Genomic DNA, 72,089 nt, shown 5'->3' on the forward strand with positions numbered 1-72,089 from the left:
CTTCCATACTGGGCATAGCTATTATCCTGGTTGTCATATGACTGAACTTTCTTCTTCCTACATTCATGGCTTCTATGGCCAAAGCCATTACAATGATAACATACACGATTTCCATTTCTTGGAATAGTCAAATAGTTCTTGTTAGCATAATCAGGAAAGCGCATATGCCAGTTTCTAAATTCTGACATCTTATGCACACATTAATTACATTTTTTCCCAACAAAATTACTATTCCTATAGAACATTTTACATTCATCTTCCTTATAACCATAATATTTATAAGCAAGGTAGTAACTGGAGAAAGGAGGTTTATGACTTACAAATTTATTTTGCCAAACATGAGGTGATCTTACCGGTTTGGCTTCTCCACTTTTTCTTCTTCGAGGATTATTCTTGGGAACAACAAAATCTCTCTATCTTCTATTAGTGGGGGATCTTTTAGGATGCCTTCTTGTATTCTTGTTTTTGGTGAACCTATCTTCTTTCAACTTTCTTTTTCATTTAGGATCTGCATTATTTCTTCTTGCTTTACCGGTCTTCATCTTTCACCTCATGTCCTAAGTGGTTGTGGTTAGGTCAACCTTCTTTCTTGGTGCACTTCAGACTGTGAAGGTCTGACCTTTGTTATCTCCATTAGAGGAGACAAATTAATGTCCTTTTGGGAGACATCCCTGTTTGTGGAGAATTCACAGACAACATATCCTAATCCTCTGGTATCCTTGGAGTGCTTTTGTTTGCTCAACATTTTGTCCAAGGTCCCAGTGCTGTCATCATACCGAATTCTTACCTTAAGCTCATCTTGACACTTCTCAAGGTCTTTCCTGATGCTCTCCATTTCTCCTTTTGGGTCCTAACATTCTTTATCCTTTGTCTTGACTTCTTGCTGCAACTCCTCACATATTCTCTCCTTGGCATCCAAGACTAATTTCAAATCATCAGCCATACCTTTGACCTCTTCAAGTTGAGTTGTCAACACACTGATGTTCTTGTATGAATCCTCAAGAAATATTCTCATCTAACTACATTCATCATGAACTATTTTTTTATAGTTCTTAAATTTCATTTCTAATATTTTACAGCTCTTCTAGTGCACTTACCAGTTCACCTTCAAGGTCAAATTCGGCTTCACCTTCTTTATCAATGCCAAACAGATCTTTCTGGTGGGATTCATCTGCATTATCACCTTCTGATGTGTGCTCCTCACTTTGAGTTTCTTGTGCCATGGAGAGATGAGTTTCCTCTTCACCATTTTTGCAACTGCTAACCGATTTTCCTTCAACACCTACACATGTGTCTTCTTTGTTGTTTTTCTTGATTCCACAGTCTGGTTCAATAGTGGCAAGCTCTTAGCAGATCTGCACTTATCTACCTATGAAGAAACATCATCGGTAAGTCCACTGAGTATGGCCTTCATTGATTCATCATTACACCGATATCTTTTTTCTGCTTCTAAACTGGTGGGAGGACTAACATGACTAGGGAGACCTTTTATAACTAACATCCAGACATCATACCCTAATGAGAATAGGTAGACTTCCATTCTGCAACACCAAATGGAATAGTTAGACCCATTAAACACCGGAGCAAAGATTGACTCAAAACAAACCATTGTGTCCTTATACTAGAATCTACCCAAGCTGGATAAAGCTTATCAACCAGTAACCTAGGCTATCATACCAATTGTTGAATACAATGTACCACTGAGAGGGGGGGTGAATCAGTGGTTTCCAAAACTCTTAACCTTTTAATCTTAAGAGTGAGAACAAGATAGAAATGCAAACTCTACGTAAACCTACTAGTGAGATAAAGCAAGACATCACAATGCAACCAAACAAAGGGACATCATGTGACATCGGTATATATGAGGAAAACACAAGATGGGAAAAACCTTGATGAGAAAAGTTGTTGGAGTCTACGGCTCCAATCCAGCCTCTTAATGAAAATACTAATTACAAAGTTTAGGGGACCAACACAAGGAGCACCAACCCCTGATTTAGGGAACCAACCCAAGGAGAACCAAACCCTACTGATTTATGGGAACCAACCTAAAGGAGCACCAACCCCTACATTGAACTCCAACTCAATGATAACAATACATTATATCAAAACATTAGTTATAATCCAGTTACAAATGAATTCTGTAACCTCACAAATATGTCTCTTCACTGGTCCATCTCTATCGGTTATCTTCTCACCTTCTCTGACTCTTCCTCTACTCAGCCTTTTCATTGTCTGCTCTCTTCTCACTCTCTTCCTCTTCTCACCTCTACTCACTACAACTCCCTTACTGGTTTAGGCTCTATCGGTTGTCTTCTTTTCCACCTGGTTACCGGTTACTTCCACAACACTGGTTAAACCCTGCTCAATCCTTACCTTCTGCTGTTTCTTTCCTTCTGGTTCTAACACTACCAGTTGTATTGATTGATGCACTCTTGAAGCTTACCAAAATCTCAGACCTTTATCGGTTAGTCCCCTGCTAAACCTTCTTACTAGTAGCACCTCCAAAACCTCAGTTGCTTAACTCTCACAGTTAGATCAACTCTTTTATTTCAACTGGCATCACTTCTTCTGGTAGCATCAATCCATCTGGTCTTCTGTCTGCATACTTATAGTTGAGCTTTCCCACCAAAATTCAACTTCAAACTTTTGGCGTGCTAGGGTTTCTTCCACTGATCATGAGGAGTATCAGATCCAATTAGATATCGTTCTATATGAAGATTGACAACTTGCAAGTGATCAAGCATTAACACCATATCTCCTTTCTTCAAAAGCATGTTTTGCTATACTTAGCCACCACGAACAGTTTGTCGGCTTGGCACTTGGTCAATCACCATAAATGGTTCAATGGTTGCATCACCTACTTCAATCTGCACCCATACACTACATTGATCAGTGTATTCCATCGATCACCTCTGTTTGACCTTCCTCGAGCTGCAAACCTCTGCAACACATCTCTTGATTTACAGGGTCTGCATTTAATGTTGATCGACTTTGAAACAACCTCGTCGATGCACACTCCATCTACCACTTTATGCATGTTTTCCACCTCAAATCCATGTGGCACCTTTGTCAGCATCCACCTTAGCCCACTACGTCGGTCTGACTTAGTCATCGACCAAAAACACACAACCGGTGTATGCTTCATACTACCAGTCCATCATTGCCTACCAGCTCTGTAACCCTATCAATATATCTTGCCTTACTAGTTAACCTACATGCCTTTACCATCTTTATGTCAGTGGATCATGTCAGCTTGGTCATCACACATACTGGCCCTCAGTAGGTATCTAGGGTGACTCACCATGTGCATTTTCACCCGATTGAGAGCACTTCACCTTGCCTCTTGGCTTTCTTACTGGTTGTATCCTTGGTGGCACCACTCCATCAATCTTCCACTATTTTGCACCAATCTATATCTGCATTCCGGAGTGAATCTCTTATCTACAGATGGAAAGCCTTTCCTTCACCTTCATCTGACAGGTTCTCCTCTTAGCTGGTTTGTCAAAGTGATAAACTCATCACTCCTTGTTTGTTTTGATATCATATCAACATACGCTTGCTAATCAGGTGCACATCTCTAATCTCACATGCTGGAGGCTCACATATATCATTCGCTTGGTGGAGGTAGATACATCGTGGTTCACAATCTTCCAATCATTGGTGGGAGAAGATTTATGTCACCCGTTGGCCAATGGTGTGACTTCCCTGTTATTGGGTAGATGCAACTTCCTTACAATCCTCAGACAACATTCCGTCTTCAATCTTCTCTTCTTCCAGGGACAACATCATTTACCAGTTGGAGTCCTGCTAGATGACATCATACTAGCATACTGGTGGCCTATTCACTCTGCAATCTTACCGGTTAGTACCAACATGTATACTACTATATTCATCCACTCGTTCACCGAGTACTAGTTTCTTCACATATACTAACATCAACTTGTATACTGGTGACTCTATCTTGCATACCGATTGGTCTCAACTACACACACACTATCGGTTACCATCCATGATAGTTATACCGGTTCACATCAAAGACCAAAAAGCCAATTGACATCAATGACAACACAATGCCAACAAGCTCCCCCTTTGGCATTGATGTCAACACATGTAGTATCCAGCATACTACAAACTCTCTCTCCCCCTTTGACAATAATAGCAAAGGGCACTAACATCCGGTATACTACATGGATTATTTCTCCCTCTTCCTACTGGTTGCTAACCTAGTTGAGAGTTTCAATGAATTATCTTGTATGTGTAGGAGTGCAAATATATGAGTTGAGTAGGGGATGAATGCAAATTGATGTAAATTGGATATGAATGATGTACAAGCATATTTGGTATAGTATAATTGTGGAAGATAGTTTGTGAAAAGCTTTGAGGCAATGTTTATTGTCAAAAGTGTTTGCCATGATATTTGTCGCTTGGCATAGTGGTTCAAGGATAATTTCATGGTCAAGTGATCTTTCTCATTTTAATTCATTTGATCCTCTACACATGCCGAAAGAAGGTGTGTTCCTTTTGGTAGTTTGTGCAACCCTTTGTATCTTTCCCTAAGGTTGTGTGCTTTAGTCTTGCAAGTCATCTTGGGGAAGTGAGCTCCTTGGCCTTGAGCCTAAATATTGCAGTGAATTGCTCATATTATGAGTGTGATTCTCAACATGTTTTTTTTTTCCATTTAGGTTTTTTCCACATAAATTTGACGCTCATGTGATTGTTGTGCTTTGTGATTTTATTTTTCATAATTGCAGTAATAAGTTAATTGTTGTTTAAGGTTTAATAGATCAAAAGAAAAGAATTTTGAGGTCTAGATTGATTCGCCCCCCTTGTCAATCCTGTGGTGTGTTGAACAATTGATATCAGATCTTGGTTGCTCTTAAAAAAGCTTAACCACTTGAGAAAGACATAGAATAGAACATGAAACTAATTTCAAAGCATTGAAGTTTGATGACAAAAGTTACTGTTATTGGAAGGCAACAATGAAATATCATTTGGAATCTCTATACAATGAAATATGGGAGATTACCTAGAAGGGGTATATTTCTTTGGAAAATGGTCCTTAGAATCCATATGAGATTAAGGAACATGAGAAGAATGTGAAGGATAAAGTTGCACTTATCAACTCTTTAAGTGATTCAACATTTGATAAAGTTATAGGGTTGAAGTCAACTAAAGAGATTTGGGAGAGGTTGAGTAGTATATGAAGGTTATGAGAAGATAGAGAAAGCCAAGTTGACAATCTAAAGCACGAGTTTGAGAACTTGATAATTTTTTATGATGAGAACATTGAAGGCTATCTACACCATGGTAATGAGGGTGTGAGTGCAATTAGGGGTATTGATGGTAAATTATAAGAAAGTGAAGTTGTGAGAAAAGTGATGTTGATACTACACAAATGCTACAAATATATGAAGTATTCTATTGAATAAATTCATGATATGTACAAATACATATTGAATCAATTGTATAGATCACTCTCTACCTTTGAGATTGCTGACCTAAATGATTTGTGAAAAGAGAAGAAAGACGAAACATTTAAAGCTATCAAAAATACTGAAGATGAACTTGAAGAAAGAAATGACATGGATGAGATTGAAACAAACTATATGAGAAGACGGGAGAAAGGATCTAGAAAGTACAAAGGTAAGTTACACTTCAAATGTTTCAATTATGGAAAAATTGGTCATTATGCTTTTAGATTTACTTATAGGGAAGATTAAGGTAGAAGACGTGATGATGATAACAAGGGAAGAGATAATCACGAATGGAATAATAGAAATAGGAGAATAGATGACATAGAAAAATCTAAGAAGAATTTATAGATTTAATATAGACAATTCATTTAAAGAGGAATATGGTGATGGCTCAAATAAAGAATCATTGTTTTTATCTATAGAGGAGAAGAGTGATGAAAGGTGTAGTAATTTGGAATATGTGAAAAATAATGAAAAATTAGTGAATGTGAAGACTGCACTACATGTGAAAGTGATCCTAAAGCATGGATACTTAACTCTGAATTCTTAAATGATATGATAGGTGACAAAGGAAAGTTCATTTTAAAAAAAAATTATGATGGTGGATTTGTGAGATTTGCAAGTGAGGAAGCTACACCTATTTGTGGTTGAGATACTATTTCTATTGATGGTAAGTATACAAATGACAATGTCTACTATATTAAGGGGTTGATACATAATCTCCCGAGTGTGAGATAGATGGATAGTGAGGGTTATAAGCTCATATTTCATGGGTTTGGATGTGATATAAAAAAAGAAAGTTCCAAAAGATTAGTTGTTGAAGGTATAAGGACTAATGACAATGTCTACTATGTGAATGATAACAGAGGAAGCAATTATATGCTGGAGTAGAGATATGAATGTTGGCTATGCCACAAAAGGATGGGGCATATCAACTTTGACAATATGGTGATGAATAGTTCTACTCATGTTGTAAGGGATTTATCAAAGATTATCAAACCCGTTGATTAGGGAATTTCAATTGGGAAAGAAAACAAAGAGAAGATTCAAGAACAAGGAGTGAAGTTAAGGAAATGGAGATTAGTGGATATCAATGATGAGTTTATTTATCTAACATGCATGACCATAAGCAAAACAAACTCAAACCATTTCAAAACATATCAAAACATATTATCAAATAAACAAATGAAGAAACTAAACAAATAAATGAACATAATACTTCCCCATGTGCTCTTCCTTGTCCTCCTCTCCAAGATGTTGTTGCTATGAATGTTTCTTTCAGCTTGAGTACCCAAACAAGGATGGAAAATGAAGATTGAGAGATGGTTGATGATAGTGAAGTCTTGAATGAAGATATAAAATGAAGTATTGGATGTCCAATGACAATTCCAACTAGTGAAAGATCTAAGACATGATACCAATCCTCCCTACAAAAGAATTCAAATACTAAACAGAATAACAATGAATATTGATAATTCTTGTCTCCTTTAATAATGAAAAAAAGAGCTCTATTTATAGGGAAACTGAGGCAATGGAGGGTTGAGATTGATTTGTCTTAAGAAGGGCTAAGATTGCTAGAGGATTCCACAATCATCAATTAATGTGCTCTTCCTAAAGCAATCACATGTTGACAAGTGTCAACAAGGGAAGACTTGAGAGGGAATGGGCAAAGCCTTAAAAGATTGAGAAGACTATAAGGAAGCTATTAATGGCTGACTTGATGGGTTTGAGCTTAACCCAAGTTTGGAGGAATGTGCAAATGTTAGAGTGGCGTTAGAATGGTCAAAGCCTTTAAGACTTGAGTGGACTTGAGGGTTACCATGGATGGTTGAGTTAATGGATAAAGATTTTAACCAAGGGTTGGTGGAATGTTCAAAGGTTAAAGTGGCGTTTAGAATAGTCAAAGCCCATGCGTGTTTGCTTGTAAAAGGGTGAAGGCTTTTAAGGCTTTGTAAGAGCGTTGATGGTTGAGAAGTGACTTATTATTTAACCTCATAGTTTAGGAATGTGCAAACACTTAGAGGGTGATTAGGCTAATGATAGGGGATTTAGAAATGATTAAGGGGAGGGTTAGTGTGCAACTTGCATTTTCTAGAAAATGCAAGTGGAGAGGGGATTTTAAATTAAATAAGATAATTATTTAATTTAAGTCTATGTATGGGAGGATAAAGGGATTTAAATAAATAATTTATTTAAATAAGAGGGAAGGGGTTTTAGGCATGAATTAATTAAAAAAATATGTTTTGTTTATTTAATTAATAGGCAAAACATGGTTTAATGAATTAAATTAAACAAATTGAATAATTTAATTAATTAATAGAAGAACATGGTTGGGGTGAATTAATTAAATATTAATTTAATTAATAGTTAGGAAAGGGGAATGAATTAATTATATTTGAATTTAATTAATAGTTGACCAATGATAATTCAACAAATATAAAATTTATTTAATTAGGTGGGCATAATTAGGTGTCTACATTTTCCCCTCTTTGAGACGATGTGGTTTATTGCATCATTTCAAAGAAAAATAAATAATCATGGAACATGCCCTAACATGCGTTAGGTTGGTGGTTAGGTATGCCTCCTCAAGAGATTGGGTGGAAAGATTTAGAAAATTTGGGCGAGCTCTCGAAAATTTCCAAGAAAATTAGGCATGGTAGAATGGAGGATTTTGGATTGAATGGTGAAGGAATGAGAGAAAAAGGATGAGCTAGGCACAAATGGCAAGCGACAAAGGAGACATGTAAGCCAGTAAGTACCCTTACCCTAGGTCATGTAGGGGATACTATGTAAATGCAGTGTTCTGCAGTGCCTCTGGTTGATGCTGCACATTTGAGCAATATAGTCTGGACGTAATTGTTTGGATAGTCTGGTGTAATTGTGTGAATTGTCCTGGTTTTAGTCAAAGCATGACAGTTGATGTCAGCCGATTGCTCAAATAGAATAAAGTCTAGGTAATTGAATCAAATTGACCCGTTGAGATAGAAAATTGATGTAATTACTTGATGAAGTCGAGGTATATGAGTCAAATTACTCATTGAGGCTTAGATAATTGATGTAATTGTCAGTTTTGATTGTGTTTGATTGTCTAACCAATTGAAAGTTGGTTGAAATGGTGGACATAGTAACTTTTTTTGCTTACAAGACCTAGATGACATGGGCTATGCAACCCATCCTTTTAGAGATGGACTATGGTGTACCTGGATAGACCAATTTGTGGCACACAATATAGTGTATTTGATGATGATGACTTGGATGGGGAGGGTAAGGGGGGGTTAGTTTTAGAAAGAAGGTGTGGAGGACTTAGTACCCAATCCTTGAGCTCGAGGCTACCTTTTTGGAGAGGATTAATTAGAGTATCAATTATCATAATGATGATGTATGAATGATATGCAACGATATGCATTTTGGATGGATGGAATGTGACATAATGCAATGACATGATATGTTCATATGAAATGAAATGAATGGATATAGTGCCTTTCAGAGTTCTTCTTTCACCATTGAGCTTATTCGGTATTGATATTGACCGAGGTATCTAAAACCTAGGTTGAGTATTACACATGTAAATAAACATATTGCTAAAAAGGAATATTTCCCTCCATTTTGGTTCATATACATATGGTCGAGCTAAGCACTGTAGTCAATAGGCCACAGTGATCCATGACTCTGAATATTTGCATACAATCTTGTAGCTTAACAAACTTCCCACGTAGACACCATTAGTATTGGCTCCAAAACTTCATTGGACCAATCCGTAGATAGAAAACAAAGAAAAGATACCATAAACCATCTTGACCACTCTAATCACTTGTGGATATCTTTGAGTAGCATAGGAACATGATATAAATCAGTAAAAGACAATAGTAACTGTAGACACCCAAAATTGCCCTGTCTAATTATTTATTTAATTATCTAAGCTTAATTCTTCTATTAATTAAATAAATCTTTATTTATTTAATTAATTCATTTATCCTCTTCTAGCCTTATTTCTCATTTAAATAAATACATTTATTTATTTAAATTATCCTTTTCCTAAATTAAATAAATATCTTATTTATTTAATTTGATCCCACTTCTTCTATTAATTAAATAAATCTTTATTTATTTAATTAATTCATTAACCTTTTCTACCCATGAAACATGTCATTCATCTCTTAATTCATACACTACCTACCCCTTTCATTATTTTATTATTTCTTTTACCTACCCTCTAATCATAGCCGACCTCCTTTTACACCTCTCAATCTTATCCCTCCATTTCATATTGTGTCTTCTATATAAGGAGATGCTTCCTTCTTATCAAACCCTAATGACTGAGCCTAATGAATCAATTTATGCAATTGACTACACTATGATCCTACTTGCAACCACATTCCGTTCTTTGTTGAGCTCTTGTGCATATAAAATCTGAGAGCAAATATATCAAGCAAGATCAATGGAGATAGGAAGAATGGAGATCAAAACCCTATTGGACATGTGATGGTATAATCTTTGTGATTTCATTTGATTTGCATTGTCTTAGGTAATCTTCATATGTTATGGTGGATCTTTGTTGTTGTTAGGCTAGGGTTTTGTGGTTGAATTCATTTAACCTTTCAATATCGTTATTATTTGTATCCATTTTCAACATATACATTTTGGCACGCCCGGTGGGACTCTTGTCCCTTTTTACATTTAACATCTTGTTGCAGATTTTGTATTTTGAAGTTGCAGATCTGACTTTTTCGGCAACATTTTGATATTTCCGCGTCTACGTACTTTCGGATCGCGTTTTTGATTTTTGGGCGCGTCTGCGATATCTGGAATCGCGTCTATGTTATTGGCAATATTTTATTTTGCAGGTTCCAGGAAAGCGCGTTTGTGTTCTAAAGTCGCGTCTGTGATGTTTTTTGCCGCGTCTGTGTCCAGAGGCTGCTTCTGCGTTCTGTAGTCGCGTCTGTGTTTGATAGAACCGCGTCTGTGTCACTAAGGCGCGTCTGTGTGGAGGGTACCGTGTCTATGTTCACCAGTTTCAAATTTTGGATTTTTTATTGATTCAGTTTTTGGATTTTGCATTTAGGGTTCCAGATTTGGTTTATTTTGAGCTAACATTTTCGGATCTAGCTAACAAAATTGGTGCAGCTTGTCTTGAAGGCTAAATCATTTGGTTGAAGGCCCCTATTTTCACAAAGTCTTTTGGGTTTAAAATTTACCTAACTTGTGTGCTTGCAGGAAGGGGTGATTATTTCAAACAATCCAAACTACTAACAACTCTTTGTTGCAGGACCTTGGCAAGGGTTTTTGGATTTTTATTGTGTGCCTTGTTTTCATAGACTAACAAACACTTCAATTGGTGCACTAAAATTGAATCATTGTCTTTTGTGTCTTGAGCAATAGGCTCTTTTTGTTTAATCTTTAGAGGGCCTGTCTTCCCGTGTGGTCATTAGGACTACTAGTGAGAAGAGAACGACCCAAGTGGTAGCGAGGAAAACCCACCTCTTCCGAACCACTATAAACAAATGTATTCATGGTGAAAACTATGAATAACGTGTGCTGATTAGTTCATACCGACACTATGTCTCCCCATAAACCTGTTTGATCAAATTTATTTGATCAGTTGTAGGGCGTAACCCCTACCGGCTTGGAGCCTTCTGTATTTACAAAGCTGAAAGTGCCGCATGTATGGCCACATGAGCGGATGCCCTTACTAGCACCTTTTTGTTTTAGAAGCCCAAATCCTTCTAGTTGTTGGGGCAGGAGGTCGGACCTCTGGTAGCGGCCCACACACATACGGTTCTTAGTAGAGATACAAAGTTCGCCAAGGGGAGTTTTCGTGGGGACTGATGCTTGGCTGACCCGAGAAGTGAGTGCCGAGGATGGAGCCAGTGAGGTAAAGCATCTAAGTATTTGCTTTGAATAGCGTAGCCTCAAGGGTAAAACCCCATGTGGGATCAACAACTATTGTCTTGGCCAGCCATAAGAATTGTGCTTGACTTATGTTAAACATTCAAAACATTCAAGACCAAACAACAAAACATTGTGTCTTTTGTGTCTTCAAGTGTATGCAAAACATTTTTACATCAAACAACACACTTTTCTTGGAGTCATTTTGGAGTCTAGACACTTGCAAACATTGAGTCCTCATCCACATTGTGTCCTCTTGTCACAAACAGTCAAATAGTCAGATTTGGTCACAACAAAACAACTTCACAGATTGGAAAAATTGCACAAAATTGGCAGAAACGCATCTGTGTCGGGCATAATAGCGTTTGTGTTGTCTAGCCACGTCTGTGAAGGGCAGAATTGTGTCTGTGTTCCAATAGTAAATATTACACTTTGCAAAAAAATCTCAGAAGCGTGTCTGTGTTAAATAGAGGAGCGTCTGTGTCGAGAAACCGCGTCTGTGAAGTATATAGGCGTGTCTGTGTCCAGAATTGAAAAAACTGTTACAGTCCAGCAAACAAACACAGTCAATTTCAGAATTCTTGAGCTTCCTAGATTATTTCTCCAGAGTTTCATTTAGCATTCAACCAGTCTTTGGGTCTCACAAAGTCCATCATTGCTTTACACTTCTCATTACATTCACATTTGTCTAAACTTGAGTCAAAAGGTCACTTGCTTGTCCTCATCATACTTTGTGAACACACTACATACAACAACACTTTGCTAAGTGGTCCCTCATCAAGGTTTCTTACTTTTGGGTCTCATTTGGTCTTACTTAGAGTCAAGGTCAACTTACCTCATCAAGAGAAACTATCCTCTCTTTGGAAGTCACACCTACTCTACTACATACATACTTGGTCTTACACTTTGGACATTGCAAGTACACCTCAGATTCATTTACATTCCATCCAACTCTTGGTCTTCCATACTTTTTCCATTTTTCATTTAGTCTCACATCTTGGTCAATACCTAGTTCATGGTTGAAACCCGTCTTCAAAAATCTAGGAGAGAAACTAAAGAGGCTCAAGAGTCCGCAAACATGAGTTCTTATGTGTATGACAATGATATCTTTTTCAATTCTGATCATACTACATTACCTGACATGGATGCCTATAGAAACATTCCAAATGTTGAGAACATGGACACTATAAACAACAATGCTACACACAATGACAATGTGGACAACTTTTCAGTACATTCAGCAGATGTGGAAGAATCCATTATGAATCCCCATTTCAATCGATTGGTTGAGGAAATAATGAGGAGGGATAGACAATACTTCTTACAAATGATGGCACAAAGTGGAGCCAAGATACCTCATGATTTTGACATGTCTCAAATAATGGAAAATCGACCTTTGCAACAACCTCACTCCAATATGGATCAAAGGAGACCTAATAGTGGAGGAAATAGAGGACCACACATGGTACCTGAATCACCATCAGCTTTGCTTCAAAAACCAGAGGTCCCACATACACATGGTCAAGCATATGATACTCACCTTCGTAGACCATTATGGAAATCTTATGCAGACAGATATGTTCAATCACATACTAATGCCAAGGATCAACCACCAAAGCAATTGGATATTCAAAGGCATGCTCAAAATTTGGACACAAGGAAACCTCATGTCAAATTTGGGGGCAACACATTAGAACATGACATGCCTGTAGAATATGGTATACATGCGCAAAATAGATATGGTATTCCTCAACATGAATCTATACCAAGTGGTCCATATATGCAGCATCATTATAGACCTCCTCCATATGAACATGTGTATGATCAATATCATCCATATATGCAACATGCTCCTCCTCCAATTGGTGCCTCAAGCATGGGGTATGGTCCAAGAAGTCGATCTCCACCTAAGAGCAATTTAGAGCAACAAATCAGGGACTTACAAAAGAAAATGGAGGACATAAATACACCGAAGCCAACATACACAATGAGAGACATATGTCCTTATCCATTTGACAAGAGCATTCCAATGCCTCCATTTCCTACGCACTTTGTGACGCCTAAATTTGATAAGTATAGAGGAAAAGGGGATCCTAAGGCACACATAAGACAGTTTTTCACAGCTTGCATTGAGGTAGCAGCAGAAGAGACATATTTGATGAGATTATTCCCACAGAGCTTAGGTGATCAAGCTATGGAATGGTTCTCCCAACTTCCACCTGGTATTAAGTCATGGGGTGACTTAGCAGAGGCATTTATCCAACATTTCTCCTACAACATAGAGAGAGACATATCAGTCACTACTTTGTGCAACACCAAACAAAAAGAGGGAGAGTCTTTTGCATCATTTTTACAAAGATGGAGGAATCTAGCTAGCAGATGCTCTTGTGAAATTCCACAAAAACAAATGGTAGAAATGTTCACCCAAAATGTTAACAAAGACATTGGCTATTATCTAAGGAAAGCTTGTTTGTCCACCTTCAAGGACGTTATTGAAAAAGGCTTAGCGACAGAAAAGGTCCTAATTGAACAAGGAATTATTAAGATATTCAAGGAAAACAAAGATGACTTTAAAGGAAAAGACAAGCCAAGATTTTGGAATAAAAACAAGAACAGAGTCAATGATGGTGTTGTTGATGCCAATACAGTGCGACCCAAATTCATTTTTTCTGGATCAAGTTCTACAAACAATCAAGTGAATACTCAAACAACTTCCAGATCACGAAGGAAGTACACTCCATTGGGAGAACCACTTGAGTCAGTCTTCAAGAAGCTAGTGGCAAACAAGGTAATCACAATTCCAGATTTCCCGCCATATGAACCAAAGGTCAAACCAAATTGGTGGAATGATGATGAGTATTGTGAATTTCATAAGAGCAAGGGTCATAAGATAGGAAATTGTCATCGACTGAAGAACATCATACAAGATCTCATTGATAAAGGTGATATTGAGATTGAGGGACATTCGTCTAATCAAGAACATGAAATGTTTAAGGAACCATTCCCAAAACATGACAAAGGAAAAGCTAAAGCCACAGATGACCAGACCAACTATACTAGAGCATCCTATAACTATGATTCAACTATCAATCACATCTCGATGGACAATTATGTCTCTACCATTATCATCAAGGACAAAAACCCTGAGAATTCTACCCAGAGACCCAAGATTGTCCTAAAAGGTGTTGGATCTTCTTCTGAACCTACCTCTGAATGTCATGTTACAACCCGCCGAGGTAAAATCACTTTGCAAGGTGCTCCAACTAAAAACACCACTTCTTCATCAACCAAACCTGAGTATGACCTTGTAGAACAGTTAGGGAAGACACCCGCGCTCATTTAAATCCTTGAGCTATTACGCATATCTCCCGCACATAAAGCCATTCTTGAAAAAATCTTGAGAGATACTGCTGTTCCTACTGATCTGAATGTGGACTAGTTTCAAGCCATGGTGGGATACCTTTCTGTTCCACACTCCCTTACTTTCACAGAAGCCGATGATGCCTCCGTAAGTTAGCCACATAATGCACCATTACACATTGAAGCCTTCATACACAAACATCGAATAAAAAGAGTCCTGATAGATGGAGGAGCAGGTCTAAACATTTACACATTAAGCACTATTACACAATTGGGATATTCCGATAAAGCTGTGAATTCTACAAATCAAATCACCATTAAGGCATATGATGACGAAGAGCGTTCATCCAAGGGAACAATCACCTTACCTCTCAGAGTTGGGCCAGTTACAAAGGATGTGGTTTGTCAAGTCCTAGATTTAAATCTCACTTATAACATATTGCTAGGACGTCCTTGCATTCATGAAATGAGGGCAGTCCCATCCACATATCACCAATGCATTAAGTTTCCTCATAATGGAGTGGAAGTAATAGTTAATGGTGATCCTAATCCATTCATATACTGCAATAACCTGAAATCAAAGACTGAGACCATCATTCCCAATAATCATGAGGCTGTTCCTTCGTCGGCATACATTGATCCTGAGAAGTTAAAACCTTCGACATCAAAACAAGGTGAGCTTAAAGGCAAGTTTAAGGACAAAGGCATGGGGGAATATACTTTAAATCAAACCATGTACTTACAACAAGTCATGAGTTCCCCAAAAGAATATGGAAGACCACATCCTAACAAGCAAGTATCCATCATGATGCTCAAATGGGACCCTACCACCTTTCAAAGATGGGGTGAACTAGAAGAGGAAGATTTATACAAAATGCTTTTCAGGGACAATGAAGAGGAAACACAAGACCACATCAACCTACCATTTGAGAAATATGGCAAAGGCTTCAAAATTCTACAAAAATTCGGGTATGATGGAAAAAGCCCTTTGGGGTTACGAAAGGAAGGCATCATGGAACCTTTACAACCCGAATTGACCTTCAAAAAGAAACGCTTGAAAGGACTTGGTTTCTTAACTTCCAAGGTCCACACCCAAAGGACAGAAGAAGCTTTACAAATCAAAGCTGCCAAAATGCAACAAGAGGATCGCTATTCCACAGATTCTAACGAATGGGAATGGGGTTCAGACAAGTCTTCCAGTGACTACAAGCTCACCAAGATATTCAGAGAGCCAGATGAACCCATGGAAGAAGAGGAATTTTATAACAAGTTCAGAGTTGGTCAAGAAACAACCCATGAGGATTCCACACAGTCCTTGTCTCAAGGTTCTAGGTTTAAATCACATAGGATGAGAACACCTGTCCTGGAATGCGCTACTAGTGATGATAATTTGGATTCGCTTGTGATCGAGACTGATGAGGAGAGTGCCATTGATGACCTCGATAATTACCTTGATATACCTGAATATAACTCCTTTTTCACTCTTAGCTCCCCTAACTTCGAAGACATTAACGGCCTTCCCCTTGTTCACCGCCAACTCATTGACTAGGATCATGAAGGACCTGCGCAATTTGATACATTCCAAAATGATAAAGCTTTTATAGACTATCTGGGCATACAGGATGATCTTCCTCCTGGAGACCATAAAGCGGGATACACTATAGAACTCAATAGCGTGGCATATTTTGGTGAGGGTGTCAGACCTTCCAGTCGCAAAAATGTGAAAATAAGAACAAATCAAGGGTCTTATGGCGAAAACCACACTGTGGTGCTGTCTGACCCCAAAAAAGTAAAAAGAAAAGACGTATCTAAGGGCGAAAACCTCTCTGAGGCACCCGAAGATGGAAGGCTCGACATTCTCCTAGCATCATATGAAGAAAGGTCACCCATGTTGGTAGAGGAGACTATCAAAACAAACATTGGTACAGAAGACGTTCCACACAACATATTCCTAGCTCAATCATTGACAGAGTCCGAAAGGTCAAAATTCATAAGTTTCTTCAAAGAACGACAAATCAACTTTGCCTGGTCATACACTGATATACCTAGATTGGATCCGGATTTGGTAATGCATCACCTGACAGTTAAACCAAGGGCAAAACCAGTAAAATAGAAATTAAGAAAAATGCATCCACAAGTGGCATTACTAGTCAAAGCGGAACTTGAGAAGTTATTGGATGTCGGATTCATACGCCCAATCGATTATCCTGAATGGATCTCCAACTTAGTGGCTGTCAGTAAACCAGATCGCAGCATCAGAATATGTACAGATTTCAGAGACATCAACAAAGCTTGTCCAAAAGATGACTTCCCATTACCAAATATTGACTTGATTGTTGATCTCACAGTAGGTCATGAAATGTTATCATTGATGGATGGATTCTCTGGTTATAATCAAATAAGGATCGCGCCCGAGGATCAACACAAAACATCATTTACTTGTCCGTGGGGAACTTTCTGCTGAAATGTCATGCCTTTCGGGCTAAAGAATGCAGGTGCTACATATCAAAGAGCCATGACTACTATCTTTCATGATCTCATGCACGTAACCGTGGAAGATTATGTCGATGACCTCTTGGGCAAATCAATAGACAGAAATACACATTTGGACATACTTTCAGTCATCTTTGATCAGTTGGAAAAATACAAAGTAAGATTAAACCCCAAGAAATGTGTCTTTGGAGTAACCTCCGGGAAGCTCCTAGGATTCATTGTATCTAAAAGGGGAATTGAAGTTGATCCAGCAAAAGTCAAGGCCATCTTGGAAATGCAACCACCAAGAAATATCAATCAACTTCGATTCTTACAAGGTAGACTCCAGTCTATCCGAAGATTCATAGCCGAACTGGCAGATAAGTGTAATCCTTTTCAGCACCTGCTACATAAAAACATCAAATTCAAATGGGATGATAACTGTCAACAGGCTTTCCAGACACTCAAAGATTATCTTCTAAATCTGCCAGTTCTGATGCCACCAGTTCTAGATCAGCCTCTGTTACTATACATATCAGCTACTCCAACAGCATTGGGGGCACTCTTAGCACAACAAATGGCTGAGGGCAAGGAAAAAATAGTATACTATATTAGTCGCACATTGGTGGGATACGAGCTAAATTACACACCAATTGAGCGTGCATTTCTCGCCGTGGTCTTTGCTTTGCAGAAATTATGACATTACATGCTCACTCATAAGACTAAGTTAGTTGCAAGGATAGACCCATTGAAATACCTTCTCAATAAAGCCACACTTACTGGGTGACTAGCCAAATGGGTAATGATACTGAGTGAATTTGACATCGAGTATGTGGACAGAAAAGCAATAAAAGGACAAGCCATCACAGATCAATTAGCAGATGCTCCCATGATAGATGATGTTCCTCTAAGTTCCGAATTTCCAGATGAATCCATTTTGACAATATCACATGCAAAGCCATGGCAACTGTACTTCGACGACTCCTACACACAACATGGGGCAGGAGTTGGCATCCTCTTTATAACTCCTCAAGGAGATTCTATACCAAAATCATACCACTTATCATTTCCTTGCACTAATAATATAGCGGAGTATGAGGCATTAACAACAGGATTACAAATTGCAGTTCAATGGAAGATCCAGGAACTTCGCATTTTTGGGGACTCCCAACTTGTCATCCGTCAAGCAACTGATGATTACCAAACAAAAGATGAAAAGTTAATGCCTTATAAACAAATGGTGGATTACCTAAAACAACACTTCACAAAGATAGACTTTGAGCAGATACCAAGAGAGCAGAATCGCACCGCAGATGCCATGGCTACAATTGCTTCACTGATCGATCTACCTCAAAATGAGACCCGCTATGAGTTCTGGGTGGATAACCTTTTGGTCCCTTCATATGAGATCATGCCTACTGAGACAATATGTGTTGTCGGTCCCGAATCCCAGTTATATGGTTCCATTTTCACATACCTTTGTGACAATACTTTACCTCCTGATCTATGAAATAACCAACGTCGCATTCGCCAATCCTCTCGATATGTCATTTTAGCTGATATCCTATACCGGCGAGGTCTAGATGACACTCTTCTTAGATGTTTAGAAAGCGACGAAGCTCAGATTGCATTACGGGAAGTACATGAAGGGATATGTGGTCCACATGCTAGTGGTCCTACCTTGGCCAAGAAACTCATCAGGACTGGATATTACTGGCCCAATATGGAGAAAGACTCACATCAGTTTGTCAAGAAATGTAAGCAATTCCAAATTCATGGAGACCTCATACATGCGCCAGCATAAGAACTTCAACCACTTGCGTCTCCGTGGCCCTTTTGTTAGTGGGGACTCGATCTCATAGGCAAGATTCACCCTCCTTGTCACCTATTTGTATTTGCTGTCTGTGGATTGTCTCTTAGTAATGCTATGACTTGTCCAAGGATATGAGGACACTGTGAGTCTAGTATGAACTGGGGCATTCCTTGTTTGTGAGTGTCTTATCTCCATGCAAATGGGTACAATGACTTTATGGGTCGAACATATGCCTCAATTGTCATAACTTATTTTTCCATAATAAAGCTCAATGATGATAATGCACAAGAAGCTCTTTCACTTTCATATCTTCTGTCTTCCATCCCCCTTTCTTGATTGACTTCCATCATCCTTCTCGAGTCCGCGTAGCCTACTATCACATGACTGAGTATAATGACACACCAAAAACATTTGCATGTCATGTAGTTGCACCTGCATTATCACATATAAGCATTTCATACATACATATAGATATCACAACTGCATCACATCCTGCACACAACACCTGTTAGCACAATTTACATTTGCATTATCATATTCATTTGCATTTTATACATTCACCTTTGCATCATGCATACAAATATAAACACATAAAAGAACAAAAATATGGCATTGCATCATATACATATTTGCATCCATAGCATAAAACATACATCACAAAAAAACATCTCATCACATAGGTACACATGCATATAGCTGTCGCAAAAATGAATCATCTCATATATATAATCAAAAAAGTGTCCTGATACAATGACGTCAAAATCATATGGCTACAAAAAAGCACACGCAGGTGTCTACAATACAAAAATGGTACAATACTGATACAAAGGGAAGCCCTCTATGGCTATGATGAACTCCCTCCCTCGGAGCCGCTTGGCCTCGATGGAATCTAAGCCTTTGAAGGACCCGCCCCAGGATCATCCTGCCTGTCTCCTCTATCTGGTGGTGGCGGAGGACGCATAACCCCACCACTCGATGCCTGTCTCCTCCGGCTCCCTCCCGTAGCTGTCGTTGTATGCGACGGTCTATGGAAGCTCCTCGCCTATTGATCTACTGGCACTGCACCATAGTAGAGGTCTCTCTAGTAGGCAATCTCCTCCCCTGCCCATAGGACATAAGCATATCCTGCCCCTGTATCCTTCGCTGCCTGTCTCCCGGCCCTTAGTGCTGTCTCAGCCTCTGTATAGCACTGGATAGCCTGATCTCGCTCCCGCTCAGTATCTCTGAGCCTCCCCCTGAGCCGATCCCTCTCCCTCTCCAGCTCCTGGATCTCATCTGCCTGGCCCTGACAAATCTCCCTCAGCTCAAGCAGCTCATCCTCCACTGGGTCAGCCCCCTCTGCCTCTGCTTGTGGCTCCCCCTGTACGGGTGCCTGCCCCTGTGCTTGTACCTGTACCTGTACTGGTACCTATCTTTGTCCCTGTCCCTGTATCTGCCTGGGACCCTATGTTGTTGGCACCTGTAGCGGCAATCCACCGTGACCCCTCACCACCCAAGCTTGCCTCTCCTCTCCACCCTCCCTCTGAGGTGCAACCCGCCTCTCTCCAACTAGTCCCCTCCTCCTCTGTCGGCCTCTGCCCCCATCACCTCCACCATCATCATCATCACCACCCCCATCTCCATCCAATGCCTCTCCCGGATCTGTCAAGCGTGGGAAGGGATGCTCTGTCCAGTAAGTTGTGTACTCGGCATCCATGCCGGCGTCCTCGATCTCTGGCCACATGTCCCAGGGTAGGGGAATCATCTCTACTAGCTGTGTCACTGCCTGATCATATGACAACAAAGGCCCAAACTGTGCCTGATCTCTGACTATACGGGCATACATGCCTGAGCCTCGGGGCATCCTCTTGATCCTGCCAAACTGTCGGCCAACCCTGTCCACAAGCTGTCTCTCTAGCACATAAGGCGTCCGCCCAATCAGGTACCTGCTCCAGAAGGTGTAAGGTAGCTCAACTGCATCATCCTCCCACTGCTCGTAGCCCAGGTATGGTCTCCATATGACCACATCAATATCGTCTATCACTCGCCGCCAATGCTCTAGCCTGCCAATCCGTGGCTGCGATGTGATCATGTCATACAAATGAACAAAACTGCGTCCATGACCCCTGCCCCTGAAGTGTATCGGTTAGGTAACCGACAGATGCTCATAGGCCCATACCTGCAGCAATGTCACTCCACAACCCAATCCTACAGATCCATGGTACACAAACTGATGAAGCTCATAATACAAATGGGTCAGCACACATGGTCCCCAGGCATATCTAGTGTGCTGTGTCACCAGTGTCTCCAGTGCTCCTCCCCAGCCCACAACCAACCCTCGTGTCGCCCTATCCAGACACAGGAACCCATTGATAGCTCCTCCTATCATTGCCGGCAATGCCAATCCTGTGGCTGTCATGGTATCCCATGCCACGTGTCCTGCCCTCATCTCCAGTCCTGGGTCCTGGAATACTCATCTCAGGGCCTCCCTGTCTCCGTCCCAATCGTATGGGATCAGCTCCCCATCGATCGGTACCTGCAAAATCCTGTAGACATCCTCCAGGGTGACTGTCATCTCACCCATCGGTAAATGGAACATGCATGTCTCAGAGTGCCATCTCTCAGCTAATGCAGTCAGCAAACCCATGTTTGCCCAAAACTCGGGCACATATAGCACATGTCTCAATCCCATCTCCTCGATGGCAGCTCTGTCCTCGAAAGACAACTCAGGTCGCAACCTCTGAGTCGACGAGAATCTCTCCTGTGACTCCAGCATCGGCAAATACTCCTGCAGTCAGGCAAATCAAATCATGTCAGTCATAGTGGCATTCACTGTTTATCACAAAATGCTACTTGTTATCTAAATGTATATGGCTATCTATCCTAGTGACACTTACTGTTCATCACAAAGTGTTGCTTCTACCCTAGTGACACTCACTGTTCATCACAAAGTGTTGCTATTTATCCTAGTGGTACTCCCTATTCATCACAAAGTACTACGTGTGTGACACTTACTGTTCATCACAAAGTGTTGCTCACATTTGCACTCACTGTTCATCACAAAGTGCTGCTCATATTTTAGTACTCCCTGTTCATCACAAAGTACTCTATCTTGGTACTCACTGTTCATCACAAAGTGCCTTGATCTATCCTAGTCTTCCTAGAGGACCTGCTTGAGTGTATCCTCTCAGCAGCTTATCCAATCGACAACGTATGTTCATCACAGAACTGCTGATTTGACCTAGAAGATGCAAATTCACTTTTTCAAACACAAACACGCTTACAGACTGCATAGACCTGCCTAATTGACACAGACGTTCCTATGCTCTGCACAGACGTGCCTGAGCGACACAGACGTGCCTTCTTGGCACAAATGCGCCTGCACATCACAGATGCGGCCGCAATTGACACAGACGCGGGTTCAGACGTAGACGCACCTGGCACCAATGCAGATGCGCCTGGCACCAATGCAGACGCGCTTGGACATTTTTTGACACTTTTTGGACCCTAGTCTAAGCGCATTTATTACCCTATCTAGCATGCATTAATGACAACAATAAATGCATCAAAGTACAAGGAGGTTTTGTGGTACTTACCGGCTCTCCTGCCTTTGCTGGCCTCTGAAATCGGCGAACGCGGTCGAATCTGTGAATGAAGGCCATCGCTGCTGACTACTGCTGCTCTATTTTCGCTCTGCACTCTGCTCTCGTGGATGTGTAGATGACAATGAGGATGTATTTTCCCCCGTGGTCTATCTTATAGCCTACCCTAGTCCTCGCCCTCATTTCCCGAGTCAGTCTTCTTTATCACGTGACTCTGTCACTTTATCCGGTCAGTCCATTCTAGCCTTTCTTTTTTATCGAGAGATTGTCTACGATCTTTCCAGACATTTTTTCATCCAATCTCTCGAGGGGGCATATCATTCCCATCTTGGGGCAACTCTGTATCAGTTCATCTTATCTTCTTTGAAACAACGCGACAAGCCGCATTGTCTCAAAGAGGGGCAAAATGTAGACACCCAAAATTGTCCAGTCTAATTATTTATTTAATTATCTAAGCTTAATTCTTCTATTAATTAAATAAATCTTTATTTATTTAATTAATTCATTTATCCTCTTCTAGCCTTATTTCTCATTTAAATAAATACATTTATTTATTTAAACTATCCTTTTCCTAAATTAAATAAATATCTTATTTATTTAATTTGATCCCACTTCTTCTATTAATTAAATAAATCTTTATTTATTTAATTAATTCATTAACCTTTTCTACCCATGACACATGTCATTCATCTCTTAATTCATACACTACCTACCCCTTTCATTATTTTATTATTTCTTTTACCTACCCTCTAATCATAGCCGACCTCCTTTTAAACCTCTCAATCTTATCCCTCCATTTCATATTGTGTCTTCTATATAAGGAGATGCTTCCTTCATTATCAAACCCTAATGACTGAGCCTAATGAATCAATTTATGCAATTGACTACACTATGATCCTACTTGCAACCACATTCCGTTCTTTGTTGAGCTCTTGTGCATATAAAATCTGAGAGCAAATATATCAAGCAAGATCAATGGAGATAGGAAGAATGGAGATCAAAACCCTATTGGACATGTGATGGTATAATCTTTGTGATTTCATTTGATTTGCATTGTCTTAGGTAATTTTCATATGTTATGGTGGATCTTTGTTGTTGTTAGGCTAGGGTTTTGTGGTTGAATTCATTTAGCCTTTCAATATCGTTATTATTTGTATCCATTTTCACCATATACAGTAACAATCAACAATCAAACAACCAAAGAATCTTCTTACCAAAAGATGTTTCACCATATCTTGTTTTAAGGAACGATGCATCCTTGTTATGTAGGTTGTTTCATGTTGAGCTTAGGCATTTGACAATTTGTGGACTAATTGATAGTTTGTCTTATTTGAGTATTTGATTTGTAGGGTTTCACATTTGATCGAATACTTGTGTGAATAAGAATCAATTTATTGCAATATTTTTGATTTTTTTTTGTGATGTTTTTGGATTTTTACAGTCTTCCTAATGTTTGTGGTTTTCTTCAGGATGTTTTCGAATGTTTTTAGTTTTTTTCAAGATGCTTTTTGAATGTTTTTGGTTTTCTACAGGATGTTTTCAAATGTTTTTGGTTTTCTTGAGGACATTTTCAAATGTTTTTGGTATTTTTGCATAAAGTAGTTTTGTGAACCATGGATATTCAGGATCCACTCCCATCGTCATCTCAAGTAAAGTTGCCCCCAGTTGTGTGTAGGTGTTAAGTGTGATGGTGGGACTGGAGGAAAAATATTAATGATAGATTAATAACAAGGCATGATAAGTACAAAAAATGTTAGGAGTGGATGAAAGGATTTAATCAATGCAAGCCTGAAAAAATTTAGAGCAAAGTCCCTACACATGGTGCCTGTTTGTCAAATTTTCACCATTGTACTTATCCAAGGTGCCACCAGAGTGGTTTTCACCATTTGGATGAATGATTTCTATCTACTATTTATTTTTTCAATTTATTTATTTATTTCTTTTTACTTTTTTTTAAGGACTTTTTTGAATGTTTTTGATATTTTGAAATATGTGTGAGCTTGATGCTTTGAATAGATATGCATGTTGTAGACACCCAAAATTGTCATGTCTAATTAAATAAATATTTTATTTATTTAATTATCTATGCTTAATTCTTCTATTAATTAAATAAATCTTTATTTATTTAATTAATTCATTTATCCTCTTCTAGCCTTATTTCTCATTTAAATAAATACATTTATTTATTTAAATTATCCTTTTTCTAAATTAAATAAATATCTTATTTATTTAATTGATCTCACTTCTTTTATTAATTAAATAAATCTTTATTTATTTGATTAATTCATTAACCCTTTCTACCCATGACACATGTCATTCATCTCTTAATTCATACACTACCTACCCCTTTCATTATTTTATTATTTCTTTTACGTACCCTCTAATCATAGCCGACCTCCTTTTACACCTCTCAATCTTATCCCTCCATTTCATATAGTGTCTTCTATATAAGAGGATGATTCCTTCATTATAAACCCTAATCAATCATCCTAATGACCTAACTACTTGATCAATTGACTACTTGGCATATGCGATCCTACTTGCAACCACATTTTGTTCTTTGTTGAGCTCTTGTGCACATAAAATCTGAGAGCAAATACATCAAACAAGATCAATGGAGATAGGAAGAATGGAGATCCAAAACCCTATTGGACATGTGATGGTATAATCTTTGTGATTTCATTTGATTTGCATTGTCTTAGGTAATCTTCATATGTTATGGTGGATCTTTGTTGTTGTTAGGCTAGGGTTTTGTGGTTGAATTCATTTAGTCTTTCGATATTGTTGTATCCATTTTCACCATAAACACATGTAACTTCTTGAGATAATTGTTGTTGATTGGATATCATAGTGGTTCCCCCTCCGAAGTAGCCAACTGATATGCCTCTGACCCAAAGAATGCAGTAATTACATAGGGACCTAGCCAGTTTGATTCAAACTTTCCTCTCTTTTTCCTATTTGGCTGGTTGCGAGGATTTTCTCTGAGAAGAAGAATACCAAATTCAAATGCTCTATTCTTGACTCTGTTATTGTATCTTCTTCTCATGTGCTTCTAATATTCTTTAACATGGTTGAAGGCATCTTGTTGCTTCTCATCTAACAATTCCAAGTCTTGAAGACTTGAGACTTGATATTCTTCATCATTGATTAGATTGTGCAGTGATACCCATAGGGATGGTAACTCAACCTCAATAAGTGAGATAACTTTTGTTTCATAAAAAAGTTAATATGGTGTTACGCCTATAGGGGTTCAAATGCTAGTTCGGTACACCCATAGTATAGGATTTAGATGGATGTGCCAATCATGATTGACGTCATCGATAGTTTTATTTAGTATTCTTAGGATATTCTTGTTTTAAGCTTCCGATTGACCATTGCATTATGGATAGTATGGGGTGAAGAATCAATGTTGGATATGGAAATTTTCAGAAAGTTCACGGAGATCCTAGTTGTTAAATTGAAGACCAATATATTTGACAACGAACATGGGAACACCGAACAAATATATGACATAATTTAGGATAAAGGATGTAATTTTCTTGCTGGTGACTTTTGTTAATGGAGCAAATTCTATCCATTTTGTGAAGTGTTCAGTGGCAATGATAATGAATTTATGGCTGCTTGATGATGATGGATAAATTTTACCCACAAGGTCAAATCCCCATTGATGAGAAGGCCATGGTGTTGCAATAGGTTGTATTTCTCACGCTGGTGCATGCATCAGGTCTTCGTGAACTTGGCATTTCTTGCACTTTTGAAAAATACAAAGTCTTTCTCTATTGAACGCCAATAGTACCATGTTCTCACGACCCTTTTAGCCAAGGAAGGGCCGCTATAGTGAGATCCATAGATACCTTCATGAACTTGTTTTAAAGTAGTCATTGTCTCTCCTTTCTCTAAATATCGTACGAGAGTACCATTGAGACCTTGTTAGTATAGGGTATCGACAATAATTATATATTAGGAATATTGGCGGGTGACTGTCTTACATTGGTTATTTGATAAGTCTGGTGGAATGATTTTATCATGAAGGTAAGCATAAAAATCACCATAACAAGGGAAATTGGGACCAACAATTTGACATACCATTTCAGTCTCTGAGATTTCATAAGCAAGGATCCATAGTTATTATACTAAGAAATTTCAGCATGTGGATTTTTTTGGTAGATCCAGGAGAGGCTATCGTAGCCATTGCGTCTGCAACTCCATTTTATTCCCTTGGAATTTTCTCAAAAGTGATAGTTGTGAAGATTCATTTGAAAGTATCCACCATACGTTTATAAGGCATGATATTTTGATCCTTGGTTTGGGAGTCATCATTGACTTGTTGGATTACTAGTTGAGAGTCACCATAGACTTGTAGGTTTATTAGATTCCACTGTATGGTCATTTTGAGCCTTGTGATCAAGGCTTCATACTCTGCTGTGCTGTTTTCACATGGAAATGTTAGCTTGCATGAATTTGGAATGACGTCATCTTGAGGTGTGATGAAAATAATACCCTTCCCTGAACCATGTTAACTATATGATCTATCAAAGTAGACCTTCCACTATTGTGTAGGCATTATTGTGAAGATTGCTTCATCAGGAAAGGTTGAAATGAGTGGGTAATTATCCTCTATGGGAGCCTCTGCTAGTTGATATGCTATTACACATGCTTTGATTTTCTTGCGGTCCACATACTCAATATCAAATTCATAGAGGATCATGATGATTTTCGAACGTTTTTGGTTTTTATGGGACGTTTTCAAAATTTTTTGGTTTTCTTCAAGACGTTTTCAGATGTTTTTGGTTTTGTTGAGGACATTTTTTAATGTGTTTGGTATTTATATGTTAAGTAGTTTTGCAAACTATGGATATTCAAGATCCACCCCCATTGTCATGTCAAGGAAAGTTGCCCCTAGTTAGGTGTAGGTGCTAAGTGCGATGGTGAGACTGTAGGACAAAGATTAATGATAGATTAATAACAAGCCATGATAAGTATGAAAAATGTAGGAAGTGGATGAAAGTATTTAATTAATGCGATCATGAATGATAGTAGAGAAAAGTCCCAATGTAAGACACTTGTTTCCTAGGTTTTCACCATCATACTTATCCAAGGTGCCACCAAATTGGTTTTCACTGTTTGGACGAATGATTTATTTTTATTATTTCTTTTTCTTTTTCAAGATTTTTCTTAACATTTTTGATATTCAGAAATATGGGTGAGCCTGATGCTCTCAACAACTATGTATGGAACTTCTTGAGATGCATGTTGTTGCTTGGATTCGATAGTGGTTCCCCCTCTGAAGTATCTATTTTATATGCCCCTAACCCAAAGAATACAATAATTACATAGGGACCTAGCGAGTTTGATTCAAATTTTTCTCTCTTTTCCCTGTTTGGCTGGTTGCGAGGATTTTCTTTGAGAACAAGATTGCCAACTTCAAATGCTCTTTGCTTGAGTCTGTGATTGTAGCTTCTTCTTATGTGCTTTTAATATTTGTTAAGATGGTTGAAGTCAACTTGTTGCTTCTCATCTAACAATTCCAATTCTTGAAGGCGTGAGACTTGGTATTCCTCATCATTAATTAGATTGTGTAGTGATACCCATAGGGATGGTAACTCAACCTCAATAGGTAAGAGATTTTTCTCCATAAACAAGTGAATATGGTGTTGCACTTATAGGGGTTTGAATGTTAGTTTGGTATGCCCATAGTGCAGGATTCAGATGGATGTGCCAATTTTAACCAACATCATTGACCATTTTATTTAGTATTCTTAGGATATTCTTGTTTGAAGCTTCCACTTGACCATTGCATTGTAGATAGTATGGGGTGGAGAATCGATGCTAGATATGGAATTTTCCACAAAGTTCATAGACATCCTAGTTTTTTAATGGAAGACCATTATATGTGGCAATAGACATGGGGACACCGTACCAACATATGATGTAATTTAGGATAAAGGATGCAATTTGCTTGCTAGTGACTTGTGTTAATGGAATGACTTCTATCCATTTTGTGAAGTGTTCAATAGTAGTGATAATGAATTTATGACCGCTTGATGATAATGGATGGATTTTACCCACAAGGTCGAGTCCCCATTGACAGAAAGACCATGGTGTTACAATACGTTATAGTTCTCATGCTGATGCATATATCAAGTCTCTGTGAACTTGGCATTTCTTGAATTTAAAAAAATAATAATAAGTCTTTGTCCATTGAAGGCTAGTGGTACCGTATTCTCGAGTGAACTCACAATGCTAGTTCCCACTTTTTGGCACATCCTGATTTTTCAAAAAATATAATGATTTAAGCTTTAAGAGGTCACATTTCAAGTAATTAATTGAAGAGATTTAGGTCAAAGGCTCTTACCTCAAAATTTCTTGGATATAACCTCTCTACTTGTAAATCATACTTGCAATGGAGTCTCCTTTGCATCTATCAAATGCTGATAAAAAACCAATTTTACATAGATTTTGGTGGGTCAAATGAATTCATTTAGAAGTTTTTTTTTTTTAGTATTTGGTCCTTATTATAAGCTTTCCAAATAGTATAATTTTTAATATATTTAATTTCATTAATATATTTTTATTTTATTTCTTATGAATGTAGGTTTTTCACCGAACATGAACTTCTTTGTTCAATGCATTGGAAACAATAGTAAACCAATTCAATGTTTTTTTGAAAAATATCTATGCACTAGGTATTGATGTCTTCTTTCTAACAAAAAAATATATTTAATTTTGATATATATATATATAGAACAAGTAATGTGTTCAAACATACACCTATATCTAAATTATAATTAGTTGGACTTCAAAACTTAATAAAATAAAAAATATTCAACATATAACTATCAAACCAACTACATGCCCTGGGTATTGATGTTACAAACCACAATTCAAAATAATTAATTTTTTATCATTTATAGAAAAAAAAATTATGCGTTTCGGGATGCACATCACTCTTAAAAAATGTTGTTTGTTGTAAAAAACTACTTTTTGAGGGAGATGGAAAAATCAATAAAATTTTATTCAAAAAAATTTGAAAAAAATATAATTAGAATCTACAAACAAGATTTTACAAATCACTAGTTTACATCATCTTCAAATTCTTAACGGTTTAAAAGTTATAGGTGTGGGAAAGTGAAAGTTTTTTCCAAAATATTCATCTAAGTGTAAAAGTTGGTCAAAAAGTGGGAACCATTATTGTGAGTTCACCCTCTCATGATCCTTTTATCAAAGGAAGAGCTGCTAGAGTGATCTCCACAGATACATTCATGTACCTCTTGTAAATCTGTCATCACCTTTCCTTTCTTTAAACATCGTAGGAGAGTACCATCCAGACCTCGTCGGTATAGGGAATTCATAATGATTATGTATCGGGAAGATTGACATATGAACATCTTACATTGGTTATTTGATAGGTTTGGTGGAATGATTTGATGGTGAAGGTAAGTGTACAAATGACTATACCAAGGGGAATTGAGATCGACAATTTGACATACCATTTCAGACTCTGGGATAGCATAAGTAGGGATTCATAGTTGTTCCACTAAGAACTCTTAGCGTGCAGAAATTTTTGGTAGATCCAGGAGGGGGGCTATCATAGCCATTGCATCTACATCTATATTTGTATTTTTTTACATTGAAATTTTCTAAAAAGGGATAGTTGTGAAGATTGTTTTGAAAGTATGCACCATATGTTTATAAGGCATGAAATTTTGATCCTTGGTTTGGTAGTCATCATTGACTTGTCAGATTATTAGTTGAGAGTCACCATAGACTTGTAGGTTTTTTAGATTCCATTGTATGGCCATTTTGAGCCATGTGAACAAGGCTTCATACTTTTCTATGTTGTTTGTACATGGAAATGTTAGCATGTATGACTTTGGAATGTTTTTGCCTTGAGGGGTGATGAAAAGAATACCCGCCCTTGAACCATGTCGGGTGTATGATTTATCAAAGTAGAGATTCCACTATTGTGTAGGCGTTACTGTGAAGATTGCTTCATCAGGATAAGTTGAAATAAATCGGTGATTATCCTCTATGGGAGCCTCTTCTAGTTGATCTACTATCACCTATCCTTTGATTGCCTTGCAGTCCACATACTCAGTATCAAATTCATTGAGGATCATGACATACTTTGCCAATCGATCAACTAGAGCTGCTTTACTTAACAAATATTTTAGAGGATCGATCTTTGTAATGAGATTTGTTTTGTGTGTCAACATAGAGCATCTTAGCTTGAGTGAGGCCAAGACTATCACAAGACATGCTCGTTTAATAGGGGTATAGTTAAGTTCATACCCTATAAATGTCCTACAGATATGGTATATTACACATTACTTTCCTTCTGAATCATGTTGTGCTAGGTGTAACCCTAAGGCAATAGCAGTTTCTGATATGTATAATAATAAGGGCCTGTACGAAGGAGGTGGTATTAATAGAGGTGGTGTCATTAGGTAGTCTTTCAATTGCTGAAATGCTCGTTAGCATTTTTCATCCCATTTAAACTAAACATTTTTGTGTAGAAGATGTGTGAATGGATGACATTTATTGGCCAACTGAGCGATGAATCAATGAATTGATTGTAACCTCCCTTTCAATATTCTTAGTTGGTTGATGTTCTTTGGAGGTGGCATTTCAATGATTGCCTTCACCTTTGCAAGATCAAATTCAATTCCTTTATCTAAGGCAATGTATCTTAGGAGCTTCCTAGAGGTTACTCCAAAGACACATTTATTTGGGTTCAAATGGACTTTGTATCATTCTAATCTTGTGACCTCCAAGTGATTCTCTTTTGCCAGGGACTTTGCTAAGAGGTCTTCCATATAATCTTCCATTAGAGTATGCACCATATCATGAAATATGGTGGTCATTGCTCACTGATATGTAGCTCCAATATTCTTTAGGCTGAATGACATCATAGTCCAACAGTAAGTGCCCCATGGACAAGTGAAGGTTATTTTGTGCTGATCCTTAAGTGCTATCTTGTTTTGGCTATACCTAGAAAATTCGTCTATGAATGAGAACATTGCACTTGCAATCAAAACCATAATAATATTGATGTTAGGAAGGGGGAAGTAATATTTTGGACAAGCTTTGTTTAAGTCCCTGAAATCTGTACAAATGCGGATGCCCCTAGTTGGTTTTGCCACTGGTACAATATTGGATATCCATTCTGCGTAGTCAGTTGACCTGATGAAACCTATATCTAACAATTTTTTGAGTTTAACCTTTACTAAGAGTGTGATTTGAGGATGCATTTTCCTTAGATTTTATTTTATAATTGGTTTGGCTCCTTCCAATACCATAAAGTGATGCATCACTAGATCTTGATCTTGTCCTGACATGCCTACATAGGGTCATGCAAAGTTGATCTATCTCTTTTGAAATAATTTTACAAAACTAAGATATTATTTTGTAGTCAATAATGCTGCTAACTATATCATGTGGGGATTTTTTGTTGTTCCCAGATTTATTTCTTATGTTTCTTCCACAAGGATATATGATCTTTGTTGATTTGTGGTGAAGGGGATAACACAAAACCTTCCATCCTTAGGTGCCTCAAAAAGGTTTTCACCATTAGATTTGTCCTTTATTTTTACCTTTTTTAGGATCTAGAAGGGTCGTAGTGCAGTTTTCACTAGAAGATCCATTCTTGATTGCTATATTTTTGTGACTGAAAGGTTTGGTATTATTTCTAAAGTAAGCCGCATTGTTGAGTTAAATTGTAAAAATTGCCTTGTGATACTCATTTGGTATGTTATCCCAGAGTTCGAGGAAGTCAATGATAGCGTCACCATTTTGGAACACATATAGACTTGGGGGACCTTGTTGGTCCCAATCAATGAGTTGGGGATAAATAAGTGGCATTACATCATAAAATAGGTTAAGGTCATAGGATGTGGTGTTTAAGGTGAAGGCAAAGGTATTGAGGTAATTTTGGGTACTATCCTCTTCATATTTAGGCTTAGGAGGTGATACATCTCTATTAGAAAGACGTTGCGAATTTTGTGATCTATCTTGTTGTCTTTGAGATTTTATTGGTTCAATAGGACCCCAAAAAGTTTTGATCCATGCCTCTCCTTCAACTCTTTTATATTTACAAGAATCATAAGAATCCCATTCATATTCATGTGAATCTGTCTCATAATCAATTTGTAGATCTTTATCACCGCATCTTATAGGTATGTCTTCAAGAGTAAAAGTGTTTTTGAAAGTTGTTGAAGGTTTCATATTTGATGAGCTTGTTGATGATTCTTGTGTGTCTAAAGTGGATAACAACCTTACTCTTGGAGTGATTTACTTATGTGCAACATAACCCTTTTACGTGTTTTTTGTATTTGTGGATTTTGATTGAGAAGTACATGTTTGGCCTCGATTGAATCCTATTCCTTTGATTTGATTTCTAGGGTGTAATGAAGGTTGCAAAGGTTCTTGCATGTCCTTCTTTTGTAATCCTAAAGCACTATGTCTATCATAACCCATCATAGTTTTCTATGGGTATCTTTATAGGTTGTTTACCCTTGGATGACTCCTCTTTATAGATCCACTTTGTTAATTCTTCTTCAACATTTCATTTGTCTTGGCTTCTTCCTGGGGTGAACTTTGCAAGTGCATATGTGCTAGTTGTAGTGGATGTCTGTTGTGAAGGTTGAGGTTTTCCATATGTCCTAGGAGAGAGAGGCAGAAAAGTTGGCTAATATTATATTCTCTTGGGCCTTCATCCTTTACCTTCATCTTCAGTTTGGTGTTATTTGGTGTAGGGATTGGATTACTGGTGAGAGAAGCAGGGTTAAAATAGGATCACGAGGAAGTGGCTTCTTTATTACTAGGCACAATAGTATCAAGTTGATGCCTTATATTCTTGCAAAAAGAAAAGGGGTTAACATCACCGAGGATTGTAATTTCAACTGCATTATAAGGAAACTTGATGCATTGATGGTATGTGGAGAGTACTACCTGCATGGTGTGTATCCAGGGTCTCCCTAGAAGAAGGTTATATGGGAGGGGTAGATCTAGAACTTGGAAAACCACATCCTTCACCATATGTCCTACCTTGACTGATAGAGTGACACATCCTTTGGAGGATCATTGTGCATCATTATAGGCCTTGATGGCGATCTTCTTTCTAGAATCTACTATATTTTCTGAGTATCCCAATGCTGTTACTAGTTGCAATGTGCATATGTTCATACTAGATCCACCATCTATCAAGGCTCATTTGACTCCATGTTTGTGAATGAAACCTTCAATTGGAAGGGGGGCATTATGTGGTTGTTGTATGGATGAATCATCATTTTTGATGAAAGTGATGCAATAAGATGATTTGAGATTACCCACCATGGATTGAAATTGATCAGTATTAATATTGGATGGGACAAACGCTTCTTGGAGAGATTTTTCTGAGATCATCTTATGCAATGGTGACAACTGCAAAATCTCAAGGATGAAAATTAGCACCGGTGTCTTTTCTATCCAGTCAACAAGGTTGTACTGCTTTGGAACATTTGTTTTTTTTTATGGTGCACCTTCTAGTGTGACCTTGCTATGATGGGTAATAATATTGCATTCAAGATTCTTTCTTTGATGGTTATCATTACAATTTGTTTAGTTTCTTCAGTTATATTATTGATAATATAATCATAAGATGCTCACATATAATTGGCATCACTAACATTGTTCTTCCTTTGATGGGAGGTATTCCCCTTTTTATACGATGGGAGTGGATTCCTTAACATTATATGGTTGATGTTTGAGCTTTTATGGTTTTTTCCATCAATATCTACCTCTCCTCGATCAATAAGATCTTTGATGATGTTCTTCAAGGGATGGCAATTGTTTGTTCTATGACCTTTTTCTTTGTGGAATTCACAATATTCATTGTCCTTCCACTAGGGAGGTTTCACTTGAGGCTCATAGTTGGGTGTTGTTGGAAGCATGATAAGATTGGATGATACAAGCTTCCTTAACACTATTTCAATGGATTCACCAAAATGTGTGTAAGTCCGATTTGGTTTATAAGTAGTGTACCCGTTCTCAGGTACGCCTTGTTGAGTGTTGCTCACTTGGTTGTTTGTGAGGTTATTTTTTTTATTGGTGTTTGGTCTTGACCCTTTCACAATAGGTTGTGTGATTTTCACGGTTTTATCATCAACAATTCCATCATTGAAAATGCTCTTGTTTTCAGACCAAAACTTTGGTATATCACTGTTGTAAGTCGGGTGAGGACAGTCTTTGCTATATTTGAAGATTTTCACTAAACCCTTTTGATAAGAGATTTCTCAATTTTGAGTCCTTGGGCTATCACCTCCTCAAAAGAGTCTAAACATTTACAAGTGGAATTCCATTTCTTGATTTTAGTTTGAAATGAAGATTTAAATTAATTGTTCCTCCAAAATGGGGAAGGAACATTTGTTGGAAAGGTGTCTCCACCTTTGCAAGAAAGTTGAGAATAAATCTCCATTTTTTTGTTTAGCGTTGCATAAATTAGTCATTGATACCTTTTAGTTCTATGTTATGTGCATGATAAGCAATAAATTTTTAAACTAAGTCATCAAATGTCCTAATTCCACTTGGAAAACATGAAAATCATTGCAATGCTGATCCCAGTGATTTTCAGGAAAGAGGTGCATTAACTCTTCTTCATCATGAGAAATCTCTAAGTAGGTTGTGCAAAATTCACAAACATGATCCATAGAATCACCCTTTTATTTGTATTTTTCAAACTTGGGAGCCTCAAATTTCCTAGGAAAAGGTGGTATGATTATGCTCCTATCAAATGGATAAGGACATATGTCCTCTAGAGAATACCTTTTTTGTGACCTCCTTGAATTTGTTATCTATTGTGAGAGATCATTTATTTGTTGGCATAAGGTATCCATTTTTGTGTTGTGGGGTGGGATATAACCATGTTTGTTATGTTGGTATTGATTTCTACCATACTGATAGGTAGTCCATTGCCTATTACCATTTTGATCCCTTTTATGATGATTGCTAGTTTCTACCTAATCAATTATTTCTACTACTTGGGAAACATCATAGTTAGGGGGGAGTTTTTCACCTTCTCGTGCAAGTTTAAGAAAGTGAGCATTTTCATTCCCTTTGAGTATTATGTCAAAGAGATTGTAGAACCTAGGATCATGCGTTGCCATTTCTACTTCCTCTTGTGTGAGAGTTTCAGGATCCTCTCCACCTATGAATTCTTTATGGTTAAAAGGATTCAAGTTTTCATCATCCTCTTATTCATATTGTGATTTTTCTTGTCTACGTCACCGAGATCTATTCTAAACTATGTGAAATTAGTGTATGAAAGTTGGGTTGAGAACAATGTGAAGGTCTGTCTCCTTCTATAGCTTCAATGTTAGGTGAAAATGGGATGAATTGATTGCTATGGATAAGTTAGATGGCTCTTCTATAGATGGTATTTGTGGTGAATGATTAGGTGATAATGATGGTGTAATAATAACATTATTGGATGACATGGATGGAAATGCAGATTCATAGGGTGACATGAACTACTTCTACAAGAGGTGTAAAAATTCCTCCTTATCGAGTGGTTTCTTGTATAATTTGAGTCTAAGCACATTTATCATTAATGAGAAATGAATTGGATCTATGGTAGTGACCTGAATAACTCTATTTGAAAGCACTTGTTGAATCTCATAGGGCCCTAACCATCATGTTTGTAGTTTGTCTTATGTTCCTTCTACCTTGAATCATATAATAGTGCCTAGTCCCCTTCATTAAATTCCTTTGTCTTTATGTTTTGATCATGTCATTTACTCCTTTGTTTCTAAACAATCTATGTATGTTGAATTGCTTCCATTTGCATCTAATTAAGTTATTTCAATTGATTTAACCAGTCCTTATGAGCTTGATCAAGATTCATTTCTAATTTCATTGAAATCCTCAATGTTCTATATTCAAAATTAATAGGGGGGACTACCTTTTCACCATAGACAATCTCATAGGGTGTGAACCCTGTGGTTGTCTTCCATGTTTTCCTATATGCCCAAACTACTTTAGGCAATCTGGTAGCCCAATCTCTTTTATGCACTTGAACTGTCTCAGTCAGAATGGATTCACTCTCTCTAGTTATCACCACAATCTATCCATTTGGATATGGATGGTTAGGTGTTGACTTCTCATGTTTGATTTCAAATTCTTTCACTAGTTGTTCACATAAATGAAAAGTAAATTGTGGATCCTAATTTGTTACTCTCTCCTAGAACTCCATACCTAGTAAATATATTATGATATAAGAATTGAGCAATCATAGTATCTCTGGTAGTCCTCAAATATTTTAATTCCACCCATTTAGTGAGGTAATGAATACAAACTAAAATTTAGGTTTTGATGTTAGATGTAGGCTCAATTGTTCCAATAAAATCAATCCCCCACTTATAAAATGGTTTAATTGCTAGTTAAGGTTGAAGAGGCATTCTACCACTCCTTGTAGGCCTACCCATTCTCTAGCATCCATCACATCTTGTTGTATGATATTCAACATCTCTATGTATAATAGTCCAATAATAGTCTGCATTGAGTATTTTGATTATTATCCTCTTAGCCACAAAGTGGCCTCTACATGGTTCATCATGGCACTCTTTAAGGATATCAATTTTTTCATCTTTCCAGAGCCATCTTTGCATGACATTTTAAGGTCGTGCATAAAATAAGTAACCAACTATCCATAAATAGGAAGAGCTATAGTAAATTAATTGCTTCTTCTCCTTGGGTGACATATGTGGAAGTGTTTTCCCTATAACTAAGTAATTGGAAATATTAACATATCATGGGGTATAAAAAGATAATGTAAAGATATGTTCATCTAGAAATGAGTCATCCTCTTCTATGGAGGTTGTTAGTCTTGAAAGAAATACTTCTAGTACATCAAACTTACCCAAATTGTCAACAATTGTGATGTCAAACTCTTGTAATAAGAGTAGACATATGACAAGCCATCCATTCACCACTAGTTTGTTTATCAGGCAACATATTGCTACATGGTCAGTGTGAATGGAAATAGAATATCTAGTGATGTAGTGCCTAAATTTATTTATGGCATAAATAACAACAAGCATCTCTTTCTCTATGACTATATAGTTAATCTCAACACCTTGCAAGTTATTACTTATGTAATAAATTGTATATTCTAATTGACCTTCCTTTTGACCCAATATTGTTCTAACTACAAATTTAGAGGCATTCATGTATATGTGGAAATGGAGAGTCTAGTTAGGACCTCTAAGTATCAATTCTCGAGTAACAGTTGACTTGAGTACATAAAAAGATTGTTGACAACTTGTAGTACATTCAAATTCTACCTCTTTCATGAGAAATATTAAAAGAGGTGCAAAAATCTTGCTGAAGTCTTTTAAGAAATGTCAATAATAACCAGCATACTCGAGAAAGCTTCTGACATCTCTCTTTTTTGTGGAAACAATAACTTTGGGATGATTTCAATCTTGGTTGGATGAACTTCGATTCTATTAGTTGAAAGAAAATATCCAAGAACAACTCCAACTTCCATCATCATAATTTTTTTTAATAAAGGTTGTGGTCTTGATATCTCTAAAGTACCTTCTCTAAGTTTTCCAATAGGTGATGAAATCATCCATATAGATTTACATGGTGGTAAGGGCAAATTCTAAGAAGATGCTCAAAATAGTTCTCTAAAAGGTAGCCAATGCTTTATATAATCCAAAAGGTAGTATTTAGTAGGCATATATCCCCCATGGGAATGTGAATGCGGTCTTTTCTTGATCCTCATGAAATTTTTTGATTTGATTGTAGCCATTGAACCCATCTAAGAAGGAGAAATACCTCTTATTAGCCAGTGAATCCAAAACATTATCAATAAATTGCAATGGAAAGTGGTCTTTTCCTGTGGTTACATTCAACTCTTTACAATACACACACACTCGCTATTTGCCTCCCTTCTTAAGAAAACTTAAAAGGGGTGACATCCTTTCACTCTCTAATATAGGGTATATAAATATTGCATCAAGAAGTTTTTGCAATTTAGCTTTTACTATGTCCCTGCGTGTTGGGTTCATCTTTCTTTATGACTACCTCATTGTTCTACAACCCTCATTAATGTATATCCTATGCATACATAGGTAGGTATCAATATCTTTTATATCATAATAGTCCCCTACAAATGCTAAAGTACAATCTTAAAGCATATTCAACAAGTTATCACGTTGATTTGTTGTCAATTCATTACTGATGTTAAGTGTCTTACTTAGAGACACTTCTATAGGGTTGGTTGTTATCATGACTAAGGAAATGTCTAGCCTAGAAATATTGAGGTTGCAGTCATGAAGAAAAATATAATAAAACATGTCTAAATAAGATGGGTGTTTATTGGCCAAGATTCTATTAAGAGGACGAGTTAGATAGGATAAAAAATCCTCTTTTTGTAGGTCCAAACCATAAGAGTTTTGCATGATTTGAGAAGAAAAAGCTTCTTTATATTGTATGTCCATCATATGATTCCTTTCTATTGTTATAAGATTTTAAAGGGAGTATTGATCTTCATTCTCCAATGTGGGCCATATGGATTGTTCTATATTAGAATGAGGTTGAGCTAGAGGGTATAGTACTAATTTCTTGGTCACATTCCCATTGGAGATTGTCATATTGTCGAACCTGCAGCCAATGAAAGAATCATTGGTGGACAACCATGGTCACCCAAGAATCAATAGGTAACTTCCTAAACTGGCATTAGGTTATAAAATCACGAAATTAATAGGTCACTCCCATGAATCTAGAGTTATCACCAAATCTTCAATTACCCCTTCTGGCTTTACAATTGATCTATCTGCTAATTGCAAATTGTGGGTGTTGGCCTTATGTTTACTAATTACAGGTAATTCATTATTTCCTTAGTCATGACATTTATTTGTGTGCCAAGATCAATTAAGGTGTTTTTGATAAAATCCCCATTAAGATTGACATCTACAATGGGTCTACCTAGATCTGAATACTTGGGTACTACTATAGTCCCTAACATGATGTCAAGAAGTTGTCCTATGACATGGACAATTTATGGGTCTTTCCTCTTTTTTCCTAGGTGTTTGAGACATAATTCCCTGATATTCTTGGTATATATTAGCACATCATGAATAGCTTTAATGAGAGGAATCTTGACACAAATATTTTTTAACTATTCTAGGAAGTCAAACTCAGGCTCAAGCTAACATTTTTTGGTGGACACCCTTTTTCCAAAGGAGGGTTCTTTGTTTTAAATTCTCAACATGTGGATGAGTCTATTTAGGTGAATCATTGTTATTGATGTATAATACTAGTTATTCATCAAATAACTATGATTTTTGGAGATGTAAGACAAACAATCATATTGCTTGAGTGGAGGTGAACATCACTAATTTGAACTATATAAGTTGAATATTGTGCTGCCTTGTTAGAGTAAGAATGCTGGATAGGCTTATTGTTAGTATTGGGTGCAAGATGAGTAGATGATTTTGGTACTCTTATTTGTGTAGGGGTAGGTGTGTTTTGGTTGGGTACAATGACTAGTTGTTGAGGAAGTGCATCAGGCATAAGTGAGGGCCACTAGGCTAGTTTTTTCTATTATTGTGGGTAGGATGCATTTGACTGTTGCCACAATTAGTTTTCCCTCCATGGTTTGGACCATGGTTTCTATGAGTTATGCCAATGATTGTAGCTTGAAAATTGATATTGAGATAATGGTGGTCATAATCCCTGTTGTAGCATCCATTTTTATGGTACATTACCTTTCCATTATTGGTAATTATGAATTGCAATATTTTGTTTGACCCTTGAAAATGAAACATTACAAGAAAATGGGTTCTATGGAATACCTTTCTTTTGTTGTCATGGCTTACACTAGGAAATATATAAGACTTGTCATTCTTCATCCTCCAAGGCTTGAAACTCAGTCCAGGTCATCTTCTCTTAAAAAATGGCAATGACATTTCTATATTTATAATTGGACTTCTTCTACCTACAATTGGGGAAATATTCTATGAGAGAAACCTTTGCCTCTTCTTGCTTCTTTTTAGTATGAATATTGTCCAATTTAGTAGCTAGATGAATGCTAATATCTTCTTTCATATCATAAATAAGGTTGCTCAGTTCCACCCTAGAGGCACCATTAGATGTCTTGGAAGTTTGAAGAAGCCTAAAGCTTTTTTTTTCCCTCAAAGTGGGAGATGTCGCCTTCCCCCATCAATTTTAGTGCATCTATGCAATCCTCATTAATTCCTCTTAGGAAGACCAACTTGAGAGACTTAGGAGAAAGTATTTTTTTTCTAGACTTCTTTAGCAAAACTAAAAATATCTCTGTGTAATCCTTAAGAGGTTCATATTCCCTTTGGGACATCCTAAACATGTCCTCCTTCCTCATATCTCCACCTCTAAAATAGTCCTAATACTTTTGCAAAAACATTTTCCTTATTGTGGATCAACTCCTTATGGCATTTCTACCCAATCCCATAAACCATCTCAATGCAACATCCTTCAAAGTTTCTGGGAAGAGTTTTAGTCTATGAGCATCAGTGACATAGTCATAGCTACAACACAATATGTCAGATTCAAAGAAAAATATGTCAAAGTCTTCCGTGATAAGGCCATGGAAATTGGGATAACAGACGGGGGTATGTTTTTTAGTTTTGTTTCTCACTCTCTTGATTAGAGATGGGAAATTCAAAGGTAACTGGTTTTGTAGGGTTTTCTACCTTTGCTTCAACCATTGTTACTAGTGTTTCTTGTTTATTGTCTTACGTAGATTCTTATTTTGTTGTGTATTGTTAGAAGATGTTGAATTTCTTTATGCATTAAATGGATCTTTTGGTGTTTGTGTTGTCTCTGGTGAGTCATGTGTCCCCCCTTATTGAAGCCACGACCTCCTCTAAATTGTGTAGAGAAAATAAACCTTCTTAGAGAATCCCTCTGCCACCACATGATATGAAAATATTGAGATTATGGGTTATCTTACTACTCTTGTTAATGAATGGTTTGAAACCAATCTTAAAATCTAGTATTCCTAATGTTGAAGTAAAATGGCCATGTTAATGGGAAATAAATGAAAAAAAAACATATAGAAAATGATAGAAAGAAAATAACATTAAGCAAATCTAAACTCAGGAATCCTAGACCTTAGCACCATCCCCAACAAGAAGAACAAAAATGACTGATCTTCAATAAGTATAAAATATTGATTTATTAAACATATGTACTCAACTTAGCTGGGCAACTAATCCTGCACAAAGTAACCTAATATCCTAAAGAAGAGGCTCATTTAATTATCAAAGAAGGACGTATGTAGTTGGATGATGTTGGGACTATATGTGCAATAAAGGATTATTTAGTCATCTATCAGTTGTATAAAGGAAAATACTAACTATTTTTAATGTGTGGAAAACTGGGAACTAGGGTTTTACCAAGTAAATCCACTAAATAACCCAATTAATACCATTAGATTGAAAGAGGGTTGAACACAATAGATCTAGTCTCAATCCCAATGGGGAAAGCTCTGAGATTCTAATTGAATTCAACTTGTTTGTATTGATTATCCTCTTTCTTAGTTGAATTTGGAAAGTAATTGTGAAATTAGGGAAAAAGAATGAATAATTGAAGTAAACTGATAGAAACAATAAGCTATAGATGTCCCATAGAGCCATTGAATGAGCTCTAAGAAAAAGAAGATGTTTAGAACCTATTCTTAGAAGTTTGACCTAATTTTTTAGGACTAGGTAGCATAGATCTACCTTGGTCCTTTGAATTTTCTACCATTGAATGTTGAACCTATTTGTCGTTGTCGACACTTTCAAATTCCCTGAGTACAACTCCTGCACCTATTTATTGCACATAGAAAGAGAGTGAAAGACGTTGGGAAAAGCAGTTTGCCTTAGGTCAAACCTCAGTTTTGGAATTAACCATGAAATTGAATTGATAAATGTAATGAAAGACTGTAATGAAATAATTTCCTTTTGAGGGAAAGGATAAAAATACTTAAAATAATAATGTATACCTCGATGAAGTTTTTTTTGACCTTCACACAAAGGTTTTAGGTTTTCATGTAGGATGTCTTCATAAAACATTGATCATGGATGCTATCTCCCGTACTTGATATTGACTTCACTTCTATTCTAATGCTTGATGAATGATTGATTGCTTGCTCACTTGAATTTCACTAAAGTGTAACTAAGATAATAGAAGATTGATTAGCTTAGCTTAGGATTTCAAATAGAGGGGTAGACCTCCTTTTATACTTGTCTGGCTGAAAAATAAATTGAATTTCTCAAACAGGCTAACATAGGATCAAATTTTCCACTCATTTGAGATGATTGTTACGAGGCCCCAATTTAGGGTTTGATTAGGTGGACCAAGTTGTGGGCCACCCTAGTCCCAAAAAATTAGGACTCTAGAATGGGGAGGAAACTATATAGATGATGAAAATTCAAGATTGGAATGAGGTGTGAGTAGAATCAACACTGCAATCAGGCATCATAAGCTAGAACGCTAAAGTGAGGACTAGGCGAGGATAAAATTGTAAGCGAGTACAATTTAGGATGCTACATTTAGCATCCACTTTAGCGGGAGTATGCGACTAAGCATACTCATGGTAAACACAAAGTTGCATTGAAAAATTTTCACCAATATATCAAAGAGACAAGACACACTAAGCCCCTAGGGACTTTAGGATCTCACTACTCAAATATTGAGATATAAGGGAAAACATAAGACATGAGAAGAAGAGAGAACACATGACTGCACTAGCCTAGTAAGATTGATTTACTATGAGTCATGAAAAAGAAAAATACCAAATTACAAAGAAAAAGGCTTTCTTTGCAAAGTAACTTGAGTATCAAAAACATGTCTTGGTGTGTGCATAAAGTGTGACATTGAGAAGAGTGGATTCCCCATGTTAAAGTGATTGCATACAAGTTATCAAGAGAAATTTCTTTAAGGTAGCATGCATCCAAAATACAAGCACATTACCATAATGAGATGCCCCAAAGAAAGGACAAATCAAAAGATAATGGTCACAAAACATATAAGAAAAAGCACATAAGAGATCCACTAACTCTTGGGTGAGTATTCTCTTATGATAATTAATGTATATCAAGGATATTTGTTGTAAAATGACCTCATCTCCCAAAGGTAGTGAAACTACAAACACAATGGAAGCAGAAGAACATGTGTCTTTTTGAGTCAACATGGAAGATACCAAAAAGAGATCTAATGCTTTGCATTGTTCTCAAGTAGACAACATAAGAGACACCATCTAGAAGAAAAGAGATATAAATAGAAGAATGTCACAACATATTCATCCTCTTTATTACCTTGTACCAATAGAGTAACAAGGGTCATCTAAAGAAAACCTAACATTACAAAAAATTATATCAGGCAGAACATCATAGGAGAAGCACATTATGAACAAGCATACACACAAGAGAGGATCCACATCAAGAATGAAGATAATCAAGCAAATCATCTGCCTCCCAATCTTGTTGAACATCATTTAGGTATGGTGGATAAGATGCAAGAGGAGCCACTTCAAGCACAACATATGGAGCTACTACTAGTTCTAAATAAGGACCATGCTCTAATGATGAGTCACTTTGTTTATCGCTAGAAGCTAGGGTTAATGCTTTTGAAAAATGTGAAGATAAATCATGATTAACTTCAATAAGATCATACATATCATTAGAATCAATATTGTTAGCATAAACATCATCATCCATATTTTCATCTAGATTAATAAAAATAGGATCTCTAATGCATAAAGAACTTGAACAATCATTTTTCTTCAGCATTTTAATCTTGGTGATTTAAGTTTAACTTCCTCCCTAGGGTTAGGCAAAGGGTGGAGAAATGGGATCAAATCAACATTTGATGTTTTTAGGGAGGAAGTGGTTTGGGAAGTAAGCTCACGGGCCTAAGAACTATGTAGTTATTGGTATTATCTCGCACAATAGCTCTTTTTAGTTTTAGCCAAGACTTGCAAAGGTTGATGATCAATGGACATAGGCTTCTTTTGTTCTCTTAAAGGAGGAGGAAAGGGAGAAGCACTACTAGGTTGAGATGTATAAGATGGCAAGTGCTTTCCTTTGTAAGATGTAGGAGGTGGGACCAAGGCATATATAGGAGGAATAGAAGAAGTAGGAATAATACCAAGTCCATTATGAGGAGGATGAATATCCATAGGTATAGGATCTCGAGGCTTACTCAAGGACATGATCATCCCATTTTTCTACTTTTGATAAGATAAGAAAATGTTGTCACTTTAGGTTTAAGAGGTTCAAGTTGTTTAGGCCAAAAGTAATCAAGGGAGAAATTACCACTCTTTGTTGTGGGTTGGTAAAGGATATGATTAATTGTTATGATAGTGTCATTATGAGAGAATTTCAAACATTTATGGATTGTAGAAGGAATAACTTTCACGAAAGAGAGCCAAGGATGTCCCAACTTCACACAAAACTGATCCGATGTAGTGATAATAACAAAAGTGACATCTAAAAACTTAGTACCAACCTCAACAAGGAAATTTACAGAACCAATAGTAGGGCAAGAGAAACTATTATACACCTTTACCACAACATCAGATTTATCATATGCAACTCGACGAAATTGTAAAATATAAAAATACTCTTCAGTAACCACATTTACCATACACACTAGATCAATGAGCACCCCTGGTGAGAGTTTCTCTTTGATATTTTTAGTGATATACAATGGGATATTAGGTACAACAATAGTCTCACTAGGTTCAAAAGTAATGCATAGATCTCTAGGAGGTGTAGGTTTGTCCACAAGATTCACAACATTGTTAGATTCCATACCAAGATCATCAAGATAAAAGGCAAGAGACTCAAACTTAAGAACATTAGTAGAGTGAGAAGGAAAAGGATTGGTGAATATTTGGAGGTTTTTATTAGGGGGAGATACATACTTGTTTCTCTTTCCATTCACACCAGCTACAAATATACTACTATTATCAATGAAGTCTTGAATTTTACTCAATGTATAACATTTCTCAATACCATGACTAGGTTAACGATGATATTGACAAAATGATTTGGGATCATGGTAAGGTGGAAATGGTTTAGAAGTATCAATTGGCTTGATGGGAGGAAGTTTCAACCCATTATCATTTATCAACCTCAACATTATACTATGCAAAGAGTCAAAAAGAGGTTTTAATTCTTTCCTAAAGTGTTTGGATAAAGGGGCCACACTTTATGTCATGGCTGAAACTTGAGTGTAAATGTTGCCATTTATCTTGATGTAACCTTTGTTGGGTTTAAACTTCACAAATGATTGTTGAGCACCGTCATTCTTACCAACCAAAGCCATTGAAGAGGATGATTCAAATTGAATCACTTGAAGCTGATAATTTTGAAGAACTGCACACAATTGCATAAAGGAAGTAAACGTAGAAGATAAAAGATTATCTCTAATGTTTTTTTTGTAAATTAGCAATAAAAATTCTTTGACCATCATGATCATGCACTTGATAAGAAATTTGAGAGTGCAAATATTTATATCTACCAATAAAATCAGTCACTTTTTCTTTGACTCCTTGCTTACAATGAATCAAATAAATCAAAGTAATTTTAGGATCAATATTATTATGAAATTATTGAATGAAAGCATTATCTAGTTGTTGAAATGAATTAATAGAATAAGGTGACAAAACAATACCATTGCAAATATTTATCCCTAAAGGTTCTAGTAAACAATTTAGCCATAAGTCTTTGGTCATAAGAAGAATCACTACACAAAGTGTGAAATGTCTTCACATGAGTCAAGGGGTCACCTTTTCCATTATGCAACTCCAATTGGGGACTTATATATATATGTTTAGGTGGAACTCCACAAACAATGTCATCAGATAATGGGCTTGCTACATCAAATGTGGGAACATTGAATTTGGATTGAGTGATGGAAGCCAATTGATGTTGTAGGGATGAATAGTTTGGGCTAAGTTATTGATGGTTTCTTTGGTGGATGGATTGAAAGTGGACATGTTGGATTGTGATGGAGGAGTAACATTGTTATATGTAGGTGGAGGTTGAGAATAAGGAGGTGGAACATTGTGGTATGTGGGTATGGGAGATGATTGGGATACAAAAGGAAGAATCACAAAAGGAGCTATGTAAGAATATTGATTGACAGGATTTTCCCCATGGCTAACATGTGTAGGATTAACATTTTGTGTGGAAGTATCCATGATAGAAGATGTAAATGTAGGCACACTACAAAAGGATGTAGACATAGGAATGGAAAGATTAACTTGAATAGTGGGTTGAGAGTAACCAAGGACTTTGACACAACTTTTGATTGGAATGATATTAGTGTAAACAATATGAGCAATACCACGCAACAAATCAACACCAATTTTATCACTTTGCACCATCATTTTTAATCCTTCAAGCAAAGGGATTGCCTCACTTATTGGGTATTGTTGACTCATCCATTGTTGAATATTTTTAAATTCATTGTCAATATTCTCCATTTGGTCAATAGTAATCCTAGTTAGTGATTCATCTAAATCATGAGAAATATGAGGAGAATGGGGATAAATGATATCTTTTATTGGATTAAAGGAAGCACCAACATTATCATGGAACAAGTGGTCCAATTGAGGCTCCATATCCTTTGTGGTTAAATCTTGGGAAGCCTTAATTCTACAACTTCTTCTCACGAGAATATTATATGTACGAATAATGATAACAAAACTCATTCACAAAGGAGAGAATTTTGAATGCAAAAATTGAAAAATATGATTAAGCAATGCAATAAGTTGTAACAATGATTGATTAACCAATTAATTAAGAAATTTGTCAGGTGATTTTGAACAATAAATGCCTTTAAATCATAACATATGTAATATGTCATAATAATCATATCTTAATATACACTTGAAAACTATGCAACCAACAAGTTAATTTTAGAATAATAAATTAGGGTTTTTATTAATTTAACCTCTAAATTTATGTAATTCAATTGAAAATAACAACTATGAGTGAAAATTTGAATTTTAAAATGAATACAAAATCAAATCCGAGACAAGAAATCAGAATTAAGCATGAAGGATGTCGCACTCACCAAAATGTAATTTGTGGAAAATTTGGAATTAGGGTTTTAACAATTAAATCTACTAAATAACCCAATTAATACCATTACATTGAAAGAGGGTCGAGCCCAATGGATCCAAGCTCAATCCCAATTGGGAAAGGTCTAATATTCTGATTGGATTCAAATGGTTTGTATTGATTATCCTCTTTCTTGGTTGAATTTGGAATGTAATTATGAAATTAGGGTAAAACCATGAACGATATAAGTAAATTGATAGAAACAGTAAGCTACAGATGTCACATAGAACCATTAACTAAGATATGGGCAAAATAAGATGTTTAGAACTTGTTCTTAGAAGTCCGGTTTGATTTTTCGGGACTAGGTAGCACAGATCCACCGTAGTCCTCCAAAAAATTTATCATCAAAAGTTGAACTTGTTTGTCATTGTTGACACTACCAGATTCCCAAATTACAACTCATACACCTATTTCCTGGACACAAAAAGAGAGAGAAAGGTGCTTGGAATAGGGGTTTGCCTTAGGTCAAGCGCTAGTTTTCAAAAATTATGAAATTGAATTGATAAATGTAATGAAAGATTGTAATGAAATACTTTCATTTTGAGGGAAAGGATGAAAATGCTTAATACAATAATGTATACCTTCATGAATTTCTTTTTGACCTTCACACAAAGGTTTTAGGGTTTCAGGTAGGATGTCATCATAAAACATTGATCATGGATGCCATCTTCAATATTCTATCTTGACTTCAGTTTTGTTGCAATGCTTGATTAATGGATGATTTCTTGCTCACTTGAATTTTGCCAAAGTGTAACCGAGATCATATAAAATTGATTAACTTAGCTTAGGATTTCGAATGAGAGGGGTAGACCTCCTTTTATACGCGTCTTCCTAAAAAAAATTTTGAATTTTTAGAATAGGCCGACACACGATCAAATTTATCACTCATTTGAGATGACTATTGTGAGGCCCCAATTTAGGGCTTGATTAGGAGTACCAGGGTGTATGACACCTTGGTATTGAAAATCAAGACTCCATAACGGGGATGAAACTAGACAGATGCTGAAAATGCAAGATTGGAATAAGGTGTGAGAATAATCAATACTGCAATTAGGCATCAGAAGCCAGAACGCCAAAGTGGGGCTTAGGTGAGGACAAAATTGTAAGCAAGTACAATTTAGGACATTACTAATGAAAGCATAAACAATATTGGAACACAAATTCTATCTGTAAAGTAGTTGTTGTGGTTAAATTGATAAGTGACAAAAATGGCTACGGGTAAACTATATAACAACTTGACTACAACCTAGACTCTTTAAACATTAAATATGTTGACAAAACACACAAAATGAATAAAGCATAAAAAATATTCTAGAAGAGTAATGATGATCTAAGCAATTATTTACATCAATGAAACTAACTAAAAAAGAAAGAAAGAAAGAGAGTTACACTACCTCAAGTGGCCCTTGCTTGAAGAAATGAAACCTCGAGAGATAACAATACTTTTAACTCAAAATGTAATTATCATCCACTTTATTCATACTAATTGATGCATAATAATAGTGACAATAATATTCAAAAAAATCTAGGTGAAAATCTAATTTGTATTAGATATGTGTGTTCAACAACTAAAGATAAAACTAAAGAAGAGATTAACTCAGGTAGAACTATCTTTTATAAATAGTCTATGAGAGTGGAACAATTACATCTCCAAAAATGAATAAGACATGTGTCAATCCTCCCTAATGATGAGGATGACTTATTCCAAAGGGAAACTAAAATAACAACTATCTCTACCATGAGTCCCAATTTGAACTGGACTCTTTATTCAAATGACAATAACAAATCAAGGATGTGCAATAGTTCATTCATCTAGATTTATTAAGCATAACTTCATCATTTTATAGACACCTACAATCCTTCCTTGCATTTATATGTTAAGACAAAAACACTACTTCTGTACAACCATGTTCCGATTGATAATCCTTTGAAACCTTCCACGCAAACAACAAGGCAAGATCTCCTTTGGCTATAGGCTAACTGTGATCCCTTAAGTTGCATGTTAAGGGAACACACATAATTTTCTCTCATTCTATAGCATAATCTTTTATATAGGGAAAACAACCTCTAATACTCATGTAAGCACTAGAAATTACAAAGAAAGCAAGACCACATATAATCATATATATGTCACTCACATCCAGGAGACATGCATAAGAAATAAATACACATATTTCACACAAGTATGATTTCTAGAAGAGACTAGGGAGTAACACAAAGCATAAACATATAAGATCTACTAAGTTCCAATGATATTTTCCTTCACAAATCTCAAAGAAAAACTCAAGCAAAGGGAACATTATAGAACACCATGCAAGGCCAAGATAAACAACCTTAACCATAGATCCCAGTGTTTGCAACACAGGCTCTGATACCAGATGTAATATCCGCCAAAATACCCTAGAGAAATAAACCAAAATCTTCTAACAAAAAGAGATAATTTTTCTTTTCTTTTAAGATAACCACTACAACTACGCTATTACTAGTATTTATTAATGCAACGTTACTACCATTATTCATCAATTCATTGTTAACTATATACATGAATATATAAATAAAAAATAACATAAAAATATAACCATATTACGCAAGAGGAATAACCATTTAACCATTAACATAACTCTATATAAACCCATGCAATGCAAATCCATTCCCTAGGGTATCTCAACGTCACTACTTGAAAAAATCTTAACTCATCACATACTCATCTTAGAACATAATATTCTATTATCCATCTATTCATTTACTTTCCATACAACTATGATAAATCCTTAACACATATGCATAACTTAATCAAATAACATACTCTTTAGATTCTTTTAGAACTACCAAATCAAATACTCCTAATATCCATTCTCTCATTCATCATAAAAGCATCAAAGATTATATAATCATTCTCTTCAATAAGACTAGATTATCCTTTAAATTTCATTACATATCTCTAAGTTAACTAGCTCATTTACCTAAGCAACATAATCCATTTCATCTAGATAATTTCCAATCCTTAAACAAGAATTATAACATCAACCACTATTCTTCCACCTTAATTTCCATAAGATTATACATACAATTCCATCTTACAATTTTAATGCAATACAAATGTATAAATACTAACTCTACCTTTTCCACATGGAACTCAAAATCTAACATTACATAATGAATACCCAATACATCAATGAATGTACAATGAGAACTCCTCCTAAACTACTACATCATATTCCCTTTTCAATTACATCAACAAATACACGAAGATACATAAATTAGGGGCACATAATCTCTTCTACAAATACAAATCATCATGATACAATGTTTTCTATTCCAAGTACATAGAAATCAGCTCCAAAGAATATCCACATAATGAAGAATCCAAGAATCCAATCCTCCACTAGTACATTTAGAGCTAATTTCCAACGGTTGATTGTCGGATTTGCAACTAATTTTCGTTGGAGTGCCGACAAAAGTAGCTGTCGAAAACTTATCGTCAGATTTGTCAACGATGCCCTGACCATTGAAAATACAACAATCCCATGGACTCTGCTAACGGTGGGCATGATCGCTCTTTTGGTCAAAAAAGTCATCGGACATGCAACATCCCTGTCGAATGCTTCAGTAGATTTCGTCGCAAAGCCGACGACAATTTGGAACTTCGCACCGATAGTGATGCTATTTTTTTGACGCTTGTGTCGTCGGTCCATTCAGAGGCATCGACGACCGTCTGACTACGAAGTGTCGTCGCACATACAACATCCTCGTCCGATGTTTGTGTGGTTTGAGTCGGAAGTGCGACGACTCCAGAACATTTCACTAACAAGAACGTTGTATATCTGCCGATTTCATCGTCGATGGAAAGCTTGGTATTCGTCGTAATTCTGACGATGATAATATTTTTATGAATTTGTTTTTATTATTTTCCAGTCATTGATATGTACAGCGAATGATATTCTATCCCCACCACCTACCAGTAGGGGGCATAGGTTTGAGGCTAATATGAGGCACATGGTTTCAAGATAATATGATCAGGTGCACCATAGTTGAGATGGTCCAACTCCCTAGTCTCACTCTATGACTAAGCTCATGCCATATCTAAATGAAAGACATCTCAAATACATCGTCGGTGGAAAGCTGCAAAATGCCATTTTCATACATAAGCAAGACATACACAATTGGGCACAATCACCAAGAGAACGGTAAAAAGTGTGTTTGAGATCATTGTCCTAATTGTGGTGTGGTCACGAAGAGATCGCCGTAAATTTGTCAACCTTTCCTTCATTTAAACCAAGTCATAAGGGTTTACTTGGTTTAAATGAAGGAAAGGTTGACAAATTTACGGTGATCTCTTCGTGACCACACCACAATTAGGACAATGATCTCAAACACACTTTTTACCCTTCTCTTGGTGATTGTGCCCAATTGTGTATGTCTTGCTTATGTATCAAAATGGCATTTTGCAGCTTTCCACCGATGATGTATTTGAGATGTCTTTCATTTAGATATGGCATGAGCTTAGTCCTAGAGTGAGACTAGGGAGTTGGACCATCTCAACCATGGTGGGCCTGCATATGTATATAGTTTTGTGTATTCATTAAATATTTTCATTTAATTTTGAGCATTTTGGTTAGTAAATCAGGGGTGCACTTTACATTCTTGTTGTTATCCAATTCACTTACTTTAGCTTTGTTTCTTTCTTCAGTTTTGGGGTCTAGAGCTCCTCCCTAAGAAGAGATTCTTGGTTTTGTCTCCCCTGCTTTGGCTGGAGAGTTTCTTGCTATCTCTGGTAGTTTGCCCTCAGAGTTCAACTTCTCTATTGGTCAGACTGCTATTTTCCCTACCTTCTTCTCCAAGTGCTCTTCCTCTTGTTTCCAAGATTTTTCCTTTGCCTTCTACTCAATGGCCCTTGGTTGTGCCTTCATGCCCTCTTAATGTCTTCACTGGGTTCCTGTTTCCTTCAAATGATGTCTTCTCTATGTTATGCAATATCCATCTTGGATCTTGCAACATCAAATTCTGGCATGGTTGATGTTGATGCGAGTGATTGGAAAATTGTTTTTTATCACATTTTTTCTTTGAGTAAGAAGATACTTCTGAAGTAGTTTGGTGCTGTCAAAAGATAAATAAGTTGTCAAGAAAGGTGAGGGCTAAAAAGAATCTTTAGATTAATGTTTCTGACTGTGTTGGTTATTGTTGATGTGGTTTTTCATTGATTTTCTTCAATTATTCTTCACCAATAGCCTATTTATAACAACTTATCTGTTTGGAAGTGGGTCCTCTCTAGAACCTACAACCAATCTATCAAAAGAAAATACATATTGGAACATGCCATCACAAAAAATATGTCATTTTTATATGTAAAACTAGAATGTTCAAGTTTTCTTGAAAATAATCAAATTGAAATTATCATCTTGGTCTTATAAGTATTAGGGTTCTTACCTAGCAGGATGCTCCTCACAAGGAGGATTGTATGTTGTCTAGACTGGCTCGCCCTGGAAAAGCCTCAGGATCTGCGATAAAATTCAAAGAAACAATAATAATATCCTCTAGTTCATATAAGAAATGATTTATGGTGAGTGTCCTTGAGATAAAAGAGCATTTACATTAATGTAGTTGTTTGTGTCGAGGGTAAATCGATGATAGATTCCTCCTAGGAGGATAATCATATCCCCCTTCTTAACCTATCTTCGTATCCATCGATCCTCTTTATCCCTTACATCAAAGGAGCCTATAACAAAAGAAACATAAAACTCAAGCGTCAGTATATGTCATTGACAACTGTTGTTTTATAAATTCTTTCAAATTTGTCTTCACTAGAGTGAGCTTGCTAATAGGTTATTGCTATATACTAAGAATTAAATTGCTGAAATTCCATGACTTCGACCATAAAGACACATAGACTGGGTTCAAGTAATGTATACGAGAATTAAAGGACAATGGAAACTTTTCTATTGTCTCTAATAAATATCAAGAAGGAAAGATTGTTATCTATGTAACATCTATTTGACAATTTTGGATTCATAACTTTACGTATAAATATATACAACCATGGTATATTGCAAAATGACATAAAAAATCCATTTCATGTAATCAATAATTTTGTACAAAGGGGAAGATGCTAATCATGCCACCCTAAAAATTCACAAACAGGTATTGAAGGAATGCTGACAATAAATATGATAAAATAATGCTTGGTTTAGAGGATATAGCTCATTCACCCCTCAATTTAAAAGAAATATCAGGTAAAATTTAGTACTTCTTTTAAGTTGATCACATTATGATGTAGCACATTAATCAATACTACAACACTGCCACTATAAAAAAGCAGCAATCTGTCAAAAAGAAATAGTGATAAATGATAGGGATATAAACTGTGCTGAAATGGTTTAAAAAACATAGTTTTTTCTGTATATTGAACATGGAGGTTTCAATGATGGTGTTTTGAGATGGATAATTGGAATCCCACTATTTTCCCTAGATTGTTTTAACCAAAATTTTAGACATGATTCCATTTAGTTTGCACTCCATGGTTCACAGGTTATTAGGATTAATGGTTATGTTTCCATGGTGTTTGGATCCAAGGAAAACAAGTTCAATGAATCAATAAATGTAGTTTACTAGATACAAAATGTTTGTATATAGATATGGTATACGACATACATGGTGCATTGCAGATCACAAGTTCTTTGATGATTGATTGACAAGAAATGGTAGATCTCTTAACAAGTTTCTTCTTGTTCTTAATGGTCCACAAGTTTACTGTTTGCATATTACGTTTCATAGTCACAGGTTGATGGATCACATAGATCATTAATTATAGATTATTTCAAGTTGTTCATGGTTTATTGTCACCTAGTTTCTTACCTAATTTTGCATTGTTTTCTACTTTATTTCATAGCATTAATCTGCACTTGAGTCATTCCTGTGTTGCTTCAGATATGTTGTTCATGATTTATCCTCAGCTTCCATGGTTAGTACTAATTTTGCATTTGACTCAGCATAATTCCTAGTTGTGTATTGTACTTCACACATCACACAAAAAGGGTTATTTTAGGAATTAAGATACGATACAGTATTTTACAATCCTAATATCTAGGTCATCAAACATTCACATATTGATGTATCACAATTAGTTATTTTATAATTTGATGTGTGCTTAATGTACCTAGTTTATGGAGTGATTACATGTTTGTTTGATTGAAGAAAATTAACCAGTCCAATTTGTAGGCTAGGGCTGTTATATTGTTGGTAATAGGGTTTGGTACATACATTGAATTAGAAACATCTTTTATTGATTAATATAGATTCTAAAGATATTCTTTTATGAATTCTGGTGTCTTATTTAGAAAATCATACCAAGACGTATGTATTGGAGCTAGTGTTCCACAAGGACATTTCCTCCCCTAAAACTATTTGTTTTTGAAATGGGGACACCTTCAAAATACAGGACTTGGATGGGACGCCCCCCTGCCACCCCTGTGCAATCCAATGCCATCATCTTTGAGACATCTCTAGGACATCCTTGAGATGTTTGAGGGACTCCCAAGAGCCTCCTGACCATCTCAGGGACATCTAAGCATCTCCCTTGGCCAAACAACCCATAAGTGATTTAAAAAAAAATCAGAACTTTTTTTCAAACTCCATGCCCAAGGTCAAACTGTCACAGCCTATGGGCCCCACCCCAACCCCACCAACTTTATAAAACTGCCTCCTATTTTTGTTTCAACTCACAAAAACAAAGAGCAAGAAGCTGACAACTGTGAATGTGAGAGTGAGAGTTGCAGGTGCCAGGTGAAAAAGTGAGAGTGCACAACAAGAGGGTTGAGGAGAAGTAAGAAGAGAAGTGATGCCAAGTTTCCAATTTGTAATGGTCTACCCCTATTTTGAAACCAATTTCTTTTGCACCTTTTCAACTATGCTTCTTGACAAACAGTTTACTTGAATGCTCTACTGCTAATTTTCAGTTTGTCTTTCTTGATTTTGTGAATGCCAATGTTTGTTTGTTGATACTTTTGAGATGGCATTTTGGCAAATGACATGCATGCACTGAAAGGGTTTCAATTTGGAATTGATAGTGCAGATATCACTTTATAATAATCAAGATTTGCATTCACTGAAATGATTTTAATCAACTAAAGAGCAATATTCATGACTTACAAGGATGAGGCATATTCATAACTTTTGCAATCCCGCCTTTGATATCAACACTAGAGGTAACTCATATTGTTTGTGTATAGACAAGACAATATGGGAGTTCATTATACCCAACAACTTGTGGTGTTGTTGTTTGTGTTGGCTCTGTTGGACCCTGCAATTAAGATTCAATATATATTTTTCAATAAGATTAACTGTGCAACATAATGAAATATTGAAAAGTGTGTTATCTTGTTGAGCTTCGCTTGGTTTCGAGAATAGTTTAATATTCTCTACTTAACAGGGCCAACCACATGAAGGTGGAAGCTCATTTGGCCCCTCCCCCCCCCTAACATCACTCTAAATTCCCCGTTAACATCTTATAACATTCATTCATTCTTTCTACCATTAATAAAATATAACATTCATTCATTAATATCACATAACACTCATTAACACATAACATTGATTAACATTAATTAACATGCAACATTCATCAATATTAATTAATACATATCATCCATAACCATTAATTATCACATAATTACATTCACTAACACATAAAAATCAGTCATTATCAAATAAGTTAGATTACAATCATTTCTTTTTTTGTTTTTTCTTTGAAGCTATGAAAAGACTAAGTGGAACATCGGTTTCTTCATCATTTCCCCCCTCTGCAGATGTTTCGCCAACTGCTCGTGATCTCGATGTATGCCTAGTCCTATACTGAGGACGAGGACATTGAAGCGAAGGGGGATCCTCTGCAATAACAAAGAAATGGGATAAATTCAGAAAACAAAATTATTATTGTTATAAGTATTTCATTAATTTAGAGAACATAATTGTTGTGCTCTTTACCTGATGGGGCCACATCATTTTGTGTAGCCTCAACCTCAACATGCTGAACACCCTCTAGATCATTTGGAGTTGAAATACTAAAGGTTACATTAATGTTGAACACCAATTGCAATTATATTTGTTTAAAGCAATAATAGTGGTCCTCTTTACCTGAGTGGGGAGCATCATGTTCCTGATGTTGTGTACCTAGATCATGCTCCACTTGCTCACCACCGACTACATGCTCTAAAATATCAACAAAAAAGGTTACATTAATTACTACTCTAATTACAAATTAAGATGTTTAATTTTATTAATAGCTAAATAAATAAATTTGAATAGCAAATGAATACCTCCACTATTGGGATGCACATCCGGACCTTCATGTGTAGGTGGTGTTTCATGATTAGCGGGCTGCATTTCAATGACATGCACATTGTTATCATTGCTTTCTTAAAACGATATAATGAAAAACTTACCAATGGATGATAATCATGTCCACCTTCAATGTGACCATGCAGCCTACAATGTTTCTTCGTTGGTTTGATTAGAATTCTTCGAGTCTTTAACCCCTTACAAATTTTGCACGGACAATAACATTTTCCATCACCTTTTCTTTTCAAGTTAGACCACAATCTAGCAATTGTCTCCTTATTTTGTTGTTCGTTGATATTGTCTAACATGGTCTTTCTTCACAGGCAAGAAAATCGGGCTATAGAACTAGTTATATAGAAGTTGAAATGTTAGTTATGAAATCACGTTTCAACATAATATATCGAATCAAATTACTTGAAAATAGAAATTATCATCATTGAACCAAAACCATTTAACTCTTCTTTTTCATCTCAAAACACATCTAATGGCTTTATGGTATGCAATCCTTGTATAAGATATTAAGTTGACTGATGTCTAATTGGGGTAATCCATGAGTGTCTAATATGAATTCAATATCCTAAACATTGGAGAGACCTTATCTGACTTGCCTAATCAATGTGGTTGCTTTCCTAATATGAAATACTGAGTTCTACCCTTGCCTCTACATCAAACTTCTCAGATCATGTTTCTTCAACAAAACACACTAATATGAATTGAGCCAACACCATGCGGATAGGGTCAAGTATCAATATGGCAACTAATCATAATATGTGAAGATGGGGTTCACACATAAGTGTTGGCTCTCAACAATGCCACACTTCCAAAATTGTCAGTCTCAAGACTTGTCCTATTGGGTGAGCACTCATTGATGGCCACAAGGCCAAATCAATGTATGTAGGCTTCGAACTCCTAACTCTAGGCTAGGAGGACCCTACAGAAGGTCTATGAACACTCACTTGGTATTACAATAGAAAGAGCCTTCCTCTAGAACTTTGTTTGCAACGCACACATCAATATTGGTAATAATTGTTATGATGGATGGTGTATTAGGATGGTAAATAAAATGCTTATTCTTTTTCCACCCTTTGAAACTACAACAAGGTATTTGTGGTGCAGGTGCACCAAGGCAAAAAAATTCAAATTTGAAGACCTTTGAGACCAAGGAGGAGTTTCCAACATCAAACAAATTCAATAAAATCAATTATGAGATCCTAAATCCAATAATGGCTTTTGAAACTAAAAAAATGTAAAAGCTGTCAAATTGTCCTGAAAGTTGTAAAATGTTGTCAAATGTTGGATATTGGGTCAAAACACCCAAAAATAGATTTAGGAGGGTTTAGATTCATCAAATACTCCAATAAGGCTGAAAATCCAATAATTGTAGTTTTTATTCAAAAAAATTTCAAGCATTTGCAAAAAATGTAAAATTCAAATTTTCAAGTTCCAACGGTTAGGAAGAATTAGGAGGGAAAAGCAAGTTTTAATTGTTTTAGTGTTAAATAAACTTTGTAACCAACTATATGGTGGTTGAAAAAACTTGGAGAGGCTATTTAAATCCATAGACATGCTTTTTAAGGCAGATTGAATGCCAAGGAGTACGAATTGTTGTAGAAACTCAATGAAAATTTAGAATTTTGGAGTAATTTCTCATATTTTCTATTCTTTGTGAAGGCTCATTTTAAAATTTTTCATGCCCTAACATTTTAAAGCACTTTTATCAACATTCCACACCTCTATGGATGATTTGAGTTCATTATTCATTCTGAAATTTTGTTATAGGGTTGTCTATCATAACTTTTTGAGTATTTTCCTTTGGTAGCTTTGACAAAATTCAATCATGGGGTCATTCCATGAATGTTGAACCCTTTTTCTCATGGGATGACTATTTTATAACATGTATAATAAATTCTAACAACTAAAATGTGCAATTGAGGGGTTTAGTGCAGGTGAACACCATTTGAAGGAGTGAGAAGCCTAGTGAAGAGGCTCGGTAGGGTGAAGGTTGGAGAGATCTACCTTCATGAGGGGTAGTTTTTATGATTTGAAAAATTGGTAAAACACCTATATAAAGTTGAATCAACAACCAATTTTATCCAAGAGTGAGTGGACGTGGGAGATTGGAGAAACCCTAGATTTTAGGGCTTTTTGATGAAAATTTGGGGCTTTTGGGGTTAGAGGCCTCACAAATTGAAACTGATTGTGGATTCCTTCATCATTTGATATTTAGAAAGAATTTTTTAAGGTTATAAGTACCCAGAAGTAATATTTATTTTAGTTGCTTTGTTAATCCACCGTTCTAGTTGCTTGAAAATAAAGGACAGTCTAAAAACAACAGATACTTTAAAAAACAACTTGCTAAATTCTCTGAGTATGTTATAGAAAAGCCAAAAGGGTATCCAAAAATCTATTTTATTTGTCTTGTGTATTGGAAGTTTGTAGAGTTATCATTAAATTTCTCTCCTAATAGGGGCTCTAGGGCTAGTAGGAGGAAATTGGGGTTTGGGCATTTGGGTATTGAATAGAAGGCAAAAACTAGTTTTAACCTTTCATAATAGACCTAATTACACCTTCTAAACCATGATTTTCATTTGGGAAGGTCTTGTTTCATAATTGGCCCATTTGAACCATTTGGGGTGTTTGTAGGCTTAAGGGGATCTATCATTTCCTACCTTGTATTTCCCTTATATTTTACAAAGTCATCTATACCTATTTGGGCATTGTCTTATACCACCATACCTTTGCCAATTTTGCATCAATTTGACTGTGACAATCAAATACCCTTAGGACAGTCATATAAATTTAATCTATTTCATTTGGTTTTGATCGACAAACCCTTCTGAAGGTTGCATAAGGTCCCCTCACCCCTCTCTCTATCATCAACCACTTCAAAATACCAATCGCTTGGTCTTCCCACCAAAATCTTCCCTGATATGATACATAGCATGAAAAAAGGTCTATCATCAAGCATGATATGATACATAGCATGAAAAAATGCACATAAAACCCCAATTTCATTAAGGAAAACTCTCGAATGGCATGCTAAAGGCCTATTTATTCCCATCCAAGTGTGTTACAACCTCAAACCACCATAAACTAACTTTCCAACCATATTTTTAAGAAGTTTCTATAAGAAATGCAAAAGTTGTCATGGCAATATGACAACTTTTTCCCCAATGGACCTCAAACTTTCACAATTAGGTCTCTATTTGTTGTTAGAATGCGATCTACGACTAAGTATTAGAGGATCTTAATAACTTGGTATCATGATTTTATGTGTCTCTGACATGACTCCTAGTAACTATATAAGGATCTTACTAGTCCTAGATCTATGCCTTGTCTTTTTTATATGATTCCTAGTGAGAATATATGAATCTTACTAGTTCTAAATGTCATAACTTTGTGTTTTGCATGCTCCATGTGTGTCACCAATTTTACTCATATTACTCACTTTGTACTTCACTTTTATCTCAATATTGTAGATTGACAATATCATAAGTCTTGGGAGCTACCACCTTTCCAAACTTGTAGACATCTTGACTCTTCAATATCTTGGTGAAAGAATATTTGGTTTCTCCATATTTTCCAAAGAGTAAATGAGCATAATTTCATACTCTTGCTAAGAGGGGGCTAAATATTGCATCATAAGTTGTATCTCTTTAAAAATATACACTAAGTTTGGACTCAATTTAAGTGGTTGTGCCTTATTTATGCCTAATTGTACTTAGGTTTGACAATGTTTCCATAAATTTGTTTCATTCCCTTATTCATGATGTTCCTCATGGCTCATTTTTAGGACTAGGGTCTTGGGAACCCTTATTCATGGAAATTGGACCTGAAATTTGAAAGATGAATGGTGGATTCACAAATAGTAGGAATTTCCTCTCCAAATTTGGACTTTTACAAAAGTTCAATTTGAAAAGGTGCAAGGACCATCCATATAAGGTCCATCTTGAAAATTAAATGATAATACCATCCATGCATATTAAATGATATAGTCAAGTAATAAAGAAGGAAAACCCTTTCTTGAAGTTGTCAAATGATTTTAAAGATGCATAACAGTCCACTAAAAAAGAAAACAAAGTATGCTACAAGATAGTGGGTAAGATGCAAGGAATGAAGTTAAATAGATAAAGAAAAACCGTGAATATTACCAAGTCAAAAGGAGTAGCTATGACCTCTTAGGTGTTTTTTCACTTGCATAAATTAGACTTCTTAAGGATAGAAACACATGTAGATAGTAGTATGAAGTCTTTTTGACGATTTTTGAACTAGTTGAAGGAATGGCTTATTTTAGTTATATCTAACCCAAGACAATTTCAACTCAAAGTAAGGAATAAAACCATATGTCCTATAAGTTTGGGAAATATTAATTTATCTAACTAGGGCAATTAACCACCACGTCTCATTTCCTAACATCTTTTGCATAAAAAAGGAATCTCTCATACTCCAAGAGTTGCTTCCACAATCGGTCAATATCCCACAAGAATGCAGGCATATCTAGCATGTATAAAAGCAAGCAAAAGTTGTAGAATCTCTTGAATGGTATATTTTTTGCAACATGAAATTAAGGTGAAGAATCTACCTCCTGCATGGGATTGCAAGCAATGCACAAATGCCTTCAATGCGGGTTTGATGTTACTGGGGGTTGAAGTCGCCACAGATGCCTACGCAGGATTGCAATGCACAAATGAATTGCCCTCTGCTTCTTTTTTAAGTAATGGTCATTGTCGTCGGAATTACGACAAATTCGGGCATTTTTTCAAAAAAAAAATCCAATTTGGTCACAATATACCTTCTCCGTTGGAAACCTCGGTCAAAAATCTAGTCCAAATGTATTAGTGCTCACATGCTAACATCCAAGAAGAAGAATGTTCCAATTGAAGAAGGCATCAAATCACTCGATCATGTGGAACCAAATAGGAACCACCCCCATGCTAGGAGATGACATAAGGTTCCAACCCACACTCAAGACCTAAGCTTACACCTAACAACCATAGGATACAACATGACATCATGAGACTCCAACATAAGAATACAACAACCAAATCATATCACATGGCTAAATAAAAGCAACCAAACTTCCAGAGGCATAATCAACAAATCAAGGCATATGAATAATGGACACATGTAGGGGTAAGAGTGTCATCACATGATATCCTCACAAAAGAAGGGGCCAAGCCTCACCTTGATAGACACGTGGAACCATCTTAACCTTGGATCCATTCAAGGGAGATTGGTTTACCGCTCCAACGATCTTCCCAAGCTCATCTTGAGCATGCACGTTTCTAGGGATATGAGGTGGGGCCACAAAACTAATTAATATCTTGTTTAGTGAATTCCTAGACACCCAAACCCACTAATCAATTATTAATATTATCACTTGTAATTACAAGAAAACTCTTCATGTGGTTCCAACAAGTCTAGACCCCCTCCTAGAGGCCTAATGCTCAAGACCCTGGCCCACACATGCAAGAGCCCACTCTCCCAACCATGGAGCATAACCATAGGGTAAAACAAAATAAAATACAATATAATAACTACATGAAGTTCAATATGGAAAGCATCCAAAATTCATTACAAAATTGATACAACTGAATCTCAAAGATAGCCATCAACATAAAACCAAGAGCCACTTAACAAGGATCAAGCCGTAAGCTCATAATGATGAAATGCAACAATAAAGAGAGCCTCAAAAATGTCAAATGCACATAAATATGGGAAATACATGAATCCAATAAAATAGAAGATCCTCCACAGGGAGACACAACATAGCCTCTCATTGGAGCTTCAATTAACCATCCTCAACAACAAGGAATCACTCAACTTGTTGGAGCAACATATCAAAACTTCAACGAGACAAGCACAAAACCATTTTCCAGAGCCCAAATGGATTCATACACATCACAAATGAATGGCACAGTGCCCCAAAACTATCAAACATTACAAAGAAAGCCTCTGGAATGAAGACCAAGTAGAGAAATCAACTTAGGGACCCAAAATCCAACCCAAAAATATGCTGACACTACTTTGGCGCTATTGTATCCCAGAGTAGCGCTATTGTTCTCTATTTTAGCACTATTGTAATAGGGGACTAACTCACGAAAAAATGGGATACAAAGATACTCAAATTTTCCTAGATTCGGGCACGAGCCTTACAATGGCATAAATACGACCCAAATGTCACTAAAAGCCAATAAGAAACCAAATCAAATCCTTGTTAAGGCCAACAATACAATGCATCCAAGAATTCCAACATATATCGGCAATAACTTGCACATAAAAGATTATAGACATAGCCACTCCAAATCTAATCAATCCAAATGGACACAAGACAAGGTATGCAACAACAAATAAACTTCACAAAACCAACCATTACCACAATGCATCAACATACACAAATGCCTTTTTCCGGCAATACAACACACAAATTCATAAAATCATATATAAAAAAATTTCCCCAAATGTCACTCCCAATTACTGATAATAGAATAATCATTCATTCCCAAATCTCCCCAAAAAATCTTTTAGCATTGACGAAGAAAACATCTCTTTTCAAAAATCAAAATGCAAGAATGGGAAAAGATCTCCAACTTGGAAGTAGAGTGATGTTAATGCAATCACAGAAGAGCAAAAATCCAAACCAACAAGCTTTCCAAAATCCAACCCAACCAAACAATTCTCACTCCAAGCAATTCTAAAATCCAAGAGTTGCAAAAAGATATCCAGAAGCACACCCACAAAATGCTCACAAAGCCAATAAATAAAATCTCATTCAAAACTACAAAAGAATATCTGCCAATTAAAATATTCTATACCAACCTCCCCTTCCAAAAATCAAGGTAAGAATATACAATAATATTATTTACTTACTCTCAAATCTCAACCATTAAAATAATAGGGCAAGTATAAACACAATATTTAATTACTATATTAGTAAAAAGAGAATATAATAATATAATAAAAAATAATAATAAATTAAAACCCCATAAAATAAATCAAAGGAAATATAAATAAATGTTTCAATTAAATATAAAACCACAAATAATATAAATAAATAAACAAATAATTAAATAATACTATCCTCACAATCACAACTCCCAAGAGGGCCAATCATAACAAGGGGTAAGTACATTTGTAATCTTTATATATTAATATAGGGTGCTATCCCCATAAACGATAGCACTTACCATTAAACAAAAAACAAAAAAAAAAAGGGGGTAAGTAGATGAATAATTGATAAACTTATAAGGCACTGGGGTGGGTGGGTGGCGAATCAGTGCAAGCAAAAACAACAACACAAATCTACTCAACACTTCAATCAATTTGAAACTTAACAAGCATGATAGAAAAGTAACCACATAAGCTAACACCCAATAAAGTATGCCCCACATAACACAATGTTTTTCACGTGGAAACCTAAATGGGAAAAACCACGGTGAGACTTAGTACCCACAAGATCCACTAACTACAGTATAAGGATTAGACCGGTTAAGGTCATACAAAAATGATGCTTGATTAAGAGCAAACCCTATTAGGAGTCACCCGGTCAAGGGATTTACAATATGAGCTCTATTAGGAGGTTTGCCTTGTTAGGAGAAATCTCGCTGGAGGATTTAAACCCAAATTAATGAGCTACCTAGTTAAGGGATTTACACATTCATGCCTGTTAGGACCTACCCGATTAAGGGATTTAGACCGTTGCAACTGTTAGGAAACAATAGGTAGTTGATTTGCATATAGCACCTTTGTGCCTGATAAGATCTGCTTCAGTTCTGCAACTAACACCGACTAAACATCAATACAAAGCTTCCCCTTCTACTGCACAATCAAATCTTCAATCTAGATCCTTCATCTGATACATCATCACACAATATTCATCCTTTTAAAAACAACTCTACTAAGTCAACAAACAACCTTGGAACAATTTCCTAGGTTCAATGTATTTGGTCAATCTTACTTAACACGCTTTACCTATGTCAGCCACAAACAAAAATAAAACATTATATCTACTGGTTTTACCGATTTAAGTGATTCCGCTCTATCGGTTAACTGTTCATCTTGATTGACTGTACATTATATCATAACTCACTCCACACTTTGAATCTGTCGATGTAGATCTAGACATAGACTCCTGCCATTGTCATAAATATTCACTCCAAACCACAACACTTGACTCTTCACTGATTTCCCATACTAGTCACTTGATCATAACACCATTCTTCTTTACCGTTTCACTCTTTAATTGCTTCTACTACCGGTTGGACTAAGTGACTTAGATGACTGACAAAACATGGTTGTCATCAATGACAACACAAAACAAGTCATCAATCAACCTATTACATCAAAAACATCATCAACAAGCCAACAATAATAACAAATTAATAAAACAACAATGCAATTAAATAAATAAATAATCAGATCAATAAATAATCAGATAAACAATAAATAATCCAACAATAAATAAACAAATAAATAATCAATAAAGAGATAAATAAATAAATATACGGGCAAACATAAATACCCATCTAGTAATTAAACAATAAATAAATAATAATCCAATAAATCAAAAGCTCAAATAATAAATGAAAACCAATATAAATAAATAATAAATAACCAATCAATAGATGAGCCAAAAAATAAATAAACAAATAATTTAATGTACAGATACATATAAATGCCCTAGCCAATATAATTTAAACTCAATACTATAAATTCCCCCCACATACATATAAAATAATCAAATAAATAATAAATAAATAAATGGATGTAATGATAAGCATAAATACACAACTAATATAATTCCACTAGTTAATTATTAATTAATTATAAACTCCCAGTAGATATATATATATATATATATATATATATATATATATATATATATATATATATATATATATATATATATATATATATATATATATATATATATAAAATTTACGCCAATGGGCTATATGTAGTAATTGATTAATTAATTTCCACAATTCCAAATAACCAATAAAATATAAATCCATAAAATAAACATAATGAATAATAATTATCCAATAATAATAACAATCGCGCATTAAAATTAAATATTAATGTCATCTATTGATTTAATTTACTATTTATAAACTATATAAACCAATTAATTATTAATTAATAAATAATCACAAACTCACAAGGCAACCCAACATAAGGTTGAACAACATACCACATGACGCAGACCAACGACTCAAGCCAAGACACTAATTGACAAGGGTATCAACTTAAGCCTAGAGTATGAGAGGGAAACACATGCCATCTCCAACAACTTTCCATTGGGATAAAGACACGCTCAGACCTGTGAGAATAGGTGGAGTCGATGTCTGGTACCTGCAATCTTGCATCCACCACTAAACCCAATACAACATATATACAACACATATACATCATAAATGATCAGGCAAGTGATAGAGAATCACAACGTCATATCGTGCTCGCATTGAGTGGTATGGCATCGTCTCTAATCACAAAGACATTAGAAGACAATCACAAACATTGTAGCATCAACTCATTCATCATAATCATAGAGTAGGGTTAGCATAATCATAATGTTATCAAAATCCCATAAGCAATATGATCCATCACGAATAATGATCAAACATAGATCCATCATCATATCTAATACAATCATGAAATAGGGTTAGCACATAACATGATACCATCAAATCATCATAAAGTAGACTAAACTAGATCAATATATTCCTTTGATATACAAAAAGACAAGATGAATCAGGGAGGGGCACTAGATGCAATAAAGAGAGTGTTTAGATATTCAAGGCGTACTTCTAAATATTCCTTATTTTTTATGGTTATCCTACTGGACCTCAGTAATCAATTAGTATTCATGGATATGTGGATTCAGATTGGGTAGGTGACATTGATAGAGGAACATCCACCAAAGGATATGTTTTCATGATGTTTGGTAGTGCTACTAGTTGGATGAGTAAGTGGTAAGTTGTAGTTGCTTTGTCTAGTGCAAAAGCAAAGTACATGGCATCTACTCATGCCTGTAAGGAAACCATTTGGCTTAAGAGATTGTGTTTTGATATTGCTTTTGACACAAGATAGATTACTATCTATTATGTTAGTAAGAGTGTCATTTGCATGACAAAGAATCCCACTTTCCATGCCAAAACAAAGCACATTAATGTTCCATTTCATTTTGTTTGTGATATTCTAGAAGATGGAAAGGTAAATTTAGAGAATGTTGACACTTTGATAAATATTGTGGATACACTAATAAAGCTAGTGAGCATAGAGAAGTTCAGATGGTATACTAATTCTATGGGCCTTGGGGCCTTGAGTAGTTAATTGCATTCGACTCTTGACAAGTCTTCGACAAGTGGGAGAATGTTGGGATTAAGGTGTCTCAACCTTTGAGTCCTCACATCAACAATTAATTTGATTAATTATTTGGTGCATATTGATTTATTCTAATATTGTTTGTTTCCTAATTTTTCCAATCAACTTGTGGGTCTTCATGGTCGAGGTGGCTTCCTACATGGAAAATGAAGTGTTTGGCAAGTTTCCTGCTTTTAGAAGGTTGAATTCAAATGTTTGCTTGTTGATTAAAAAAACTGATTTGACAACTTTCTATTAGACTTGAGAGTCAGGATTTGTGTTTTCTTTTTTAGAACATGAAAAAATAATAAAGCAATTTTTTAATTTATCTTCTCTTGGAGGCTAAGTTACAAAAATAGTTTATTTCCTTGGAGATTTATGCCCAAGAAAGAAGATACTTTTATTTAGATCAACAAGATGCAATTCTTGCCATTGATGAAGTGTTTTTTAGTTTTTTTTTCTTTGTTGAAGATGGAGATTATTTTCTTCGGCACCTAACTTATAAAGCCTCATGTATATGCTTTGTAAATTATTATTGTATGAGAGATTATTGTTCTAACAGCTACCATTATGTTGCTAAAATTATTGTTTTGGAAGACTCGTGAAGAGCATTAGCTCAGATAAATTGTATTGTAACTATTTACTAAATAATAAATTGAGTTGTGAGTGTTTTGGAGTGTGGTTTTTTCTCGAAAGGGTTTTCCCACATAAATTATCTTGTTATGGTTTGTTGATTTTAATTGTTTAAATATGATTTTAATTTTTGTACATAATTGCTTTTGTAATTGAACAAGGGTCTCAAAGAATTTTGCAACCCTTTGCTATGTTAGATTGGTGTAGGAAGTTGTTTATGCTTACTCGACTTCCTTTCACTTAGAACTTGCAAGTTGTACAACAAAACTTGGTTCCCGAGTCCTAAGGAAATGTTCTTTGGTTTTAATGCATTTATTTAATTAGTCTAGATTTCAGTAAAAGCGATTTTATTCCCTTCATATTTTGGTGATCTTGTCCAATATCACACCACTTTAGAGTTTTACTGTAAGGTTTATAACTTCATTTAGAGTTTCAAACATGTGTACTTTCTCAATGATTAATCATTTTAGATCATATTAAAATTTGCAGTATTATTTATTTCTACTTTATTATTATATAAAAAAGTGACACTCATATCAAATCTAGACAATAAGTATGTCCAAAACCTAATGACAAAATAAAAATAAATTTAACTAGAAAAGTCCCAAATTTGTGAAAGCATGGGGGTTTGTTGTGGAGACCACATTAGGTCTAAATTTCATTCAGTGGTGATTATTCAAATCATGGAGAAACTCTCATGAAATAGTGGTCTTAGTGTCATTCAATGGTGGTTATTCAAATCATGAAGAAGCTCTCATGAAATAGTGGTCCAAGTCTCATCCAATGGTGGTTATTCAAATCATGAAGAAGCTCTCATGAAATAGTGGTCTAAGTCTCATCCAATGATGCTTATTCAAATCATAAAGGATCATTCAATAGTCATTATTCAAATCATAAAGAAAATCTCATGAAATAATAGTCCTTGTCTCATTCGATGATGATTATCCAAATCATGAAGAAACTCTTATGAAATACTAATTTAAATCTTTTTAAATGATGATTATTCAAGCCATAAAGAAGCTTACAAAATAATGATCTAGATCTCATTAAATAATAATTATATAAATCATAAAAAACTCTCACAAAATAATATTCTAAATCTCATTAATAATAATGATTTGAATCATCAAATAACTCTAAAAAACAATATTCAAAATCTCATTCAATAATAATTATTGAAATCATGAAGAAACCCTCACGAAATAATCTTCTCATTAAATAATGATTATTCAAACCATGAAGAAACTCTCTTGAAATTTATATTGATTGTGAAGGATGTCAAATCTCAGTGCGTCAGCCATGACCAAATATGCACTTGATTTCTCAGCCCCACTTAATGGAGAAAGGGCATCAAATCAATTGATTTAATAATAAATTCAATTGATTTATCAAATGTTAAATTAATTGATATATTTAATGTAACATTTAATTAATTAATATATCAGATTTATATTGATTTAGAACTGTTTTTATGAATTATTTTATATCATTTAAAAAAAATTGTAGTAATTTGATGGGAGCATAAGTCTTTAGGCTGAAATCTTTTTGACTAAAAGGCAAGACATGATTTGAAATTTAAAAAGATATAATTTTTTTTTTAATTTATGATTTATTTTTTAATAAAATATGTTTCTTCTTAATAATAGTTGTCATTAAATATGCAAATACATTGTGTGAAATATAAATAATCACTTATACATTAAAGATTTATCAATGAATTTATTGATATATAATTTAATTTGTATATCTAAATAAAATAATATGTCTATATATTAAATTAATAAATCACACATATAATCAAATATAAGATCATAAAATATGTTTTTCAAATATATTATACACAAATTTTGATACATATAGGGTTCTATCTTGTAGGATCTCTAAAATCTTTTCTTAATCTTTAATATTTAATTTCTATGTATATTTTTCACAAATAATTCTTTGTATAATGTTCTAAATTTATTTGTGTGGCTATGACCAAGTGGTTATAAGTAGAACATTTTGTTCAGAAGTGTAACACCACTTTTATCTGTGTTGGTTTGTAAGTATGAATGAATCCGTTAATCTTTTGGATGTGCTCATTCTACTATCCATAATATTCAACACCTAAATTATTAATTTCAACAATCATAAAAAAATGTATCTCCAACAAACACATACACTTTGATATCAATTCAAATTTATGAAATCTATAACTAAGATAAATATGAATTAAAAATGTTAAAACAATCATTACATACTATTTACAAAAACTAGATCAAATAAACATTCACAATCACTTGAGTATAAGTAATTAATCATATTTATGTGCTTTTTCTAACATTGACATAATATCCTTTATATTTGCCTATATAACATATCCATAAATATTATGTTCACATTGTGGATTATTTTCATATTCTCAATATAAGAGCCACAAAAGTACAAATTCTCTCACTTGATTGATGAATGGGTTGCTATTATTTATCTAGTCATTACTTGATAGAATCACATAATGTTAATATTTTTCTAACAATTGTAAGGATTCCAATAATTAATATCTATAATAACAATTTAAACTTAATATCAATACATTTATATCCATCAAACAAATTTGTGTGCACATATATAGACACAAACATCTTATCACAAATTTTTAGAATTCAAATCTTAATAAATTTATGTGAACTCTCATTTAGTACATATTGAACAACTCTTTTCTTCATAACCACAAATATAAGTCTCACACCATTGAACAATTTTAGTTGCACTAGGTGCACACTTTATGTAAGCTCCTACTCCATCAATCTCTCATTCTTTGTGTCCCCTCAAAAATAAATATATAGATCTTATATTGCATTTGGCATGCTATCCAATTAACTAATTAAGTAGTTTCATAAACTTATATAAAAAAAAAAACTCTCATTCATGAGACCAAAAGTTATGTTTCAAAGTCACATTGACAATAATAATTATATATAATGTGTAAGAAATTCAAAATATATTAGCACAACTATCATACCAAATCTAATTCTAATGCTATAATATAATAGATCTTAAAAGAACATAGCAAAAACAATGGCTTACATAGATTTTATTACACTTCCATTTTTACTTTATTTATTCTCATCCACTCACTCCCATTTTCTACTTTATTCACATCAAAGATTTGCACATATATAATTGTAAGTTTCCAACACATATACCTACATAACATGAAATAATAGATCAATTTCTTTCTCTATATTAATCTTAATTTGATGGAAGTTCCCTTTAACCTCTTGGAAACTCACCTCTTTTTTTCCCTAGTTTTTTAGTGTTGAAAGAAGTGAATTCACACTATTTTTTATTTTCTTCATTCTTCCCTTTCCATGACTTATTTCCCCTTTCCATGATATATTTTTTAAAGCTCTTTTAATTTTTAATTTGATGGATTTGAACATTAAAAATTATTATTAGTTTTCTATTATATTCTCTTTTGTTGTAGATGGATTTAAATAAAAAAATTCTCTCTTTTCTTAAGATTCTTATTTTATTATTTATGTTAAAATTTAAGAAACATACAATAATTAAAGATATTGAGCTTTCAACACATAATAATACAACAATTATATAGTCTTTAGAAGAACTACAAGTGCGAATGTATGAAAATGTGAATCAAATAAGATGAAAACAAATATAATGCAAGATACAAACTCACAATCTACACAATCACAAAATGAAGCCCATGATCTATGGATAATCAAATAATAAGTAATAATATCAACACAAAGACCTTAGAAGACTCTATTGTTACTTGAAATTTTCTCGAATGCTTGATGTAGATTTTCTCTTAGATTTTGTAGCATTTAACATTGATATCATCATGATAGTAGGAAGGCTTTGATGCTTGATAATGAACTAGGAGATTAAATGAGTATATATATGCTCAAAAGTGCTAGAAAAAAATAGATGAATGACCCACTCTAATTAAGTAATTTCATAAATTTGAATTGTTCTATAATGTACACAAAACTCTGATTCATGAAACCAAAATTTATGTTTCAAAGTCACA

Source organism: Cryptomeria japonica, chromosome 2, assembly GCF_030272615.1.
Source record: "Cryptomeria japonica chromosome 2, Sugi_1.0, whole genome shotgun sequence".
NCBI classification, from domain to species: Eukaryota; Viridiplantae; Streptophyta; class Pinopsida; order Cupressales; family Cupressaceae; genus Cryptomeria; species Cryptomeria japonica.